The sequence below is a fragment of the Chionomys nivalis genome, unplaced genomic scaffold, assembly GCF_950005125.1.
Source record: "Chionomys nivalis unplaced genomic scaffold, mChiNiv1.1 scaffold_60, whole genome shotgun sequence".
NCBI classification, from domain to species: domain Eukaryota; kingdom Metazoa; phylum Chordata; class Mammalia; order Rodentia; family Cricetidae; genus Chionomys; species Chionomys nivalis.
This window is the reverse complement of record NW_026646891.1, coordinates 7,759-79,847: the sequence shown is the minus strand read 5'-3', so window position 1 is coordinate 79,847 and position 72,089 is coordinate 7,759.

Here is a 72,089-nt window from a genome sequence, read left to right as displayed (position 1 = left end):
TCTCGCCATATAATAATCAAAACACAAAGCATACAGAATAAAGAAAGAATACTAAGAGCAGCGAAGGAAAAAGGCCAAGTTACTTATAAAGGTAAACCTATCAGACTTACACCTGACTTCTCTATGGAAACCATGAAAGCCAGAAGGTCCTGGATAGATGTACTGCAGAAACTAAGAGACCATGGATGCAAGCCCAGACTACTATACCCAGCCAAGCTTTCGTTCACTATAAATGGAGAAAACAAAATTTTCCAGGATAAAAACAAATTTAAACAATACGTAGCCACAAATCCAGCCTTACAGAAAGTAATAGAAGGAAAATCACTAACCAAGGAGTCCAACAATGACCAAAATATCTCAGACAACTAGAGACCCTTCACCAGCGCAACACAAAGAAGGGGAACACACAAAATTTACAACTTAAAAAATGAACGGAGTTAACAACCACTGGTCATTAATATCACTTAATGTCAATGGACTCAACTCTCCTATAAAAAGGCACAGACTAAGAGATTGCATACGAAAACAGGATCCAACATTCTGCTGTTTACAAGAAACACACCTCAACCACAAAGACAGGCACCTACTCAGAGTAAAGGGTTGGGATAAGGCTTATCAAGTAAATGGACCTAAGAAACAAGCAGGGGTGGCCATACTAATTTCTAACAAAGTTGACTTCAAACTTAAATCATTCAGGAGAGATGGAGAGGGACATTTTCTACTCATAACAGGAACAATTCATCAGGATGAAGTCTCAATCCTGAATATCTATGCCCCTAATATAAAAGCACCCACGTACGTAAAAGAAACATTGTTAAAACTCAAGGCAGCCATCAAACCGCACACATTAATAGTAGGAGACTTTAATACTCCTCTCTCACCAATGGACAGGTCAAGTAGACAGAAACCTAACAGAGAAATAAGAGAATTAATGGAGGTAATGAATCAAATGGACTTAACAGACATCTATAGAATATTCCACCCAAATAGGAAAGAATATACCTTCTTCTCTGCAGCTCATGGAACCTTCTCAAAAATCGACCACATACTCGGTAACAAAGCAAACATTCACAGTTACAAAAAAATATTCATAACCACCTGTATCTTATCAGATCACCATGGATTAAAGCTAGAATTCAGCAACAATGCTACCCCCAGAAAGCCTACAAACTCATGGAAACTGAATAGTCAACTACTGAACCATACCTGGATTAAGGAAGAAATAAAGAAAGAAATTAAACTCTTCCTTGAAGACAATGAAAATAAAGAAACAACATACTCAAACCTATGGGACACTATGAAAGCAGTTCCGAGAGGAAAGTTCATAGCACTAACTGCCCACTTTAAGAAAACAGAGAAAGCACACATTGGAGACTTAACAGCCCACCTGAAAGCTCTAGAAAAAAAAGAAGCAGACTCACCTAGAAGGGGTAGAAGACTGGAAATAATCAAACTGAGGGCTGAAATCAACAAAATAGAAACACAGAAAACAATTGAAAGAATCAATGAATCAAAAAGCTGGTTCCTGGAGAAAATCAACAAGATTGATAAACCCCTATCCAAACTAATCAAACGGCAGAGAGAGAATTTGGAAATTAATAAGATCAGAAATAAAAAGGGAGACATAACCACAGACACAGAGGAAATTCAGAGACTCATTAGATCTTACTACAAAAGCCTGTATGCCACAAAACTGGAAAATGCAAAAGAAATGGACGCTTTTTTAGATAAATACCATTTACCAAAGTTAAACCAGGACCAGGTGAACAACCTAAATAGACCTGTTAGTCGTGAAGAATTAGAAGCGGTTATCAAAAACCTCCCTTCCAAAAAAAGTCCAGGACCAGATGGTTTCAATGCGGAATTCTACCAGAACTTCCAAGAAGACCTAATACCTATTCTCCTTAATGTATTTCACAATATAGAAACAGAAGAGTCATTGCCAAATTCCTTTTATGAAGCTACAGTAACTCTGATACCAAAACCACACAAAGACCCAACCAAGAAAGAGAATTACAGGCCAATCTCACTCATGAACATCGACGCAAAAATCCTCAACAAGGGGCTCCCTGCAGGGGCTCTACACCCTGCATACTGCCTCTCTCTTCTTGTCCCACCCAGCTTGCATCCAGAACCCTTCTTCCTTCCGCCCCCTTTCCTCTTTGGGCACATAACACCATCCAGCTCAGTCTGTCTGGCGCTGGGGGCAAATCCTCAGGGCAAGTAGGCAGGCGAGACTTCCTTTGGTTCACTGGCCTGCCTGCACCAAACAAGGTAAGGCCTTTGTTTACGAACTACCCAACCTGCACGGAGACCTGCTCTTGGCACCAGGAGAGCCATCAGTGGTAGAGCTAATCGGGGTACCAGGATTGCCGTCTTTGGTCACGGAGATCTGATATTGGTAACAGGAGAGACATCACTGGAGCACCAGGAGAGCTATCACTTCAGGGTGCCATCACTGGGAAAGTACATCAGTAGGCAAGGAGACCTGATCCGGTAAAAGAAGATCCATAGGGGAGCATTCAGAGAAAGAGATGGGCAGGCGCCAATGCAAGAATTCACCCAACAATCTGAAAAGCTATATGAAACCACCAGAACCCAGCGACCTCACAACAGGAGGACATGAACACCTTAATCATGAAGAAGTAGATAAAATTGACTTTATGAAAGTGATTGATGCCCTTAAACAGCATGTAAAAAATGCCCTTATAGAAATGGATGAGAAGTATAACAGAAAGTTTGAAGAATTGAGTAAATCAGTGAATGATACCCTAGGAAACCAAGGAAAAACAATCAAACAGATAATGGAAACAGTTCAAGACTTAAAAACTGAAATGGAGGCAAAGAAGAAAACACAAACAGAAGGCCAGCTGGACAGGGAAAATCTAGGTAAACGAATAGAGACTACAGAAGCAAGCATAACCAACAGAATACAAGAGATAGAAGAAAGAATCTCAGATTCTGAAGATACCATAGAGAAAATAAACACGCTGATCAAAGAAAACAGCAAGGCCAACAAATTCTCATCACAAAACATTCAGGAAATATGGGACACAATAAAAAGACCAAACCTAAGAATAATAGGAATAGAAGAAGGAGAAGAAGCGCAGCTCAACGGTCCAGAAAATATATTTAATAAAATTATAGAAGAAAACTTTCCCAACCTAAAGAAAGATATACCTATGAAGGTTCAAGAAGCATACAGAACACCGAATAGGCTGGATAAAAAAAAAACATCCTCTCGCCATATAATAATCAAAACACAAAGCATACAGAATAAAGAAAGAATACTAAGAGCAGCGAAGGAAAAAGGCCAAGTTACTTATAAAGGTAAACCTATCAGACTTACACCTGACTTCTCTATGGAAACCATGAAAGCCAGAAGGTCCTGGATAGATGTACTGCAGAAACTAAGAGACCATGGATGCAAGCCCAGACTACTATACCCAGCCAAGCTTTCGTTCACTATAAATGGAGAAAACAATATTTTCCAGGATAAAAACAAATTTAAACAATACGTAGCCACAAATCCAGCCTTACAGAAAGTAATAGAAGGAAAATCACTAATCAAGGAGTCCAACAATGACCACAGTAACTCAGACATCTAGAAACCCTTTACCAGCATATCTCAATAAAGGGAAACACACAAAATCTACTACTAAAAAAAAATGACCGGAGTTAACAGCCACTGGTCATTAATATCACTTAATGTCAATGGACTCAACTCACCTATAAAAAGGCACAGACTAAGAGATTGGATACGAAAACAGGATCCAACATTCTGCTGTTTACAAGAAACACACCTCAACCACAAAGACAGGCATCTACTCAGAGAAAAGGGCTTGGATAAGGCTTATCAAGTAAATGGACCTAGAAAACAAGCAGGTGTGGCCATACTAATTTCTAACAAACTTGACTTCAAACTTAAATCAATCAGAAGAGATGGAGAGGGACATTTTCTACTCATAACAGGAACAATTCATCAGGATGAAATCTCAATCCTGAATATCTATGCCCCTAATATAAAAGCACCCACGTACGTAAAAGAAACATTGTTAAAACTCAAGGCAGCCATCAAACCGCACACATTAATAGTAGGAGACTTTAATACTCCTCTCTCACCAATGGACAGGTCAAGTAGACAGAAACCTAACAGAGAAATAAGAGAATTAATGGAGGTAATGAATCAAATGGACTTAACAGACATCTATGGAATATTCCACCCAAATAGGAAAGAATATACCTTCTTCTCTGCAGCTCATGGAACCTTCTCAAAAATCGACCACATACTCGGTAACAAAGCAAACATTCACAGTTACAAAAAAATATTCATAACCACCTGTATCTTATCAGATCACCATGGATTAAAGCTAGAATTCAGCAACAATGCTACCCCCAGAAAGCCTACAAACTCATGGAAACTGAATAGTCAACTACTGAACCATACCTGGATTAAGGAAGAAATAAAGAAAGAAATTAAACTCTTCCTTGAAGACAATGAAAATAAAGAAACAACATACTCAAACCTATGGGACACTATGAAAGCAGTTCCGAGAGGAAAGTTCATAGCACTAACTGCCCACTTAAAGAAAACAGAGAAAGCACACATTGGAGACTTAACAGCCCACCTGAAAGCTCTAGAAAAAAAAGAAGCAGACTCACCTAGAAGGGGTAGAAGACTGGAAATAATCAAACTGAGGGCTGAAATCAACAAAATAGAGACACAGAAAACAATTGAAAGAATCAATGAATCAAAAAGCTGGTTCCTGGAGAAAATCAACAAGATTGATAAACCCCTATCCAAACTAATCAAACGGCAGAGAGAGAATTTGCAAATTAATAAGATCAGAAATGAAAAGGGAGACATAACCACAGACACAGAGGAAATTCAGAGACTCATTAGATCTTACTACAAAAGCCTGTATGCCACAAAACTGGAAAATGCAAAAGAAATGGACGCTTTTTTAGATAAATACCATTTACCAAAGTTAAACCAGGACCAGGTGAACAACCTAAATAGACCTGTTAGTCGTGAAGAATTAGAAGTGGTTATCAAAAACCTCCCTTCCAAAAAAAGTCCAGGACCAGATGGTTTCAATGCGGAATTCTACCAGAACTTCCAAGAAGACCTAATACCTATTCTCCTTAATGTATTTCACAATATAGAAACAGAAGAGTCATTGCCAAATTCCTTTTATGAAGCTACAGTAACTCTGATACCAAAACCACACAAAGACCCAACCAAGAAAGAGAATTACAGGCCAATCTCACTCATGAACATCGATGCAAAAATCCTCAACAAAATTCTGGCAAACCGAATCCAAGAACACATTAGAAAAATTATCAATTATGATCAAGTAGGCTTCATACCAGAGATGCAGGGCTGGTTTAACATACGCAAATCTATCAATGTAATCCATCATATAAATAAACTGAAAGAAAAAAAACCATATGATCGTTTCATTAGATGCTGAAAAAGCATTTGACAAAATTCAACATCCCTTTATGATAAAAGTCTTGGAGAGATTAGGGATACAAGGGTCATACCTAAATATAATTAAAGCTATATACAGCAAGCCGACAGCTAATATCAAACTAAATGGAGAGAAACTTAAAGCCATCCCACTAAAATCAGGAACACGCCAAGGCTGTCCACTCTCTCCATACCTCTTCAATATAGTTCTCGAAGTTTTAGCAATAGCAATAAGACAACATAAGGGGATAAAGGGGATTCAAATTGGAAAGGAAGAAGTTAAACTTGCATAATTTGCAGATGATATGATAGTGTACATGAGCGACCCCAAAAACTCCTCCAAAGAACTCCTACAGCTGATAAACGCCTTTAGTAACGTGGCAGGATACAAGATCAACTCCAAAAAATCAGTCGCCCTCTTATACACAAAGGATCTGGAAGCAGAGAGAGAAATAAGAGAATCATCACCTTTCACGATAGCCACAAACAGCATAAAATATCTTGGGGTAACTCTAACCAAGGAAGTGAAAGATCTATTTGACAAAAACTTTAAGGCATTGAAGAAAGAAATTGAAAAGGATACCAGAAAATGGAAGGATCTCCCTTGCTCTTGGATTGGGAGAATCAACATAGTAAAAATGGCAATTCTACCAAGGGCAATTTATAGATTCAATGCAATCCCCATTAAAATCCCATCAAAATTCTTCACAGATCTTGAAAGGACAATAATCAACTTTATATGGAGAAACAAAAAACCCAGGATAGCCAAAACAATCTTATACAATAAAGGAACTTCTGGAGGCATTACCATCCCTGACTTCAAACTCTATTACAGAGCTACAGTAATGAAAACAGCGTGGTACTGGCATAAAAACAGAGAAGTCGACCAATGGAATCGTATAGAAGACCCGGATTTTAACCCACAAACCTATGAACAACTGATTTTCGATAAAGGAGCTAAAAGTATACAATGGAAGAAAGAAAGCATCTTCAACAAATGGTGCTGGCACAATTGGATGTCAACCTGTAGAAGAATGAAAATAGACCCATATCTATCACCATGCACAAAACTCAAGTCCAAATGGATCAAAGACCTCAATATCAATCTGAACACACTGAACCTGATAGAAGAGAAAATGGGAAGTACCCTACAACATATGGGCACTGGAGATCGCTTCCTATGTATAACCCCAGCAGCACAGACATTAAGGGCAACATTGAATAAATGGGACCTCCTGAAACTGAGAAGCTTCTGTAAAGCAAAGGACACTGTCATTAAGACAAAAAGGCAGCCTACTGACTGGGAGAAGATCTTCACCAACCCCGCAACAGACAAAGGTCTGATCTCCAAAATATATAAAGAACTCAAGAAACTAGACTTTAAAAGGATAATTAACCCAATTAAAAAATGGGGCACTGAACTGAACAGAGAATTCTCAACAGAAGAAGTTAAAATGGCCAAAAGATACTTAAGGTCATGCTCAACCTCCTTAGCGATCAGAGAAATGCAAATCAAAACAACTTTGAGATATCATCTTACACCTGTCAGAATGGCTAAAATCAAAAACACCCAGGATAGCCTTTGCTGGAGAGGTTGTGGAGAAAGGGGTACCCTCATCCATTGCTGGTGGGACTGCAAACTTGTGCAACCACTTTGGAAATCAGTGTGGCGGTTTCTCAGAAAAATTGGGATCAACCTACCCCTGGACCCAGCAATACCACTCTTGGGAATATACCCAAGATTTGCCCTATCATATGACAAAAGCATTTGTCCAACTATGTTCATAGCAGCATTATTTGTAATAGCCAGAACCTGGAAGCAACCTAGATGCCCTTCAATGGAAGAATGGATGAAGAAAGTGTGGAATATATACACATTAGAGTACTACTCTGCGGTAAAAAACAATGACTTCTCGAATTTTGCATGCAAATGGATGGAAATAGAAAATACGATCCTTAGTGAGGTAACCCAGACCCAAAAAGAAGAACATGGGATGTACTCACTCATAATTGGTTTCTAGCCATGGATAGGGGCCACTGAGTCTATAATTTGTGATCCTAAAGAAGCTAAACAAGAGGGTAAACCCAAGGAAAAACATATAGATATCCTCCCAGCTATGGGAAATAGACATGACTGATGGGCAAAAAATTGGAATCTTGGGGGTGGGGTGGGATGGGGATGAGGGGTGATGGGGAGAGAAAACTGTGAAGGAGAGGATGAGGGGAACTGGGGGAATCGGGGTGATTGGGGATAAAGGAAGGTTGGATAGGGGAGCAGGGAAACTCATACCTTAGGTAAGGGAGCCACCTAAGGGGTGGCAAGAGACTTGAACTTGGAATGGCTACCAGATGCCCAGGGTAATGTCCCCAGTTAGTTCATTGTGGCACCTGAGGATAGGGAACCTGAAATGAACCTATCCTATAATCATACTGATGAATATCTTGCATATCGCCATAGAACCTTCATCTAGCGATGGATGGAGATAGAGCCAGAGACCCACACTGGAGCACCGGACTGAGCTCCCAAGGTTATAATGAGGAGCAGAAGGAGAGAGAACATGAACAAGGAAGTCAGGACCATGAGGGGTGCACCCAACCACTGAGACAGTGGGGCCGATCTATTGGGAGCTCACCAAGGTCAGCTGGACTGCTACTGAAAAAACATGGGATAAAACCGGACTCTCGGAATGTGGCGGACAATGAGAGCTGACGAGAGGCCAAGGAGAATGGCACAGGAACTTTCAACTGGCGATAGATCGAGAGAGAGACAGAGACCCAAATTGGAGCAACGGTCTGAGCTCTTAAGGTCCAAATGAGGAGCAGAAGGAGGGAGAACATGAGCAAGGAAATCAGGACCACGAGGCGTGCACCCACCCACTGTGACAGTGGAACTGATCTATTGGGAGCTCTTCAAGGCCAGCTGGACTGGGACTGAATAAGCATGGGTTGAAACTGGACTCTCTGAACATGGCGGACAATGAAGGCTGATGAGAAGCCAAGGACAATGGCACTAGGTTTCGATCCTAATACATGAACTGGCTTTGTGGGAGCTTAGCCTGTTTGGATGTTCACCTTCCTGGGCCTGGATGGAAGTGGGAGGACCTTGGCCTTCCTGTAGGGCAGGGAATTTGGACTGCTCTTCAGTATCGAGAGGGAGGGGGAATGGACTGGGGGGAGGAGAAGAGGAGTGGGGATGGGGGAGGGGAGGGGGGAGGGGGCAATGTGTGGGAGGAGGGGAGGGAAATGGGAAACAGGGAGCAGTTGGAAATTTTAATTAAAAAAGAATAAAAAAAAAAGAAAAAAAAAGAAAAAAAAATGCCATTATGAAATCTACTACTTTGTAGCTAACTTAATAATCTTGTAATGGGAAATACTTGTTCCTGTAGCCATCGTCCCACTGGAAATGGAGTCCATGGGGCAGGTGTTCTGCTATATTAGTTCAGACATCTATTACAGTACCAGGCATATGGTCATGCGTAAAGCATTTGCTGAGCCAGTTGTTGCCATGCATGCATCTAATTCCAGCATTTAGAGGACTAAGGTAGGCCCAAAGATTCTGGCTAGAGAATCACCTAATCTGAGCAAGACCTTATCTTAAATAATAATTGCCTATTTGCCAAATACATTTTGATAGCAATTATTGAGCTTTGTATATTATGTCTGTCGGTGATTGGTTTGATTTTATTATGATGCCTATAAGTTGTTGTACACGCATATAGTAGCCTCTTGATAATTGTGTTTATGTTCTATGACAACTGTTTAAAAACCATCTGACCTTTAATTATTTGAAAGCATTCATCTGTAAAATAATTTGTTAATAAATCATTTTGTGAGAGTTAATATTTGATTTTTTTCTGGTTATTTTGACTTTTCCATTTTGATATTTTATTGTTTATGCTGTAATCCCTCTTAATATCTATTTTCTAAAATTTAGAAAGGTTTTTGCTATACATACCAGGGTAACCTTGGACTTGTTATGTAGCTCAGGCTAACTTTGAACTCAAGATTCTCCTCTCAGCTTCCAGAGTGCTGGGATTACTGGCATGCACCACCATGTCTTGCTCAATTATTTTTAAAATAAATTATGTGTCTAGGTGTTTTGTAAACTTTGTACATCATGTGCACACAATGTTCAGGTAGGCCAGAAGAGGGCATCAGATCCAGGGGACTGGAGTTACTGAGGGTTGTGATTGACCAAGCAGGTGCTGGCAATGAACACAGGCCCTTTGGAAGAACAAGTGCTCTTAACTGCTGAGCTACCTCTTCAGCCTCTCGTCAATTATTATGTACATGTATATTTATGCATATAAACATCTTCACTGCATGTAAGCATGTGTGTTGTGTGCTCCTAGATGAGAAGAACTGCAGTTACAGATGGTTTGAGTTTCTGTGTGAGTGCCAGAAATTGAATTCAGGTCCTCTGCAAGAGCAAACAGTTTTCTTAATCACAGAAAAAACCCTCCAGTCCTACATACATATAGTTTTTCTTTTCTTTTATTCTTCTTTTTTTTTTTGAGTCATGAGTTTACATAGCCCAGAACAATGGATTCTCCTGCTTTCCAAATCTGGGATTATAGGTATGTCCTACTGCACAAATATTTAGATCATCAACTCTTTTGGTTTTATGGGACAGGGTTTCTTTGTGTAGGCTTGGCTGTCTTGGAGCTCACTCTGTAGCCCAGGCTGGCCTCTAACGCATAGAGCTCTTCCTGCCTCTGGCTCCTGAGTGCTGGGATTAAAGGCATGTGCTCCCACCACTACCACCACCGGGCTTCATCAACTTTTTCTTCCTTCATTTCTTTTCCTTCCTTCCTTCCTTCCTTCCTTCCTTTTTTTCTTTAAAAACTTATTTTTATTTATATGAGTACTCTACCTGCACGTCCAACTTTATGTCAGACGAGGACATGGGATCACACTATAGACAGTTGTGAGCCAGTATGTGGTTACTGGGAACTGAACTCAGCACCTCTGGAAGAGTAAGCAGTGTTCTTAGATGCTGAGCCACCTCTTCAGACCCTCATCAACATTTTCTTATAGACTGATTTTTGTTTAAATTTTTCATGACTCAAACTAACTTGCACTATTACTAAACATAGACCATTTTTCATTTTAAGATTTCCTGGCTGTTATGTATTTTAGATAGGGTCTTACTATGTGACCCTGCCTGACCTGGAACTTGCAATCCCCCCAGTGTCTGATAAGAAAGTGCTGGAATTGATGATACAAGGCACACTCCTGACCTCTCTTTTATTGAGGAAGGGAAAAGGGTCTTCCTAGTAAAAAGTAGTTGTTTTGTTTTGTTTTGTTCTTTTTGGTGGTACTGGGAATTGAGCCCAGGTCTGAAGCCACATGCTAAGAAAGTACTTTACCACAGGGCCATGTTTGTAGCCCATGTCAAATGCCATAGAAATTGTTAACGGTGAAAACAACTTTGTGTGGATTACTTGAATAGCTATTTTTGTAAAACTGTGGGTTTTACTTATACATTGCTTTTAAAAAAACAATAAAACTGGGTGCTAGTGGCTCACACCTTTAATCCCAGCAAATCCCAGCACTCCTGAGCCAGAGGCAGGCAGATGTCTGTGAGTTCAAGGCCAGCCTGGTCTACAGAGTGAGTTCCACTGACAGCCAGAGCTAGACAGAGAAACCCTGTCTCAGACAAACCAGAATTTAAACCACACTGCAAAATCACTCAAATCAGACAATTTAATACCTTATATAGATGTTGGATATTTTTCTGAATAAATACTTTATCATGGATAGGTCTTGTATCCTTTATTTTTTTAGAACTTGAAAACATACCAAGTTGCATATTAAGAAGGCAATCAAAAACATTTCCTCCTCTGTTCAAGTCTGCATTCTTTCAAGGCTATCCATCACACACACACACACACATACACACACACACACATCATAAGAACAGCATCAAACATTAGTCTTTAAGCTTTAAATAACTAAAGACAATGCATTCCTAAAAGCAGGAGAGCATACCATGAAGTTACAGCAGTTTTAGGTATAAAATATGGGGGGAATGAAATGTACTTCTGTGACAGGGATATATCTCAGTGTTTTGTTCAGCTTGTGCTCAATCCTCAGCACCACAAATAACAAACCAAATTTCCTTGTGCATGACATTATCAACACATATATTATCCTTAAAGGTGTGTTTCAGGCCCATAGATCTTCTGTACCAAGTAGTCTAAAGGCCTGTTCAATACCCTAAACACTTTCGTCTCCATTTATGCCCCTATAACTGCTCCCTTTTTTGTACTCCCTTGTTTGCCATTGTGCCTTAAGGGAAAGTTGTCACCGAGTATCAAGAGTTAATATGCATGAAGAACTTAAGAGCAGTTGACCTATATAAACACTCAATAAATATTCAGAACAACTTGTAAAGGAGAGTCTGCCATTATCTCCATTAAAAAAGTGAAAAGTTCTATTTTATATTCTATGTATATTTTGTTTGTATAGGCATAACCACACATGCACGAGAGTGCCTATGGAGGTCACAAAAGGGGCACCAGATCTCCTTGAGCTGGAGTCACAGGCGGTTGTGACCTGCCCAATGTGGGTACTGGGAACTGAATTTGGGTCCTGTGGTAGAATAGGAACGACTCTAAACCACTGAGCAATCTCCCAGTATCTCCACTCTTTTTCTTTCTTTTTTTGGAAGACAGGTTTTTCTGTGTAGCTCTGGTTGTCTTGGAATTTGTCTGTAGACCAGGCTGGCCTCAAACCCAGAGATTAGACTGCCTCTGTTTAATTAAATACGTGCTCCACCGCTCAACCTATCCCCATTCTTATACACAAGGGATTCAAAGTACAAAAAGGTGAGGTCATACCCCAGGTCATACAAATAACAGACTGTTTCCTGTCAATCTGTATCAAACTTCCACACCTCCAATCCAGACAACTGCTGATCTAGACTAGACATGTTCTCCAAGGTATGTATATCTAGGTATCACTACATCAAAACTAAGATGTTGTTTGTTCTTCTCATGCTCATCCTTTCATGCATACATTGCTACCTAGAGACTGGCTGCTAGGACAGTCTGAATGCAGCAGCAGAATAGATTCTAACTGTCTTTCATTAGTCAGATATTAAAGGGATCTGACGTTAAAAGGGGAGACCATGTTTTGCTGCCCAATGAAATTGTTTTGCATTGGAAATATTTTAACTTTATTACATTTATTATTGTGTGTGTGTGTGTGTGTGTGTGAGAGAGAGAGAGAGAGAGAGAGAGAGAGAGAGAGAGACAGAAAGAGAGCGAGCAGCTGGTGGTCAGTAGCTGCTGATGCAGCAGGTTCTCTTCTACCATGTGGGTCTGGGGATTGAAAGCAGGTGTTTGGGTTTGTTGATAAGTGCCTTTACCTGCTGAGTCATCTTGCTTACCCAGATTTTTTTTTTAAATTAAAAGCATTGTAGGTGGTGGTGGCACGCACCTTTAATCTGAGCACTTTGGAAGCAGAGAAAGGTATATCCCAAAGTTCGATGCTAACCTGGTCTACAGAGTGAATGCCAGGAAAACTAGGGCTGCATCGAGAAATCTTGTCTCCAAAACAAACCAAAACAAACAAAGAAGCAAATAAATAAATAAAACCATTTTAGTTTTGAAACCTTATAATAAGATTGTTATTTTAAATTGAGTTTATATTGACATTTTCTTAGTTTAATTGCTAATATAATTAATACTGCCAGACTTAGACAGTAAAACCAAAGCTCTCTGAAGGAATTACTAACCTTTGGAGAGTGAGCGACTCAAGTGTGGAACTAGAGAAGACCCGCTTTCACCATCTGATTCTACAGTTTCTGAGAACTAGGTACAGAACATGGCAGCATGCAGCTGAGATCCATAGTTGGAGGCACTTACGCTTGACGGGTATAAAGGTCTGGTTCGTCGAGGTCCTGAGATCTTAATTCCTGTGTGGAGAGGCAGCCAGCACCACCGGTGGAAATGGAACTGCGCTTCATGCTCAGAACCTAATTTATGATTTCAATATCAGAAAAATGTTCCAGATGCAAGTGGATCATTAAGCAATAATTGTCACTTTTATTCTGAAGTAGAAGAGTAACTAAGTTTATTCCTTTACGATAGTATTTTCCCTGTGTGCTGTATTTGTTTGTCATGTATACTTAAGTCCTCACTAAAGATAACACCTATGCAACTTCAGGTATTCAATACACTCGAGCAAGACAATGCAAAAATGAACATATATGATTCCTGCATCACACGGCAATCCATGATCGCAAAATTTCAATGTGTTATCCCGAATACATCACTGGTATCTCTTATGTCTATTTCAATGGTAACTCACAGACTGCTTGACAAGAAATCTCAGGCTCCTTAACTCTCCTCAAAATGTTTCCTTTGGCTTCAAAATCAGGATTCATTCTCTTTTCCTAATATCTACTTTTCTTGCTTTATGTTTAACCCCATAGTTTAATACCCACTATTGTCTTTCTGGTTCTAATCTCCCTTTCAGTAAAGACAAGCAATCCGTTTCATAACATAATGTAGAGGCTGCTTCCATTCTCAAAATATTTTAGTATCATAAGCATACCTATGTCAGACCCTGTCTTCGTCTCTGCAGCACTAGACGCTAGCCACTCAGCTTTTTCTGGTCCTGCCCTGGCTTCTTTCTAGGATAAGACAGAACTCACTGTTGATAAAATTATATATATATATATATATATATATATATATATATATATATATATGTAGTGAAGAGAAGTCACGCTATGCGATAAGGCTTATACAGGAGGCTTATTGGAAGATGAGAGAGAAGGGACAGAGAAGGCAGAGAGGGGAGCAGACTAGTCCCATGGGGTAAAGAGTGCGGGAGAGAGAGGGAGGTAGACACAGGAGAAGGGGGAGGTTAGGGGTAGGTCCACCTGTTACAAGGAACCATAGGAAATGTGCCCAGAAGTGGCTACAGGTGAAGTGCTCTTAGTGGCTACAGGTGAGGAGGTTTCCTGTCAGGACCCTAAGGACAGGCAGGCCAATGCAGATTCCCAAATACTAACACCAAATAATAACACCCACTTTATTGTTTGTTTGAGCTGGGGACTTTAGCACAATAGGCTGTGCACTGAGTCACATCACTCCTTGTTCGACTGCTTACATTCCACTTAGGTCTTATTCTCAAGCCTTCAGTTTCCCAGACTTTTTCTTCTTACATGGCTTTTCAGATGCTGCATTACCACAAGAACGCAGTGTTTTAACCTGTCCCTCCCAGGCAGTCCTCCCCTTCTCCCCCTCCCTGCGGAACACCTTGGTCAGCAATCAGCATCCTCTTTTCCCTCTCCAGGCGCTGCCCACACAAACTTACTGATCCCTGAACCCAGAACCTGGCAGATGCCGCCCCAGGTCTCTGATGCCACAGAGTTTCTTAGCAGGAACAGAGTTAACCCCATACCAGCAGTTACCTTTCTCTCTGGTTCTTGACCCCCAGCGCCCACTTCCAGTAAAATGCACAACTGCTTAGGAAGACACCCACCAATGCCAACCAGGAGCCATTTGGATTTTAAAGTCTCCGCCTGCGTGACGTCAGAAAGCCTCTTGCGAGTACTCTTAAGCAAGAAGGCTATGCCAGTTCCCAGACAGTGGTGGGAAGTCTTAGGGCAAAAGCTTAGATTTCTAAATCTTGCAGCTGTTGTGCCTCTGGCTAGAATTGTAGTTTTGTCCCTAGCAGCCCTTTTGAGTTTCAGTCTTTCCTAGCCATCAGTGTGTCTCCTCATCTGTATTTGAGACAATCAAGTACTTTTGCAGCAGTGCCCAGTTGTTTTCCATAGTATCTTTTATTGTTGTTTTGTTTTGTAAAATATCCCTGGGCCTGGTGAAATGGCTCCATGGGTAAGAGCACTGCCTGCTCTTCCAAAGAAATGGGTTAAATCCCCAGGACCCATAACTATAACTCTAATTTCAGGAGGTCTGATGCCCTCTTCTGGCCTTGGTGGGCACCAGACACACGTGTGGTATACAGACATACATGTAGGCAAAACACTTTATACATAAAATAAAAATAATAAAGATCTTTTTTAAAAAAATAAAGGCAAATCAAAAGTATTCTTGTACAGTTTTATCAGGACCCAAGTTCTCAAAATTCATTTCAACACTCATCTTAGTTTCAAGATGCCTTAAGAAGTACAAAATTTGCTGGTCAGTGGTGGTACATTCCTTTACTCCCAGTACTCAAGAGGCAGAGGCAGGGGGATCTCTGTGAGTTTGAGAAGAGTCTACAGAAGAAATACAAAATCACTTTAGCTAAGACATTTGAATTGGAAGTATTATCTCTGTTTGACCAAGATCTCCCATATTTTGTCATTACAAGGTCAATTAGCAAGACTATTGTAATAGCTATTGCTTATGCATTAACTACTCCTGGATTCTTTTTATAGAAGACTGAAGTGAGAAAGGATTAATGTTCTACGGGTGCTTAAATAAAGCAAGTTTTCACATACTAGTCCTTCTAAAATCATTCCTCATCAAAGAACTCATTGAAACATTTTTTTTGTACAAATTTTAAAAAGTTGAAGTCTACAGTCATCAGGCTGGTAGTCATAGACACACAAAAACCTGACAAGCTTGCTTTCTATGTCTACTTCTGAATGCCACTCAGGATCAAGTGAGATAATTGTATCAGGATTTTAGCTTAGTGATACATGGCGTTAATAAATTAAAATTCATCCTAAGGAATGTAGTGGGAAGAAATGATAATGTAATCAAGTTGAATTTAATTTGCTAGATATTTTATAATGACATTTTAAGTCATAAGCAACTGTAATATACTTTACTATTAGAAACTCTTTTAATTAATGCAGGCCACCTTATTCCCATGTGGTTATGCCGTGGCAGTATCTGTGAAAAATTCTTCAGAGCAGGTAATAGGGATATGTTACATCTCTTTTTATCTTCTTTTTTTTTCTGAGACAAGCTTGTCTATTTAACAGTCTTGGCTGTGTCCCTTTTTTACCTTTTATGTTAATTCTTTAAAAACAACTACTTCTTTATTTTATTTATTGTATTATGTGTAGTTGGAATTTTCCTTTGGGCCACCAAGAAACTCCCAAATAATTTATTATGAATGCTTCTTATTAATTATAAGTGCTTAGTCTTAGCTTAGGCTCGTCCTGCTAGCTTTTTGAACTTAATTTAACCTGTTTCTATTCATCTACATTTTTCCTTGGGGCTTTTTACCTTTCTTTTATTCTGTATGTCTTGGTTTCCTGCTTCCTCCATGTGTGTCTGATTGGCCACTGGTTTCTCCCTGGTATCTCTTTTTCTTTCTTCCTTTCTAAGCCTAAATTCCTCCTGCTACTCAGTTTCCCTGCCTGCAAGTCCTGCCTATACCTCTTTCTTGCTATTGGCCATTTAGCTTTTTGTTAGACTAATCAGGTGCCTTAGGCAGACAAGGTAAAACAGCAACACATTTTTACATATAATTCAACAAATGCAACACGTCTTTACATAGTTATACAAATATTTTGTAACAATGAAACATCATTTCTCCTTTTACTTTTTTTCTTCAAACACGCTCTTATATGCCTCCTTGTTCCCTTTCAAATTCATGGATTTTTCATTAATTTTGTTACATGCATATGTGTATGTAACCTGCCCAATCTGTATGTTACTTGTCTGTATGCTGTCAGGGTTATAATTAGGTTGAAGGGAGATAAATACACAGGGAGAAAGGAGAGCAAAATAATAGTATGGATATGTGAAAAAAATCACAAGGATTCATACTGTTAAGTACCTAAGAAACTATAACACATGCATACTTTAATTTAGTATAATGTTATTTGTATGTATGATTCAGGGCTCACCATTTGGTATTGGATAAGCATTTCGTGTACTCTTCCCACAGTAGGACTAAAACTGTTTCTCCACTCCCGGCATTTGTGAGTTCCCTATAGTTCTTTGTGTAGGGCTGGTTGGCCCCTTGTCCCTTATAGATTGCCTCTTGTCCTTATTCAGCTCATACTTAAGCAGCCATGTTAATAAGATTTTATTGGTGTAGATTCTGACATTCCTAGGAGATACAATGTCACAGCAAACTCCATGATGCTCTGGCTCTTATAATCTATGTGTCCCCTCCTTTACAATGTTTCGTGATACTTACGTGTAGTGATATTTCATTAGTATTTTAATAAAGAAAGTTTAGCTGAAGATCAGAGAGTAAGTGGTAGCACACACCTTTAATCTCAGTAGCCACACTAGTTTGCCATAGAAACCTGGCAGTGCACGCCTTTAATCCCAGTGGTGCACATCTTTAATCCCAACCTAAAGAATGGAATGCAAGACAGAAGGAGAAAGCTCTCAGACACAGTCTCATCACCCTGTTATTTGATTTCTCTGTTAGATTGCCTTCACATATGCATTTATTTCAGGAAGCATCGACTGTATCAATACCCATGCCACTGCACACAACTTCCGTGGCCTTAGTTTTAGCTGTTTCTCCCTGTATACTCTCCCTCGTCCCTCTATTTCTCTCCTTGCACCTCCCCTCACCAGCCTGTACCTTTCTATTCTGTTTCTTCTTTCCTGATGAGATGCTTCTCTCCTCCTTAGTCTGTTACTCTATGCTTAATCTCTGTGATTCTGTATATCCACATGTAAGCTAATACATGCCACATTTGGCTTTCTGTGTCTGGGTACCTCACTCAGGGTGATTTCTCCCCCTAGTTCTACCCATTTACTGTGAATTTAATTCTTTATAATGGCTGAGTAATATTCATTTGTATAAAGGTTCCAATTTTTATTATCCATTCATATTCATGTCTTGAATATGTTATCCAATCTCTGGGCATTATTAATAGAGCAGCAATGGACATGGTTGAGTAAGCGTCTCTGTGGTAGGATGAAGTTTCCTTTGGGTAAATGCCCAAGAGTGATAGAGCTGGATCACGAGGTAGATCAGTTCCCATCTCTCTAAGGTAAATCCACACTCATTTCCATAGTGACTGTATGAGTCTGCACTCCTACCAGCAGTGGATGAGTGTACCCCTTATTCTATGTCCTTGCCAGCAGGAACTGTCACTCGTATTATTGATCCTAAGGATTCTGACAGGTGTAAAATGGACTCTCAAAGCAGACTTGGTTTGCATTTCACTAATGATTGAGAATGTTGAACATTTAAGTCTTTCTCAGCCACTTAAGATTCCCTATTGAGAATTCTCTGTTTAAAAATTCCCAGTTTTAATTGAGTCATTTGTTTTCTTGATATCTAGCCTTTTGAGTTCTTTATACATTTTGTTTGAGTTTTTTTGTATAATTTTGGATATTAGCCCTCTATTGGGTGTGTAGTTGATAAAAAAATATTTTACCATTCTGTAAGCTGCCACTTTGTCTGAATGATGGGATCTTTTGTCATGCAGAAGCTTTTCAGTTTCATGAGATCCCATTTATTAATTGTTGAAATTAGTGTCTGTGTTAATAGTGTTCTGCTCAGAAAGTCTTTTCCTATGTCATTGATTTCAGGGATCTTCCCTTCTTTTTCTTCTGTTAGGTTCAAGATATCTGGTTTTAGGTTGAGGTCTGTGTGGGAATTCCTTTCCATTAAATATTTTTTGGGATGTGGGGGTGTGTCAGCAATAGGGTGGCTTCTGTGTGCTGACATGATCTCTTATAAGGGAGAGAATGGTCTCCCATGTATTTCTGGTTTCTTCATCAAAGATCAGGAGTCCGTAGGCACTTGAATTACACCTGACTTCTCAGTGGAAACCATGAAAGCCAGAATGTCTTAGATAGATGTGCTGCCAACACTAAGAGACCATGAAGGCAATCCCAGAGTACTATTCGCAGCAAAGCTTGAATTCACCATCAATGGAGAAAAAAGATATTCCAGGACAAAAACAGATTTAAATAATAGGTAGCCACAAACCCAGCCTTACAGAAACTACTAGAAGGCAAAGCACAAACCAAGGAAGCTAAGAACACCCATAATAACACAGACATCTGACAACTCTCCACCACCACAACTCAAAGAAGGGAAACACACACTCTAATAGTAGGTTTCAACACTCCTCTCTCACCAATGGACAGGCTAAACAGACAGAAACTTAATGGAGCAATAAGAGATATCACAGATGTAGTGAAACAAATGAAATTAATAGACATCTATAGAACATTCCACCCAACAGAAAAGAAAATACCTTCTTCTCAGCATCTCATGGAACCTTCTCAAAAATTGATCACATAATCAGTAACAAAGCAAACATTCACAGATACAAAAGAAAATGTAGTAACCAGCTGTGTACTATTGGATTACCATGGAATAATGCTAGAATTCAACAACAATTCTACCCCCAGAATGCCTACAAACTCATGAAAACTGAACAGTCAACTACTCTCCAGAAGATGACATCAGATACCTTAGAATTAGAGATATAAGGGATTGTGAGCTGCCATATGGGTGCTGTTAACTGAACCTTTGTCCTCTGCAAGAGCGGCAAGTGCTCTTAATCATGGATTCATCAACCCAGCCCTAGAAGGTACTTCATTTTTTCCCTTAAACCCAGATGTCATTAGGAAAGATCCTTTTACAGATGGTGCTGAGAAAACTGGGTATGTACCTGTAGAAGAATGAAATCAGGTCGAGTCTCAAAGTACATGAAACATTGAAAATAGATCACAGACTTCATGTGAAGACAGGACATGCTGAAACTGCAGGGAAGACACATCAACTATGTCCCGTGTCAACAATCATCCTATGCAGAGGTAGGAACTTCTGAATGGACTGTGACAGCAGAGAACACAACCCAAGGACTGACACATGGATTATAGCAAACTAAAAACCCGCCTAACAATGGAAGGAACCTCACAACTGAAGAGACAGCTTACAGATTTGAGAAATCATTGCCAACTCTGTATCGCATAGGGTTCTATTATGTAAAAACAGCCAAGATTAAACCAAATCCAATCCATACATGAGGTAATGAGGTGAGCAGACAGTCCTCAAAGGAAGAAATAGAAATGGCAAATAATATTTGATGATGGGTTCAACATCCTAAGCCATCAGGGAAAGGTGAAATTAAAATGATTTATACTGTCACCTTACTAGCTCAGAATGACTTTCATCAAGAAAACAGAACAACAGATGCTGGCAGGAATTTGAGGAAAGAGGAAACTTTACTCACTGCTAGTGAGCATAAATTGCAGCTACTGAGGAAATCAGTAAGTAGGTTTGTCAAAAATGAGAAAGTGGTGGGACAGATGTCTCAGGGAAAAGCACTGGCTGCTCTTACAGAGGAACTGGGTTTGGTTCCCAGCACCCACTTGGTGGCTCAGAACCATCTATAACTCCAGTTCCAGGGAATCCCTTTCTGGCCTCCACAGTCACCACGGATGTACACATATATTGCAGGAAAAATATTCACACACATAAAAATAAAAGATAAACAAATCTTTGAGGACGACAACCAAAACTATCACATGATCTGCCTATATGCCTCAGTGATAAAGAGCACTTCTTGTTCTTCCAGAGGACCAGCATTTGATTCCCAACACTCAAACCAGGCAGTTCACAACCACCTGTAACACAAGCCCCAGGAGGGTCTGACATCTCTCATCTCTGTGGTCACACACACACACACACACACACAGATTTAAAAGTAAAAAAATGACATTTGTAGGAAAATGGGTGAAATTTCAATTCAGAATGTTAGCTGAAATAAACTGCGTTCAGATAAGCACTATGTTTTCTCTCATGTGTGTAGCCTTGATTGAAGTTTCTATGTGTGAGTGGGTCGGTGTCCATGTGTGGATGACTCATGAAACTAGAGAACTGTGAGAGGGAAAAAGAGACCTGAAGGATTAGGGTACAGGAACACTGACAGAAGATAATGCAATATTGTACTGGGAGAGCAGAAATTAGGTTGTTGTGGGCAATGGAAAAACAGCAAGAATGGGACAGAAGGGAGGGCAAGGCAAAGGCCAGAGGGCAGGGTGTGGAAGAAGAAAACATGTGTAAAAATGCCATTATGAAATCTACTACTTTGTAGCTAACTTAATAATCTTGTAATGGGAAATACTTGTTCCTGTAGCCATCGTCCCACTTGAAATGGAGTCCATGGGGCAGGTGTTGTGCTATATTAGTTCAGACATCTATTACAGTACCAGGCATATGGTCATGCGTAAAGCATTTGCTGAGCCAGTTGTTGCCATGCATGCATCTAATTCCAGCATTTAGAGGACCTAGGAAGGCCCAAAGATTCTGGCTAGAGACTCACCTAATCTGAGCAAGACCTTATCTTAAATAATAATTGCCTATTTGCCAAATACATTTTGATAGCAATTACTGAGCTTTGTATATTATGTCTGTCGGTGATTGGTTTGATTTTATTATGATGCCTATAAGTTGTTGTACACGCATATAGTAGCCTCTTGATAATTGTGTTTATGTTCTATGACAACTCTCATGTTTAAAAACCATCGGACCTTTAATTATTTGAAAGCATTCATCTGTAAAATAATTTGTTAATAAATCATTTTGTGAGAGTTAATATTTGATTTTTTTCTGGTTATTTTGACTTTTCCATTTTGATATTTTATTGTTTATGCTGTAATCCCTCTTAATATCTATTTTCTAAAATTTAGAAAGGTTTTTGCTATACATACCAGGGTAACCTTGGACTTGTTATGTAGCTCAGGCTAACCTTGAACTCAAGATTCTCCTCTCAGCTTCCAGAGTGCTGGGATTACTGGCATGCACCACCATGTCTTGCTCAATTATTTTTAAAATAAATTATGTGTCTAGGTGTTTTGTAAACTTTGTACATCATGTGCACACAATGTTCAAGTAGGCCAGAAGAGGGCATCAGATCCAGGGGACTGGAGTTACTGAGGGTTGTGATTGACCAAGCAGGTGCTGGCAATGAACACAGGCCCTTTGGAAGAACAAGTGCTCTTAACTGCTGAGCTACCTCTTCAGCCTCTCGTCAATTATTATGTACATGTATATTTATGCATATAAACATCTTCACTGCATGTAAGCATGTGTGTTGTGTGCTCCTAGATGAGAAGAACTGCAGTTACAGATGGTTTGAGTTTCTGTGTGAGTGCCAGAAATTGAATTCAGGTCCTCTGCAAGAGCAAACAGTTTTCTTAATCACAGAAAAAACCCTCCAGTCCTACATACATATAGTTTTTCTTTTCTTTTATTCTTCTTTTTTTTTGAGTCATGAGTTTACATAGCCCAGAACAATGGATTCTCCTGCTTTCCAAATCTGGGATTATAGGTATGTCCTACTGCACAAATATTTAGATCATCAACTCTTTTGGTTTTATGGGACAGGGTTTCTTTGTGTAGGCTTGGCTGTCTTGGAGCTCACTCTGTAGCCCAGGCTGGCCTCTAACGCATAGAGCTCTTCCTGCCTCTGGCTCCTGAGTGCTGGGATTAAAGGCATGTGCTCCCACCACTACCACCACCGGGCTTCATCAATTTTTCTTCCTTCATTTCTTTTCCTTCCTTCCTTCCTTCCTTCCTTCCTTCCTTCCTTTTTTTCTTTAAAAACTTATTTTTATTTATATGAGTACTCTACCTGCACGTCCAACTTTATGTCAGACGAGGACATGGGATCACACTATAGACAGTTGTGAGCCAGTATGTGGTTACTGGGAACTGAACTCAGCACCTCTGGAAGAGTAAGCAGTGTTCTTAGATGCTGAGCCACCTCTTCAGACCCTCATCAACATTTTCTTATAGACTGATTTTTGTTTAAATTTTTCATGACTCAAACTAACTTGCACTATTACTAAACATAGACCATTTTTCATTTTAAGATTTCCTGGCTGTTATGTATTTTAGATAGGGTCTTACTATGTGACCCTGCCTGACCTGGAACTTGCAATCCCCCCAGGGTCTGATAAGAAAGTGCTGGAATTGATGATACAAGGCACACTCCTGACCTCTCTTTTATTGAGGAAGGGAAAAGGGTCTTCCTAGTAAAAAGTAGTTGTTTTGTTTTGTTTTGTTCTTTTTGGTGGTACTGGGAATTGAGCCCAGGTCTGAAGCCACATGCTAAGAAAGTACTTTACCACAGGGCCATGTTTGTAGCCCATGTCAAATGCCATAGAAATTGTTAACGGTGAAAACAACTTTGTGTGGATTACTTGAATAGCTATTTTTGTAAAACTGTGGGTTTTACTTATACATTGCTTTTAAAAAAAACAATAAAACTGGGTGCTAGTGGCTCACACCTTTAATCCCAGCAAATCCCAGCACTCCTGAGCCAGAGGCAGGCAGATGTCTGTGAGTTCAAGGCCAGCCTGGTCTACAGAGTGAGTTCCACTGACAGCCAGAGCTAGACAGAGAAACCCTGTCTCAGACAAACCAGAATTTAAACCACACTGCAAAATCACTCAAATCAGACAATTTAATACCTTATATAGATGTTGGATATTTTTCTGAATAAATACTTTATCATGGATAGGTCTTGTATCCTTTATTTTTTTAGAACTTGAAAACATACCAAGTTGCATATTAAGAAGGCAATCAAAAACATTTCCTCCTCTGTTCAAGTCTGCATTATTTCAAGGCTATCCATCACACACACACACACACACACACACACACACACACACACACATCGTAAGAACAACATCAAACATTAGTCTTTAAGCTTTAAATAACTAAAGACAATGCATTCCTAAAAGCAGGAGAGCATACCATGAAGTTACAGCAGTTTTAGGTATAAAATATGGGGGGAATGAAATGTACTTCTGTGACAGGGATATATCTCAGTGTTTTGTTCAGCTTGTGCTCAATCCTCAGCACCACAAATAACAAACCAAATTTCCTTGTGCATGACATTATCAACACATATATTATCCTTAAAGGTGTGTTTCAGGCCCATAGATCTTCTGTACCAAGTAGTCTAAAGGCCTGTTCAATACCCTAAACACTTTCGTCTTCATTTATGCCCCTATAACTGCTCCCTTTTTTGTACTCCCTTGTTTGCCATTGTGCCTTAAGGGAAAGTTGTCACCGAGTATCAAGAGTTAATATGCATGAAGAACTTAAGAGCAGTTGACCTATATAAACACTCAATAAATATTCAGAACAACTTGTAAAGGAGAGTCTGCCATTATCTCCATTAAAAAAGTGAAAAGTTCTATTTTATATTCTATGTATATTTTGTTTGTATAGGCATAAGCACACATGCACGAGAGTGCCTATGGAGGTCACAAAAGGGGCACCAGATCTCCTTGAGCTGGAGTCACAGGCGGTTGTGACCTGCCCAATGTGGGTACTGGGAACTGAATTTGGGTCCTGTGGTAGAATAGGAACGACTCTAAACCACTGAGCAATCTCCCAGTATCTCCACTCTTTTTCTTTCTTTTTTTGGAAGACAGGTTTTTCTGTGTAGCTCTGGTTGTCTTGGAATTTGTCTGTAGACCAGGCTGGCCTCAAACCCAGAGATTAGACTGCCTCTGTTTAATTAAATACGTGCTCCACCGCTCAACCTATCCCCATTCTTATACACAAGGGATTCAAAGTACAAAAAGGTGAGGTCATACCCCAGGTCATACAAATAACAGACTGTTTCCTGTCAATCTGTATCAAACTTCCACACCTCCAATCCAGACAACTGCTGATCTAGACTAGACATGTTCTCCAAGGTATGTATATCTAGGTATCACTACATCAAAACTAAGATGTTGTTTGTTCTTCTCATGCTCATCCTTTCATGCATACATTGCTACCTAGAGACTGGCTGCTAGGACAGTCTGAATGCAGCAGCAGAATAGATTCTAACTGTCTTTCATTAGTCAGATATTAAAGGGATCTGACGTTAAAAGGGGAGACCATGTTTTGCTGCCCAATGAAATTGTTTTGCATTGGAAATATTTTAACTTTATTACATTTATTATTGTGTGTGTGTGTGTGTGAGAGAGAGAGAGAGAGAGAGAGAGAGAGAGAGAGAGACAGAAAGCGAGCGAGCAGCTGGTGGTCAGTAGCTGCTGATGCAGCAGGTTCTCTTCTACCATGTGGGTCTGGGGATTGAAAGCAGGTGTTTGGGTTTGTTGATAAGTGCCTTTACCTGCTGAGTCATCTTGCTTACCCAGATTTTTTTTTTAAATTAAAAGCATTGTAGGTGGTGGTGGCACGCACCTTTAATCTGAGCACTTTGGAAGCAGAGAAAGGTATATCCCAAAGTTCGATGCTAACCTGGTCTACAGAGTGAATGCCAGGAAAACTAGGGCTGCATCGAGAAATCTTGTCTCCAAAACAAACCAAAACAAACAAAGAAGCAAATAAATAAATAAAACCATTTTAGTTTTGAAACCTTATAATAAGATTGTTATTTTAAATTGAGTTTATATTGACATTTTCTTAGTTTAATTGCTAATATAATTAATACTTCCAGACTTAGACAGTAAAACCAAAGCTCTCTGAAGGAATTACTAACCTTTGGAGAGTGAGCGACTCAAGTGTGGAACTAGAGAAGACCCACTTTCACCATCTGATTCTACAGTTTCTGAGAACTAGGTACAGAACATGGCAGCATGCAGCTGAGATCCATAGTTGGAGGCACTTACGCTTGACGGGTATAAAGGTCTGGTTCGTCGAGGTCCTGAGATCTTAATTCCTGTGTGGAGAGGCAGCCAGCACCACCGGTGGAAATGGAACTGCGCTTCATGCTCAGAACCTAATTCATGATTTCAATATCAGAAAAATGTTCCAGATGCAAGTGGATCATTAAGCAATAATTGTCACTTTTATTCTGAAGTAGAAGAGTAACTAAGTTTATTCCTTTACGATAGTATTTTCCCTGTGTGCTGTATTTGTTTGTCATGTATACTTAAGTCCTCACTAAAGATAACACCTATGCAACTTCAAGTATTCAATACACTCGAGCAAGACAATGCAAAAATGAACGTATATGATTCCTGCATCACACGGCAATCCATGATCGCAAAATTTCAATGTGTTATCCCGAATACATCACTGGTATCTCTTATGTCTATTTCAATGGTAACTCACAGACTGCTTGACAAGAAATCTCAGGCTCCTTAACTCTCCTCAAAATGTTTCCTTTGGCTTCAAAATCAGGATTCATTCTCTTTTCCTAATATCTACTTTTCTTGCTTTATGTTTAACCCCATAGTTTAATACCCACTATTGTCTTTCTGGTTCTAATCTCCCTTTCAGTAAAGACAAGCAATCCGTTCCATAACATAATGTAGAGGCTGCTTCCATTCTCAAAATATTTTAGTATCATAAGCATACCTATGTCAGACCCTGTCTTCGTCTCTGCAGCACTAGACGCTAGCCACTCAGCTTTTTCTGGTCCTGCCCTGGCTTCTTTCTAGGATAAGACAGAACTCACTGTTGATAAAATTATATATATATATATATAATTTTATATATATATATATATGTAGTGAAGAGAAGTCACGCTATGTGATAAGGCTTATACAGGAGGCTTATTGGAAGATGAGAGAGAAGGGACAGAGAAGGCAGAGAGGGGAGCAGACTAGTCCCATGGGGTAAAGAGTGTGGGAGAGAGAGGGAGGTAGACACAGGAGAAGGGGGAGGTTAGGGGTAGGTCCACCTGTTACAAGGAACCATAGCAAATGTGCCCAGAAGTGGCTACAGGTGAAGTGCTCTTAGTGGCTACAGGTGAGGAGGTTTCCTGTCAGGACCCTAAGGACAGGCAGGCCAATGCAGATTCCCAAATACTAACACCAAATAATAACACCCACTTTATTGTTTGTTTGAGCTGGGGACTTTAGCACAATAGGCTGTGCACTGAGTCATATCACTCCTTGTTCGACTGCTTACATTCCACTTAGGTCTTATTCTCAAGCCTTCAGTTTCCCAGACTTTTTCTTCTTACATGGCTTTTCAGATGCTGCATTACCACAAGAACGCAGTGTTTTAACCTGTCCCTCCCAGGCAGTCCTCCCCTTCTCCCCCTCCCTGCGGAACACCTTGGTCAGCAATCAGCATCCTCTTTTCCCTCTCCAGGCGCTGCCCACACAAACTTACTGATCCCTGAACCCAGAACCTGGCAGATGCCGCCCCAGGTCTCTGATGCCACAGAGTTTCTTAGCAGGAACAGAGTTAACCCCATACCAGCAGTTACCTTTCTCTCTGGTTCTTGACCCCCAGCGCCCACTTCCAGTAAAATGCACAACTGCTTAGGAAGACACCCACCAATGCCAACCAGGAGCCATTTGGATTTTAAAGTCTCCACCTGCGTGACATCAGAAAGCCTCTTGCGAGTACTCTTAAGCAAGAAGGCTATGCCAGTTCCCAGACAGTGGTGGGAAGTCCTAGGGCAAAAGCTTAGATTTCTAAATCTTGCAGCTGTTGTGCCTCTGGCTAGAATTGTAGTTTTGTCCCTAGCAGCCCTTTTGAGTTTCAGTCTTTCCTAGCCATCAGTGTGTCTCCTCATCTGTATTTGAGACAATCAAGTACTTTTGCAGCAGTGCCCAGTTGTTTTCCATAGTATCTTTTATTGTTGTTTTGTTTTGTAAAATATCCCTGGGCCTGGTGAAATGGCTCCATGGGTAAGAGCACTGCCTGCTCTTCCAAAGAAATGGGTTAAATCCCCAGGACCCATAACTATAACTCTAATTTCAGGAGGTCTGATGCCCTCTTCTGGCCTTGGTGGGCACCAGACACACGTGTGGTATACAGACATACATGTAGGCAAAACACTTTATACATAAAATAAAAATAATAAAGATCTTTTTTAAAAAAATAAAGGCAAATCAAAAGTATTCTTGTACAGTTTTATCAGGACCTAAGTTCTCAAAATTCATTTCAACACTCATCTTAGTTTCAAGATGCCTTAAGAAGTACAAAATTTGCTGGTCAGTGGTGGTACATTCCTTTACTCCCAGTACTCAAGAGGCAGAGGCAGGGGGATCTCTGTGAGTTTGAGAAGAGTCTACAGAAGAAATACAAAATCACTTTAGCTAAGACATTTGAATTGGAAGTATTATCTCTGTTTGACCAAGATCTCCCATATTTTGTCATTACAAGGTCAATTAGCAAGACTATTGTAATAGCTATTGCTTATGCATTAACTACTCCTGGATTCTTTTTATAGAAGACTGAAGTGAGAAAGGATTAATGTTCTACGGGTGCTTAAATAAAGCAAGTTTTCACATACTAGTCCTTCTAAAATCATTCCTCATCAAAGAACTCATTGAAACATTTTTTTTGTACAAATTTTAAAAAGTTGAAGTCTACAGTCATCAGGCTGGTAGTCATAGACACACAAAAACCTGACAAGCTTGCTTTCTATGTCTACTTCTGAATGCCACTCAGGATCAAGTGAGATAATTGTATCAGGATTTTAGCTTAGTGATACATGGCGTTAATAAATTATAATTCATCCTAAGGAATGTAGTGGGAAGAAATGATAATGTAATCAAGTTGAATTTAATTTGCTAGATATTTTATAATGACATTTTAAGTCATAAGCAACTGTAATATACTTTACTATTAGAAACTCTTTTAATTAATGCAGGCCACCTTATTCCCATGTGGTTATGCCGTGGCAGTATCTGTGAAAAATTCTTCAGAGCAGGTAATAGGGATATGTTACATCTCTTTTTATCTTCTTTTTTTTTTTTCTGAGACAAGCTTGTCTATTTAACAGTCTTGGCTGTGTCCCTTTTTTACCTTTTATGTTAATTCTTTAAAAACAACTACTTCTTTATTTTATTTATTGTATTATGTGTAGTTGGAATTTTCCTTTGGGCCACCAAGAAACTCCCAAATAATTTATTATGAATGCTTCTTATTAATTATAAGTGCTTAGTCTTAGCTTAGGCTCGTCCTGCTAGCTTTTTGAACTTAATTTAACCTGTTTCTATTCATCTACATTTTTCCTTGGGGCTTTTTACCTTTCTTTTATTCTGTATGTCTTGGTTTCCTGCTTCCTCCATGTGTGTCTGATTGGCCACTGGTTTCTCCCTGGTATCTCTTTTTCTTTCTTCCTTTCTAAGCCTAAATTCCTCCTGCTACTCAGTTTCCCTGCCTGCAAGTCCTGCCTATACCTCTTTCTTGCTATTGGCCATTTAGCTTTTTGTTAGACTAATCAGGTGCCTTAGGCAGACAAGGTAAAACAGCAACACATTTTTACATATAATTCAACAAATGCAACACGTCTTTACATAGTTATACAAATATTTTGTAACAATGAAACATCATTTCTCCTTTTACTTTTTTTCTTCAAACCCGCTCTTATATGCCTCCTTGTTCCCTTTCAAATTCATGGATTTTTCATTAATTTTGTTACATGCGTATGTGTATGTAACCTTCCCAATCTGTATGTTACTTGTCTGTATGCTGTCAGGGTTATAATTAGGTTGAAGGGAGATAAATACACAGGGAGAAAGGAGAGCAAAATAATAGTATGGATATGTGAAAAAAATCACAAGGGGGCGCGCAGGCAGGCCCGGGCAGCGGAGGCACCAGCACGCAGGCAAGTCCGGGCGGCAGAGGCACCGGCGTGCAGGCAGGCCCGGGTGGCGGAGGCACCGGCAGTCAGGCCCGGCAGGCAGGCCTAGGCAGCGGAAGCACCGGCGCACAGACAGGCTCGGGCGGCGGAGGCACCAGCACGCAGGCAAGTCCGGGCGGCAGAGGCACCAGCGTGCAGGCAGGCCCGGGTGGCGGAGGCACCGGCAGTCAGGCCTGGCAGGCAGGCCTAGGCGGCGGAAGCACCGGCGCGCAGGCAGGCCCAGGTGGCAGAGGCACCGACAGGCAGGCCTAGGCGGTGGAAGCACCGGCGCACAGACAGTTCCGGGCGGCGGAGGCACCGGCAGGCAGGCCCGGGCGGCGGAGGCACTGGATGCAGGATAGTGCGGGCAAGAAACAGTGAAGCCTGCACTGAGAACAGATTGCCCCGCTACAATTAAATCAAACCCAATAGATAGCATCGGTAAGAGGAGATGGGCAGACGCCAAGGCAAGAATTCACCCAACAATCTGAAAAACAACATGAAAACACCAGAACCCAATGATCTTACAACACAAGGACTTGAACACCCTATCACAGGAGAAGAGGAAAAAACTGACTTTTTGAAAGCAATAGAGTCCCTTAAACAACATGTAAAAAACGCCCTCATAGAAATGGATGAGAAGTATAACAAAAAGTTTGAAGAAATGAGTAAATACGTAAATGATACCCTGGGAAGCCAAGAAAAAACGATCAAACAGGTAATGGAAACAGTCCAAGAATTGAAAACTGAAATGGAAGCAAAGAAGAAAACACAAACTGAGGACCAGCTGGATATGGCAAATATAGGTCAACGAGCAGAGACTACAGAAACAAGCATAATCAATAGAATACAAGAGATAGAAGAAAGAATCTCAGATTCTGAAGACAACATAGAGAAAATAAACGGACTGATCAAAGAAAACACCAAAACCAACAAATTCTCATCACAAAACATTCAGGAAATATGGGACACAATAAAAAGACCAAACCTAAGAATAATAGGGATAGAAGAAGGAGAAGAGGCACAGCTCAAAGGTCCAGAAAACATTTTTAACAAAATTATGGAAGAAAACTTCCCCAACATAAAGAAAGATATTCCTTTGAATATTCAAGAAGCATACAGAACACCAAACAGACTGGATCAAAAAAAAACGTCTCCTCGCCATATAATAATCAAAACACAAAATATACAGATTAAAGAAAGAATATTAAGAGCTGCAAAGGAAAAAGGCCAAGTAACTTATAAAGGTAAACCGATCAGACTTACACCTGACTTCTCTATGGAAACCATGAAAGCCAGAAGGTCCTGGATAGAGGTACTACAGAAACTAAGAGACCATGGATGCAAACCCAAACTACTATACCCAGCCAAGCTATCGTTCACTATCAATGGAGAAAACAAGACATTCCAGGATAAGAACAAATTTAAACAATACGTTGCCACAAATCCAGCCCTACAGAAAGTAATAGAAGGAAAATCACAACCCAAGGAATCCAACATTGCCAACACTGCCTACAATAACCCAGGCATCTAGCGACCCTTCAACAGCACAACTCAAAGAAGGGAGACACACAAACTCTTCTACCAAAAGCAGTAAGAATAACCGGAGTTAACAACCACTGGTCATTAATATCACTTAATATTAATGGTCTCAATTCACCAATAAAAAGGCACAGGCTAAGAGATTGGATACGAAAACAGGATCCAACAGTCTGCTGTTTGCAAGAAACTCATCTCAACCACAAAGACAGGCATCTACTCAGAGTAAAGGGTTGGGAAAAGGTTTTTCAAGCAAATGGTCCTAAGAAAAAAGCAGGTGTGGCCATACTTATTTCTAACAAAACTGACTTCAAACTAAAATCAATCAGAAGAGATCGACAGGGTCACTTTATAATCATAACAGGAACGATTCAGCAGGATGAAGTCTCAATCCTGAATATCTATGCCCCTAATATAAAAGCACCCACTTATGTAAAAGAAATATTGCTAAAACTCAAGGCAGACATCAAATCACACACACTAGTAGTAGGAGACTTCAACACACCTCTCTCACCAATGGACAGGTCAATCAGACAGAAAACTAATAGAGAATTAAGAGAATTGTTGGAGGTAATGAATCAAATGGACTTAACAGACATCTATAGAACACTCCACCCAAATAGGAAAGAATACACCTTCTTCTCTGCAGCTCATGGAACCTTCTCGAAAATTGACCACATACTTGGAAACAAAGGAAACCTCCACAGATACAAAAAAATATCAGTGTCTACCTGTGTCTTATCAGATCACCACGGATTAAAGTTAGAAGCCACCAACAAAGCTACCCCCAGAAAGCTGACAAACTCATGGAAACTGAACAGTCAACTACTGAACCACACCTGGGTCAAGGAAGAAATTAAGAAAGAAATTAAAGTCTTCCTTGAATTTAATGAAAACAAAGAGACAACATACTCAAACCTATGGGACACGATGAAAGCAGTGCTAAGAGGAAAGTTCATAGCACTAAGTGCCCACTTAAAGAAAACGGAGAAAGCATACATTGGGGACTTAACAGCACACCTGAAAGCTCTAGAAAAAAAAGAAGCAGACGCGCCCAGGAGGAGTAGAAGACTGGAAATAATCAAACTGAGGGCAGAAATCAACAAAATAGAAACACAGAAAACAGTCCAAAGAATCAATGAAACAAAAAGTTGGTTCTTGGAGAAAATCAACAAGATTGACAAACCCCTATCCAAACTAATTAAACGACAGAGAGAGAACACGCAAATAAATAAGATCAGAAATGAAAAGGGGGACATAACCACAGACACAGAGGAAATTCAGAGAATCATTAGATCTTACTACAAAAGCCTGTATGCCACAAAACTGGAAAATGCAAAAGAAATGGACACTTTTTTAGATAAGTACCATATACCAAACCTAAACCAAGACCAGGTGAACGATCTAAATAGACCTGTTAGTCGCGAAGAATTAGAAACAGTTATCAAAAATCTCCCTTCCAAAAAAAGCCCAGGGCCAGATGGTTTCAATGCAGAATTCTACCAGAACTTCCAAGAAGAGCTAATACCTATACTTCTTAATGTATTTCACAATATAGAAACAGAAGAGTCATTGCCAAATTCCTTTTATGAAGCTACAGTTACCCTGATACCAAAACCACACAAAGACCCAACCAAGAAAGAGAATTACAGGCCTATCTCACTCATGAACATCGACGCAAAAATTCTCAATAATACTGGCAAACCGAATCCAAGAACACATTAGAAAAGTTATCCATTATGATCAAGTAGGCTTCATTCCAGAGATGCAGGGCTGGTTCAACATACGCAAATCTATCAATGTAATCAACCATATAAATAAACTGAAAGAAAAAAACCATATGATCATTTCATTAGATGCTGAAAAAGCATTCGACAAAATTCAACACTCCTTTATGATAAAGGTCTTGGAGAGATTAGGGATACAAGGGGCATACCTAAATATAATAAAAGCTATTTACAGCAAGCCGACAGCTAACATTAAATTAAATGGAGAAAAACTCAAAGCCATCCCACTAAAATCAGGAACACGACAAGGATGTCCACTCTCTCCATACCTCTTCAATATAGTGCTTGAAGTTCTAGCAATAGCAATAAGACAACATAAGGGGATCAAGGGGATCCACATTGGAAAGGAAGAAGTTAAGCTTTCATTATTTGCAGATGATATGATAGTATACATAAGCGACCCCAAAAACTCTACCAAAGAACTCCTACAGCTGATAAACACCTTTGGTAATGTGGCAGGATACAAAATCAACTCCAAAAAATCAGTTGCCTTCCTATACACTAAGGATAAGGAAGCAGAGAGGGAAATCAGAGAAGCATCACCTTTCACGATAGCCACAAATAGCATAAAATACCTTGGGGTAACTCTGACCAAGGAAGTGAAAGATCTATTTGGCAAGAACTTTAAGTCTTTGAAGAAAGAAATTGAAGAGGACACCAGAAAATGGAAGGACCTCCCTTGCTCTTGGATTGGGAGGATCAACATAGTAAAAATGGCAATTCTACCAAAAGCAATCTATAGATTCAACGCAATCCCCATCAAAATCCCATCAAAATTCTTCACAGATCTGGAGAAGACAATAATCAACTTTATATGGAAAAACAAAAAACCCAGGATAGCCAAAACAATCTTATACAATAAAGGATTGTCTGGAGGCATTACCATCCCTGACTTCAAACTCTATTACAGAGCTACAGTACTGAAAACGGCTTGGTACTGGCATAAAAACAGAGAAGTCGACCAATGGAATAGAATAGAAGACCCTGACTTTAGCCCACAAACCTATGAACACCTGATTTTCGATAAAGGAGCTAAAAGTATACAATGGAAAAAAGAGAGCATCTTCAACAAATTGTGCTGGCAAAACTGGAAGTCAATCTGTAGAAGAATGAAAATAGATACATATATATCACCATGCACAAAACTCAAGTCCAAATGGATTAAAGACCTCAATATCAGTCCAAACACACTGAACCTGATAGAAGAGAAAGTGGGAAGTACTCTACAACACATGGGCACAGGAGAACACTTCCTACGTATAACCCCAGCAGCACAAACACTAAGGACATCATTGAATAAATGGGACCTCCTGAGACTGAGAAGCTTCTATAAAGCAAAGGACACTGTCACTAAGACAAAAAGGCAACCCACTGACTGGGAGAAGATCTTCACCAACCCCGCAACTGACAAAGGTCTGATATCCAAAATATACAAAGAACTCAAGAAATTAGACCGTAAAAGGTTAATCAATCCAATTATAAAATGGGGCACTGAGCTGAACAGAGACTTTTCAACAGAAGAAGTTCAAATGGCCAAAAGACACTTAAGATCATGCTCAACTTCCTTAGCAATCAGGGAAATGCAAATCAAGACAACATTAAGATACCATCTTACACCGGTCAGAATGGCTAAAATCAAAAACACCAATGATAGCCTCTGCTGGAGAGGTTGTGGAGAAAGGGGCACTCTCATCCATTGCTGGTGGGAATGCAAACTTGTGCAACCACTTTGGAAAGCAGTGTGCCGGTTTCTCAGGAAAGTCGGGTTCAACCTACCTCTTGACCCAGCAATACCACTATTGGGAATATACCCAAGAGATGCCCAAACATACAACAAAAGTATATGCTCAACTATGTTCATAGCAGCATTGTTTGTAATAGCCAGAACCTGGAAACAACCTAGATGTCCTTCAGTGGAAGAATGGATGAAGAAAGTATGGAATATATACATATTAGAGTACTACTCAGCAGTAAAAAACAATGACTTCTTGAATTTTGCATACAAATGGACGGAAATTGAAAACACTATCCTGAGTGAGGTAAGCCAGACCCAAAAAGAGGAACATGGGATGTACTCACTCATATTTGGTTTCTAGCCATAAATAAAGGACATTGAGACTATAATTCGTGACTCTAGAGAAGCTAAATAAGAAGGTGAACCCAAAGAAAAACATATAAGCATCCCCCTGAATATTAACCTTCATCAGGCGATGAAAGAAGACAGAGACAGAGACCAACATTGGAGCACTGGACTGAAGTCTCACGATCCAAAGGAGGAGCAGAAGGAGAGTGAGCACGAGCAAGGAACTCAGGACGGCGAGGGGTGCACCCACACACTGAGGCAATGGGGATGATCTATCGGGAACTCACCAAGGCCAGCTGGCCTGGGACTGAAAAAGCATGGGACAAAACCGGTCTCGCTGAACATAATGAACAATGAGGACTACTGAGAACTGAAGAACAATGGCAATGGGTTCTTGATCCTATTGCACATAATGGCTTTGTGGGAGCCCAGGTAGTTTGGATGCTCACCTTAATAGACCTGGATGGAGGTGGGTGGTCCTTGGACCTCCCACAGGGCAGAGAAACCTGCTTGCTCTTTGGGCTGAGGAGGAAGGAAGACTTGATTGGGGGAGGGGGAGGGAATGGGAGGTGGTGGCGGGGAAGAGGCAGAAATCTTTAATAATTAAATTAATTAATTAATAAAAAAAATCAGCAAGAAAAAAAAAAAAAAGAAAAAAATCACAAGGATTCATACTGTTAAGTACCTAAAAAACTATAACACACACATACTTTAATTTAGTATAATGTTATTTGTATGTATGATTCAGGGCTCACCATTTGGTATTGGATAAGCATTTCGTGTACTCTTCCCACAGTATGACTAAAACTGTTTCTCCACTCCCAGCATTTGTGAGTTCCCTATAGTTCTTTGTGTAGGGCTGGTTGGCCCCTTGTCCCTTATAGATTGCCTCTTGTCCTTATTCAGCTCATACTTAAGCAGCCATGTTAATAAGATTTTATTGGTGTAGATTCTGACATTCCTAGGAGATACAATGTCACAGCAAACTCCATGATGCTCTGGCTCTTATAATCTATGTGTCCCCTCCTTTACAATGTTTCGTGATACTTACGTGTAGTGATATTTCATTTGTATTTTAATAAAGAAAGTTTAGCTGAAGATCAGAGAGTAAGTGGTAGCACATACCTTTAATCACAGTAGCCACACTAGTTTGCCATAGAAACCTGGCGGTGCACGCCTTTAATCCCAGTGGTGCACATCTTTAATCCCCACCTAAAGAATGGAATGCAAGACAGAAGGAGAAAGCTCTCAGACACAGTCTCATCACCCTGTTATTTGATTTCTCTGTTAGATTGCCTTCACATATGCATTTATTTCAGGAAGCATCGACTGTATCAATACCCATGCCACTGCTCACTACTTCCGTGGCCTTAGTTTTAGCTGTTTCTCCCTGTATACACTCCCTCGTCCCTCTATTTCTCTCCTTGCACCTCCCCTCACCAGCCTGTACCTTTCTATTCTATTTCTTCTTTCCTGATGAGATGCTTCTCTCCTCCTTAGTCTGTTACTCTATGCTTAATCTCTGTGATTCTGTATATCCACATGTAAGCTAATACATGCCACATTTGGCTTTCTGTGTCTGGGTACCTCACTCAGGGTGATTTCTCCCCCTAGTTCTACCCATTTACTGTGAATTTAATTCTTTTTAATGGCTGAGTAATATTCATTTGTATAAAGGTTCCAATTTTTATTATCCATTCATATTCATGTCTTGAATATGTTATCCAATTTCTGGGCATTATTAATAGAGCAGCAATGGACATGGTTGAGTAAGCGTCTCTGTGGTAGGATGAAGTTTCCTTTGGGTAAATGCCCAAGAATGATAGAGCTGGATCACAAGGTAGATCAGTTCCCATCTCTCTAAGGTAAATCCACACTCATTTCCATAGTGACTGTATGAGTCTGCACTCCTACCAGCAGTGGATGAGTGTACCCCTTATTCTATGTCCTTGCCAGCAGGAACTGTCAATCGTATTATTGATCCTAAGGATTCTGACAGGTGTAAAATGGACTCTCAAAGCAGACTTGGTTTGCATTTCACGAATGACTGAGAATGTTGAACATTTAAGTCTTTCTCAGCCACTTAAGATTCCCTATTGAGAATTCTCTGTTTAAAAATTCCCAGTTTTAATTGAGTCACTTGTTTTCTTGATATCTAGCCTTTTGAGTTCTTTATACATTTTGTTTGAGTTTTTTTGTATAATTTTGGATATTAGCCCTCTATTGGGTGTGTAGTTGATAAAAAAATATTTTACCATTCTGTAAGCTGCCACTTTGTCTGAATGATGGGATCTTTTGTCATGCAGAAGCTTTTCAGTTTCATGAGATCCCATTTATTAATTGTTGAAATTAGTGTCTGTGTTAATAGTGTTCTGCTCAGAAAGTCTTTTCCTATGTCATTGATTTCAGGGATCTTCCCTTCTTTTTCTTCTGTTAGGTTCAAGATATCTGGTTTTAGGTTGAGGTCTGTGTGGGAATTCCTTTCCATTAAATATTTTTTGGGATGTGGGGGTGTGTCAGCAATAGGGTGGCTTCTGTGTGCTGACATGATCTCTTATAAGGGAGAGAATGGTCTCCCATGTATTTCTGGTTTCTTCATCAAAGATCAGGAGTCCGTAGGCACTTGAATTACACCTGACTTCTCAGTGGAAACCATGAAAGCCAGAATGTCTTAGATAGATGTGCTGCCAACACTAAGAGACCATGAAGGCAATCCCAGAGTACTATTCACAGCAAAGCTTGCATTCACCATCAATGGAGAAAAAAGATATTCCAGGACAAAAACAGATTTAAATAATAGGTAGCCACAAACCCAGCCTTACAGAAACTACTAGAAGGCAAAGCACAAACCAAGGAAGCTAAGAACACCCATAATAACACAGACATCTGACAACTCTCCACCACCACAACTCAAAGAAGGGAAACACACACTCTAATAGTAGGTTTCAACACTCCTCTCTCACCAATGGACAGGCTAAACAGACAGAAACTTAATGGAGCAATAAGAGATATCACAGATGTAGTGAAACAAATGAAATTAATAGACATCTATAGAACATTCCACCCAACAGAAAAGAAAATACCCTCTTCTCAGCATCTCATGGAACCTTCTCAAAAATTGATCACATAATCAGTAACAAAGCAAACATTCACAGATACAAAAGAAAATGTAGTAACCAGCTGTGTACTATTGGATTACCATGGAATAATGCTAGAATTCAACAACAATTCTACCCCCAGAATGCCTACAAACTCATGAAAACTGAACAGTCAACTACTCTCCAGAAGATGACATCAGATACCTTAGAATTAGAGATATAAGGGATTGTGAGCTGCCATATGGGTGCTGTTAACTGAACCTTTGTCCTCTGCAAGAGCGGCAAGTGCTCTTAATCATGGATTCATCAACCCAGCCCTAGAAGGTACTGCATTTTTTCTCTTAAACCCAGATGTCATTAGGAAAGATCCTTTTACAGATGGTGCTGAGAAAACTGGGTATGTACCTGTAGAAGAATGAAATCAGGTCGAGTCTCAAACTACATGAAACATTGAAAATAGATCACAGACTTCACGTGAAGACAGGGCATGCTGAAACTGCAGGGAAGACACATCAACTATGTCCCGTGTCAACAATCATCCTATGCAGAGGTAGGAACTTCTGAATGGACTGTGACAGCAGAGAACACAACCCAAGGACTGACACATGGATTATAGCAAACTAAAAACCTGCCTAACAATGGAAGGAACCTCACAACTGAAGAGACAGCTTACAGATTTGAGAAATCATTGCCAACTCTGTATCGCATAGGGTTCTATTATGTAAAAACAGCCAAGATTAAACCAAATCCAATCCATACATGAGGTAATGAGGTGAGCAGACAGTCCTCAAAGGAAGAAATAGAAATGGCAAATAATATTTGATGATGGGTTCAACATCCTAAGCCATCAGGGAAAGGTGAAATTAAAATGATTTATACTGTCACCTTACTAGCTCAGAATGACTTTCATCAAGAAAACAGAACAACAGATGCTGGCAGGAATTTGAGGAAAGAGGAAACTTTACTCACTGCTAGTGAGCATAAATTGCAGCTACTGAGGAAATCAGTAAGTAGGTTTGTCAAAAATGAGAAAGTGGTGGGACAGATGTCTCAGGGAAAAGCACTGGCTGCTCTTACAGAGGAACTGGGTTTGGTTCCCAGCACCCACTTGGTGGCTCAGAACCATCTATAACTCCAGTTCCAGGGAATCCCTTTCTGGCCTCCACAGTCACCACGGATGTACACATATATTGCAGGAAAAATATTCACACACATAAAAATAAAAGATAAACAAATCTTTGAGGACGACAACCAAAACTATCACATGATCTGCCTATATGCCTCAGTGATAAAGAGCACTTCTTGTTCTTCCAGAGGACCAGCATTTGATTCCCAACACTCAAACCAGGCAGTTCACAACCACCTGTAACACAAGCCCCAGGAGGGTCTGACATCTCTCATCTCTGTGGTCACACACACACACACACACACACACACACACAGATTTAAAAGTAAAAAAAATGACATTTGTAGGAAAATGGGTGAAAATTCAATTCAGAATGTTAGCTGAAATAAACTGCGTTCAGATAAGCACTATGTTTTCTCTCATGTGTGTAGCCTTGATTGAAGTTTCTATGTGTGAGTGGGTCGGTGTCCATGTGTGGATGACTCATGAAACTAGAGAACTGTGAGAGGGAAAAAGAGACCTGAAGGATTAGGGTACAGGAACACTGACAGAAGATAATGCAATATTGTACTGGGAGAGCAGAAATTAGGTTGTTGTGGGCAATGGAAAAACAGCAAGAATGGGACAGAGGGGAGGGCAAGGCAAAGGCCAGAGGGCAGGGTGTGGAAGAAGAAAACATGTGTAAAAATGCCATTATGAGCTTGTCCCATCCAGCTTGCATCCAGAACCCTTCTTCCTTCTGTCCCCTTTCCTCTTTGGGCACATAAGGCCATCCAGCTCAGTCTGTCTGGCGCTGGGGCCAAATCCTCAGGGCAAGTAGGCAGGCGAGACCTCCTTTGTCTCACTGGCCCGCCTGCACCAACCAAGGTAGGCGCTTTGTTTACGAACTACCCAACCTGCACGGAGATCTGATCTCGGCACCAGGAGAGACAGCAGTGCGGTGAGTTTGTGACCAGCAGCGGCGGAAGCAGCCCTGGACAGGGAACTCTGAAGTTCCTCATCCCCCTCCCTATACTCCCCGGGCTCCCTGCAGGGGCTCTACCCCCCCCCACTGCCTCTCTCTTCTTGTCCCACCCAGCTTGCATCCAGAACCCTTTTTCCTTCTGTCCCCTTTCCTCTTTGGGCACATAACACCATCCAGCTCAGTCTGTCTGGCGCTGGGGCAAATCCTCAGGGCAAGTAGGCAGGCGAGACCTCCTTTGTCTCACTGGCCCACCTGGACCAACCAAGGAAGGCGCTTTGTTTACGAACTACCCAACCTGCACGGAGATCTGATCTCGGCACCAGGAGAGACAGCAGTGCGGCGAGTTTGTGACCAGCGGCGGCGGAAGCAGCCCTGGACAGGGAACTCTGAAGTTCCTCATCCCCCTCCCTATACTCCCCGGGCTCCCTGCAGGGGCTCTACCCCCACCCTACTGCCTCTCTCTTCTTGTCCCACCCAGCTTGCATCCAGAACCCTTTTTCCTTCTGTCCCCTTTCCTCTTTGGGCACATAACACCATCCAGCTCAGTCTGTCTGGCGCTGGGGCAAATCCTCAGGGCAAGTAGGCAGGCGAGACCTCCTTTGTTTCACTGGCCCGCCTGCACCAACCAAGGTAGGCGCTTTGTTTACGAACTACCCAACCTGCACGGAGATCTGATCTCTGCACCAGGAGAGACAGCAGTGCGGTGAGTTTGTGACCAGCGGCGGCGGAAGCAGCCCTGGACAGGGAAATCTGAAGTTCCTCATCCCCCTCCCTATACTCCCCGGGCTCCCTGCAGGGGCTCTACCCCCCCATACTGCCTCTCTCTTCTTGTCCCCCCCAGCTTGCATCCAGAACCCTTCTTCCTTCTGTCCCCTTTCCTCTTTGGGCACATAACACCATCCAGCTCAGTCTGTCTGGTGCTGGGGGAAAATCCTCAGGGCAAGTAGGCAGGCGAGACTTCCTTTGTTTCACTGGCCTGCCTGCAACAAGCAAGGAGAGACATCACTAGAACACCAGGAGAGCTAGTACTGCAGAGAGCCATCACTGGGAAGGTACATCAGTAGGCAAGGAGACCTGATCCAGTAAAAGAAGATCCAGAGGGGAGCATTCGGAGAAAGAGATGGGCAGGCGCCAATGCAAGAATTCACCTAACAATCTGAAAAACTATATGAAACCACCAGAACCCAGCGACATCCCAACAGGTGGACATGAACACCTTAATCATGAAGAAGTAGATAAAATTGACTTTATGAAAGTGATTGACGCCCTTAAACAACATGTAAAAAATGCCCTTATAGAAATGGATGAGAAGTATAACAGAAAGTTTGAAGAATTGAGTAAATCAGTGAATGATACCCTAGGAAACCAAGGAAAAACAATCAAACAGATAATGGAAACAGTTCAAGACTTAAAAACTGAAATGGAGGCAAAGAAGAAAACACAAACAGAAGGCCAGCTGGACAGGGAAAATCTAGGTAAACGAATAGAGACTACAGAAGCAAGCATAACCAACAGAATACAAGAGATAGAAGAAAGAATCTCAGATTCTGAAGATACCATAGAGAAAATAAACACGCTGATCAAAGAAAACAGCAAGGCCAACAAATTCTCATCACAAAACATTCAGGAAATATGGGACACAATAAAAAGACCAAACCTAAGAATAATAGGAATAGAAGAAGGAGAAGAAGCGCAGCTCAAAGGTCCAGAAAATATATTTAATAAAATTATAGAAGAAAACTTTCCCAACCTAAAGAAAGATATACCTATGAAGGTTCAAGAAGCATACAGAACACCGAATAGGCTGGATCAAAAAAAAACATCCTCTCGCCATATAATAATCAAAACACAAAGCATACAGAATAAAGAAAGAATACTAAGAGCAGCGAAGGAAAAAGGCCAAGTTACTTATAAAGGTAAACCTATCAGACTTACACCTGACTTCTCTATGGAAACCATGAAAGCCAGAAGGTCCTGGATAGATGTACTGCAGAAACTAAGAGACCATGGATGCAAGCCCAGACTACTATACCCAGCCAAGCTTTCGTTCACTATAAATGGAGAAAACAAAATTTTCCAGGATAAAAACAAATTTAAACAATACGTAGCCACAAATCCAGCCTTACAGAAAGTAATAGAAGGAAAATCACTAACCAAGGAGTCCAACAATGACCAAAATATCTCAGACAACTAGAGACCCTTCACCAGCGCAACACAAAGAAGGGGAACACACAAAATTTACAACTTAAAAAATGAACGGAGTTAACAACCACTGGTCATTAATATCACTTAATGTCAATGGACTCAACTCTCCTATAAAAAGGCACAGACTAAGAGATTGGATACGAAAACAGGATCCAACATTCTGCTGTTTACAAGAAACACACCTCAACCACAAAGACAGGCACCTACTCAGAGTAAAGGGTTGGGATAAGGCTTATCAAGTAAATGGACCTAAGAAACAAGCAGGGGTGGCCATACTAATTTCTAACAAAGTTGACTTCAAACTTAAATCATTCAGGAGAGATGGAGAGGGACATTTTCTACTCATAACAGGAACAATTCATCAGGATGAAGTCTCAATCCTGAATATCTATGCCCCTAATATAAAAGCACCCACGTACGTAAAAGAAACATTGTTAAAACTCAAGGCAGCCATCAAACCGCACACATTAATAGTAGGAGACTTTAATACTCCTCTCTCACCAATGGACAGGTCAAGTAGACAGAAACCTAACAGAGAAATAAGAGAATTAATGGAGGTAATGAATCAAATGGACTTAACAGACATCTATAGAATATTCCACCCAAATAGGAAAGAATATACCTTCTTCTCTGCAGCTCATGGAACCTTCTCAAAAATCGACCACATACTCGGTAACAAAGCAAACATCCACAGTTACAAAAAAATATTAAGAACCACCTGTATCTTATCAGATCACCATGGATTAAAGCTAGAATTCAGCAACAATGCTACCCCCAGAAAGCCTACAAACTCATGGAAACTGAATAGTCAACTACTGAACCATACCTGGATTAAGGAAGAAATAAAGAAAGAAATTAAAGTCTTCCTTGAAGACAATGAAAATAAAGAAACAACATACTCAAACCTATGGGACACTATGAAAGCAGTTCCGAGAGGAAAGTTCATAGCACTAACTGCCCACTTAAAGAAAACAGAGAAAGCACACATTGGAGACTTAACAGCCCACCTGAAAGCTCTAGAAAAAAAAAGAAGCAGACTCACCTAGAAGGGGTAGAAGACTGGAAATATTCTAACTGAGGGCTGAAATCAACAAAATAGAAACACAGAAAACAATTGAAAGAATCAATGAATCAAAAAGCTGGTTCCTGGAGAAAATCAACAAGATTGATAAACCCCTATCCAAACTAATCAAACGGCAGAGAGAGAATTTGCAAATTAATAAGATCAGAAATGAAAAGGGAGACATAACCACAGACACAGAGGAAATTCAGAGACTCATTAGATCTTACTACAAAAGCCTGTATGCCACAAAACTGGAAAATGCAAAAGAAATGGACGCTTTTTTAGATAAATACCATTTACCAAAGTTAAACCAGGACCAGGTGAACAACCTAAATAGACCTGTTAGTCGTGAAGAATTAGAAGCGGTTATCAAAAACCTCCCTTCCAAAAAAAGTCCAGGACCAGATGGTTTCAATGCGGAATTCTACCAGAACTTCCAAGAAGACCTAATACCTATTCTCCTTAATGTATTTCACAATATAGAAACAGAAGAGTCATTGCCAAATTCCTTTTATGAAGCTACAGTAACTCTGATACCAAAACCACACAAAGACCCAACCAAGAAAGAGAATTACAGGCCAATCTCACTCATGAACATCGACGCAAAAATCCTCAACAAAATTCTGGCAAACCGAATCCAAGAACACATTAGAAAAATTATCAATTATGATCAAGTAGGCTTCATACCAGAGATGCAGGGCTGGTTTAACATACGCAAATCTATCAATGTAATCCATCATATAAATAAACTGAAAGAAAAAAAACCATATGATCGTTTCATTAGATGCTGAAAAAGCATTTGACAAAATTCAACATCCCTTTATGATAAAAGTCTTGGAGAGATTAGGGATACAAGGGTCATACCTAAATATAATTAAAGCTATATACAGCAAGCCGACAGCTAATATCAAACTAAATGGAGAGAAACTTAAAGCCATCCCACTAAAATCAGGAACACGCCAAGGCTGTCCACTCTCTCCATACCTCTTCAATATAGTTCTCGAAGTTTTAGCAATAGCAATAAGACAACATAAGGGGATAAAGGGGATTCAAATTGGAAAGGAAGAAGTTAAACTTGCATTATTTGCAGATGATATGATAGTGTACATGAGCGACCCCAAAAACTCCTCCAAAGAACTCCTACAGCTGATAAACGCCTTTAGTAACGTGGCAGGATACAAGATCAACTCCAAAAAATCAGTCGCCCTCTTATACACAAAGGATCTGGAAGCAGAGAGAGAAATAAGAGAATCATCACCTTTCACGATAGCCACAAACAGCATAAAATATCTTGGGGTAACTCTAACCAAGGAAGTGAAAGATCTATTTGACAAAAACTTTAAGGCATTGAAGAAAGAAATTGAAAAGGATACCAGAAAATGGAAGGATCTCCCTTGCTCTTGGATTGGGAGAATCAACATAGTAAAAATGGCAATTCTACCAAGGGCAATTTATAGATTCAATGCAATCCCCATTAAAATCCCATCAAAATTCTTCACAGATCTTGAAAGGACAATAATCAACTTTATATGGAGAAACAAAAAACCCAGGATAGCCAAAACAATCTTATACAATAAAGGAACTTCTGGAGGCATTACCATCCCTGACTTCAAACTCTATTACAGAGCTACAGTAATGAAAACAGCGTGGTACTGGCATAAAAACAGAGAAGTCGACCAATGGAATCGTATAGAAGACCCGGATTTTAACCCACAAACCTATGAACAACTGATTTTCGATAAAGGAGCTAAAAGTATACAATGGAAGAAAGAAAGCAACTTCAACAAATGGTGCTGGCACAATTGGATGTCAACCTGTAGAAGAATGAAAATAGACCCATATCTATCACCATGCACAAAACTCAAGTCCAAATGGATCAAAGACCTCAATATCAATCTGAACACACTGAACCTGATAGAAGAGAAAATGGGAAGTACCCTACAACATATGGGCACTGGAGATCGCTTCCTGTGTATAACCCCAGCAGCACAGACATTAAGGCAACATTGAATAAATGGGACCTCCTGAAACTGAGAAGCTTCTGTAAAGCAAAGGACACTGTCATTAAGACAAAAAGGCAGCCTACTGACTGGGAGAAGATCTTCACCAACCCCGCAACAGACAAAGGTCTGATCTCCAAAATATATAAAGAACTCAAGAAACTAGACTTTAAAAGGATAATTAACCCAATTAAAAAATGGGGCACTGAACTGAACAGAGAATTCTCAACAGAAGAAGTTAAAATGGCCAAAAGATACTTAAGGTCATGCTCAACCTCCTTAGCGATCAGAGAAATGCAAATCAAAACAACTTTGAGATATCATCTTACACCTGTCAGAATGGCTAAAATCAAAAACACCCAGGATAGCCTTTGCTGGAGAGGTTGTGGAGAAAGGGGTACCCTCATCCATTGCTGGTGGGACTGCAAACTTGTGCAACCACTTTGGAAATCAGTGTGGAGGTTTCTCAGAAAAATTGGGATCAACCTACCCCTGGACCCAGCAATACCACTCTTGGGAATATACCCAAGAGATGCCCTATCATATGACAAAAGCATTTGTCCAACTATGTTCATAGCAGCATTATTTGTAATAGCCAGAACCTGGAAGCAACCTAGATGCCCTTCAATGGAAGAATGGATGAAGAAAGTGTGGAATATATACACATTAGAGTACTACTCTCCGGTAAAAATCAATGACTTCTCGAATTTTGCATGCAAATGGATGGAAATAGAAAATACGATCCTTAGTGAGGTAACCCAGACCCAAAAAGAAGAACATGGGATGTACTCACTCATAATTGGTTTCTAGCCATGGATAGGGGCCACTGAGTCTATAATTTGTGATCCTAAAGAAGCTAAACAAGAGGGTAAACCCAAGGAAAAACATATAGATATCCTCCCAGCTATGGGAAATAGACATGACTGATGGGCAAAAAATTGGAATCTTGGGGGTGGGGTGGGATGGGGATGAGGGGTGATGGGGAGAGAAAACTGTGAAGGAGAGGATGAGGGGAACTGGGGGAATCGGGGTGATTGGGGATAAAGGAAGGTTGGATAGGGGAGCAGGGAAACTCATACCTTAGGTAAGGGAGCCACCTAAGGGGTGGCAAGAGACTTGAACTTGGAATGGCTACCAGATGCCCAGGGCAATGTCCCCAGTTAGTTCATTGTGGCACCTGAGGATAGTGAACCTGAAATGAACCTATCCTATAATCATACTGATGAATATCTTGCATATCGCCATAGAACCTTCATCTAGCGATGGATGGAGATAGAGCCAGAGACCCACACTGGAGCACCGGACTGAGCTCCCAAGGTTATAATGAGGAGCAGAAGGAGAGAGAACATGAACAAGGAAGTCAGGACCATGAGGGGTGCACCCAACCACTGAGACAGTGGGGCCGATCTATTGGGAGCTCACCAAGGTCAGCTGGACTGCTACTGAAAAAACATGGGATAAAACCGGACTCTCGGAATGTGGCGGACAATGAGAGCTGACGAGAGGCCAAGGAGAATGGCACAGGAACTTTCAACTGGGGTTAGATCGAGAGAGAGACAGAGACCCAAATTGGAGCAACGGTCTGAGCTCTTAAGGTCCAAATGAGGAGCAGAAGGAGGGAGAACATGAGCAAGGAAATCAGGACCACGAGGCGTGCACCCACCCACTGTGACAGTGGAACTGATCTATTGGGAGCTCTTCAAGGCCAGCTGGACTGGGACTGAATAAGCATGGGTTGAAACTGGACTCTCTGAACATGGCGGACAATGAAGGCTGATGAGAAGCCAAGGACAATGGCACTAGGTTTCGATCCTAATACATGAACTGGCTTTGTGGGAGCTTAGCCTGTTTGGATGTTCACCTTCCTGGGCCTGGATGGAAGTGGGAGGACCTTGGCCTTCCTGTAGGGCAGGGAATTTGGACTGCTCTTCAGTATCGAGAGGGAGGGGGAATGGACTGGGGGGAGGAGAAGAGGAGTGGGGATGGGGGAGGGGGGGAGGGGGCAATGTGTGGGAGGAGGGGAGGGAAATGGGAAACAGGGAGCAGTTGGAAATTTTAATTAAAAAAGAATAAAAAAAAAAGAAAAAAAAAAGAAAAAAAATGCCATTATGAAATCTACTACTTTGTAGCTAACTTAATAATCTGGTAATGGGAAATACTTGTTCCTGTAGCCATCGTCCCACTTGAAATGGAGTCCATGGGGCAGGTGTTGTGCTATATTAGTTCAGACATCTATTACAGTACCAGGCATATGGTCATGCGTAAAGCATTTGCTGAGCCAGTTGTTGCCATGCATGCATCTAATTCCAGCATTTAGAGGACTAAGGAAGGCCCAAAGATTCTGGCTAGAGACTCACCTAATCTGAGCAAGACCTTATCTTAAATAATAATTGCCTATTTGCCAAATACATTTTGATAGCAATTACTGAGCTTTGTATATTATGTCTGTCGGTGATTGGTTTGATTTTATTATGATGCCTATAAGTTGTTGTACACGCATATAGTAGCCTCTTGATAATTGTGTTTATGTTCTATGACAACTCTCATGTTTAAAAACCATCGGACCTTTAATTATTTGAAAGCATTCATCTGTAAAATAATTTGTTAATAAATCATTTTGTGAGAGTTAATATTTGATTTTTTTCTGGTTATTTTGACTTTTCCATTTTGATATTTTATTGTTTATGCTGTAATCCCTCTTAATATCTATTTTCTAAAATTTAGAAAGGTTTTTGCTATACATACCAGGGTAACCTTGGACTTGTTATGTAGCTCAGGCTAACCTTGAACTCAAGATTCTCCTCTCAGCTTCCAGAGTGCTGGGATTACTGGCATGCACCACCATGTCTTGCTCAATTATTTTTAAAATAAATTATGTGTCTAGGTGTTTTGTAAACTTTGTACATCATGTGCACACAATGTTCAGGTAGGCCAGAAGAGGGCATCAGATCCAGGGGACTGGAGTTACTGAGGGTTGTGATTGACCAAGCAGGTGCTGGCAATGAACACAGGCCCTTTGGAAGAACAAGTGCTCTTAACTGCTGAGCTACCTCTTCAGCCTCTCGTCAATTATTATGTACATGTATATTTATGCATATAAACATCTTCACTGCATGTAAGCATGTGTGTTGTGTGCTCCTAGATGAGAAGAACTGCAGTTACAGATGGTTTGAGTTTCTGTGTGAGTGCCAGAAATTGAATTCAGGTCCTCTGCAAGAGCAAACAGTTTTCTTAATCACAGAAAAAACCCTCCAGCCCTACATACATATAGTTTTTCTTTTCTTTTATTCTTCTTTTTTTTTTTGAGTCATGAGTTTACATAGCCCAGAACAATGGATTCTCCTGCTTTCCAAATCTGGGATTATAGGTATGTCCTACTGCACAAATATTTAGATCATCAACTCTTTTGGTTTTATGGGACAGGGTTTCTTTGTGTAGGCTTGGCTGTCTTGGAGCTCACTCTGTAGCCCAGGCTGGCCTCTAACGCATAGAGCTCTTCCTGCCTCTGGCTCCTGAGTGCTGGGATTAAAGGCATGTGCTCCCACCACTACCACCACCGGGCTTCATCAACTTTTTCTTCCTTCATTTCTTTTCCTTCCTTCCTTCCTTCCTTCCTTCCTTCCTTCCTTCCTTCCTTCCTTCCTTCCTTTTTTTCTTTAAAAACTTATTTTTATTTATATGAGTACTCTACCTGCACGTCCAACTTTATGTCAGACGAGGACATGGGATCACACTATAGACAGTTGTGAGCCAGTATGTGGTTACTGGGAACTGAACTCAGCACCTCTGGAAGAGTAAGCAGTGTTCTTAGATGCTGAGCCACCTCTTCAGACCCTCATCAACATTTTCTTATAGACTGATTTTTGTTTAAATTTTTCATGACTCAAACTAACTTGCACTATTACTAAACATAGACCATTTTTCATTTTAAGATTTCCTGGCTGTTATGTATTTTAGATAGGGTCTTACTATGTGACCCTGCCTGACCTGGAACTTGCAATCCCCCCAGTGTCTGATAAGAAAGTGCTGGAATTGATGATACAAGGCACACTCCTGACCTCTCTTTTATTGAGGAAGGGAAAAGGGTCTTCCTAGTAAAAAGTAGTTGTTTTGTTTTGTTTTGTTCTTTTTGGTGGTACTGGGAATTGAGCCCAGGTCTGAAGCCACATGCTAAGAAAGTACTTTACCACAGGGCCATGTTTGTAGCCCATGTCAAATGCCATAGAAATTGTTAACGGTGAAAACAACTTTGTGTGGATTACTTGAATAGCTATTTTTGTAAAACTGTGGGTTTTACTTATACATTGCTTTTAAAAAAACAATAAAACTGGGTGCTAGTGGCTCACACCTTTAATCCCAGCAAATCCCAGCACTCCTGAGCCAGAGGCAGGCAGATGTCTGTGAGTTCAAGGCCAGCCTGGTCTACAGAGTGAGTTCCACTGACAGCCAGAGCTAGACAGAGAAACCCTGTCTCAGACAAACCAGAATTTAAACCACACTGCAAAATCACTCAAATCAGACAATTTAATACCTTATATAGATGTTGGATATTTTTCTGAATAAATACTTTATCATGGATAGGTCTTGTATCCTTTATTTTTTTAGAACTTGAAAACATACCAAGTTGCATATTAAGAAGGCAATCAAAAACATTTCCTCCTCTGTTCAAGTCTGCATTCTTTCAAGGCTATCCATCACACACACACACACACACACACACACACACACACACATCATAAGAACAGCATCAAACATTAGTCTTTAAGCTTTAAATAACTAAAGACAATGCATTCCTAAAAGCAGGAGAGCATACCATGAAGTTACAGCAGTTTTAGGTATAAAATATGGGGGGAATGAAATGTACTTCTGTGACAGGGATATATCTCAGTGTTTTGTTCAGCTTGTGCTCAATCCTCAGCACCACAAATAACAAACCAAATTTCCTTGTGCATGACATTATCAACACATATATTATCCTTAAAGGTGTGTTTCAGGCCCATAGATCTTCTGTACCAAGTAGTCTAAAGGCCTGTTCAATACCCTAAACACTTTCGTCTCCATTTATGCCCCTATAACTGCTCCCTTTTTTGTACTCCCTTGTTTGCCATTGTGCCTTAAGGGAAAGTTGTCACCGAGTATCAAGAGTTAATATGCATGAAGAACTTAAGAGCAGTTGACCTATATAAACACTCAATAAATATTCAGAACAACTTGTAAAGGAGAGTCTGCCATTATCTCCATTAAAAAAGTGAAAAGTTCTATTTTATATTCTATGTATATTTTGTTTGTATAGGCATAACCACACATGCACGAGAGTGCCTATGGAGGTCACAAAAGGGGCACCAGATCTCCTTGAGCTGGAGTCACAGGCGGTTGTGACCTGCCCAATGTGGGTACTGGGAACTGAATTTGGGTCCTGTGGTAGAATAGGAACGACTCTAAACCACTGAGCAATCTCCCAGTATCTCCACTCTTTTTCTTTCTTTTTTTGGAAGACAGGTTTTTCTGTGTAGCTCTGGTTGTCTTGGAATTTGTCTGTAGACCAGGCTGGCCTCAAACCCAGAGATTAGACTGCCTCTGTTTAATTAAATACGTGCTCCACCGCTCAACCTATCCCCATTCTTATACACAAGGGATTCAAAGAACAAAAAGGTGAGGTCATACCCCAGGTCATACAAATAACAGACTGTTTCCTGTCAATCTGTATCAAACTTCCCCACCTCCAATCCAGACAACTGCTGATCTAGACTAGACATGTTCTCCAAGGTATGTATATCTAGGTATCACTACATCAAAACTAAGATGTTGTTTGTTCTTCTCATGCTCATCCTTTCATGCATACATTGCTACCTAGAGACTGGCTGCTAGGACAGTCTGAATGCAGCAGCAGAATAGATTCTAACTGTCTTTCATTAGTCAGATATTAAAGGGATCTGACGTTAAAAGGGGAGACCATGTTTTGCTGCCCAATGAAATTGTTTTGCATTGGAAATATTTTAACTTTATTACATTTATTATTGTGTGTGTGTGTGTGTGTGTGAGAGAGAGAGAGAGAGAGAGAGAGAGAGAGAGAGAGAGAGAGAGAGACAGAAAGAGAGCGAGCAGCTGGTGGTCAGTAGCTGCTGATGCAGCAGGTTCTCTTCTACCATGTGGGTCTGGGGATTGAAAGCAGGTGTTTGGGTTTGTTGATAAGTGCCTTTACCTGCTGAGTCATCTTGCTTACCCAGATTTTTTTTTTAAATTAAAAGCATTGTAGGTGGTGGTGGCACGCACCTTTAATCTGAGCACTTTGGAAGCAGAGAAAGGTATATCCCAAAGTTCGATGCTAACCTGGTCTACAGAGTGAATGCCAGGAAAACTAGGGCTGCATCGAGAAATCTTGTCTCCAAAACAAACCAAAACAAACAAAGAAGCAAATAAATAAATAAAACCATTTTAGTTTTGAAACCTTATAATAAGATTGTTATTTTAAATTGAGTTTATATTGACATTTTCTTAGTTTAGTTGCTAATATAATTAATACTGCCAGACTTAGACAGTAAAACCAAAGCTCTCTGAAGGAATTACTAACCTTTGGAGAGTGAGCGACTCAAGTGTGGAACTAGAGAAGACCCACTTTCACCATCTGATTCTACAGTTTCTGAGAACTAGGTACAGAACATGGCAGCATGCAGCTGAGATCCATAGTTGGAGGCACTTACGCTTGACGGGTATAAAGGTCTGGTTCGTCGAGGTCCTGAGATCTTAATTCCTGTGTGGAGAGGCAGCCAGCACCACCGGTGGAAATGGAACTGCGCTTCATGCTCAGAACCTAATTCATGATTTCAATATCAGAAAAATGTTCCAGATGCAAGTGGATCATTAAGCAATAATTGTCACTTTTATTCTGAAGTAGAAGAGTAACTAAGTTTATTCCTTTACGATAGTATTTTCCCTGTGTGCTGTATTTGTTTGTCATGTATACTTAAGTCCTCACTAAAGATAACACCTATGCAACTTCAAGTATTCAATACACTCGAGCAAGACAATGCAAAAATGAACATATATGATTCCTGCATCACTCGGCAATCCATGATCGCAAAATTTCAATGTGTTATCCCGAATACATCACTGGTATCTCTTATGTCTATTTCAATGGTAACTCACAGACTGCTTGACAAGAAATCTCAGGCTCCTTAACTCTCCTCAAAATGTTTCCTTTGGCTTCAAAATCAGGATTCATTCTCTTTTCCTAATATCTACTTTTCTTGCTTTATGTTTAACCCCATAGTTTAATACCCACTATTGTCTTTCTGGTTCTAATCTCCCTTTCAGTAAAGACAAGCAATCCGTTCCATAACATAATGTAGAGGCTGCTTCCATTCTCAAAATATTTTAGTATCATAAGCATACCTATGTCAGACCCTGTCTTCGTCTCTGCAGCACTAGACGCTAGCCACTCAGCTTTTTCTGGTCCTGCCCTGGCTTCTTTCTAGGATAAGACAGAACTCACTGTTGATAAAATTATATATATATATATATAATTTTATATATATATATATATATGTATATATGTAGTGAAGAGAAGTCACGCTATGCGATAAGGCTTATACATGAGGCTTATTGGAAGATGAGAGAGAAGGGACAGAGAAGGCAGAGAGGGGAGCAGACTAGTCCCATGGGGTAAAGGGTGCATGAGAGAGAGGGAGGTAGACACAGGAGAAGGGGGAGGTTAGGGGTAGGTCCACCTGTTACAAGGAACCATAGCAAATGTGCCCAGAAGTGGCTACAGGTGAAGTGCTCTTAGTGGCTACAGGTGAGGAGGTTTCCTGTCAGGACCCTAAGGACAGGCAGGCCAATACAGATTCCCAAATACTAACACCAAATAATAACACCCACTTTATTGTTTGTTTGAGCTGGGGACTTTAGCACAATAGGCTGTGCACTGAGTCACATCACTCCTTGTTCGACTGCTTACATTCCACTTAGGTCTTATTCTCAAGCCTTCAGTTTCCCAGACTTTTCCTTCTTACATGGCTTTTCACATGCTGCATTACCACAGGAACGCAGTGTTTTAACCTGTCCCTCCCAGGCAGTCCTCCCCTTCTCCCCCTCCCTGCGGAACACCTTGGTCAGCAATCAGCATCCTCTTTTCCCTCTCCAGGCGCTGCCCACACAAACTTACTGATCCCTGAACCCAGAACCTGGCAGATGCCGCCCCAGGTCTCTGATGCCACAGAGTTTCTTAGCAGGAACAGAGTTAACCCCATACCAGCAGTTACCTTTCTCTCTGGTTCTTGACCCCCAGCGCCCACTTCCAGTAAAATGCACAACTGCTTAGGAAGACACCCACCAATGCCAACCAGGAGCCATTTGGATTTTAAAGTCTCTGCCTGCGTGACGTCAGAAAGCCTCTTGCGAGTACTCTTAAGCAAGAAGGCTATGCCAGTTCCCAGACAGTGGTGGGAAGTCCTAGGGCAAAAGCTTAGATTTCTAAATCTTGCAGCTGTTGTGCCTCTGGCTAGAATTGTAGTTTTGTCCCTAGCAGCCCTTTTGAGTTTCAGTCTTTCCTAGCCATCAGTGTGTCTCCTCATCTGTATTTGAGACAATCAAGTACTTTTGCAGCAGTGCCCAGTTGTTTTCCATAGTATCTTTTATTGTTGTTTTGTTTTGTAAAATATCCCTGGGCCTGGTGAAATGGCTCCATGGGTAAGAGCACTGCCTGCTCTTCCAAAGAAATGGGTTAAATCCCCAGGACCCATAACTATAACTCTAATTTCAGGAGGTCTGATGCCCTCTTCTGGCCTTGGTGGGCACCAGACACACGTGTGGTATACAGACATACATGTAGGCAAAACACTTTATACATAAAATAAAAATAATAAAGATCTTTTTTAAAAAAATAAAGGCAAATCAAAAGTATTCTTGTACAGTTTTATCAGGACCCAAGTTCTCAAAATTCATTTCAACACTCATCTTAGTTTCAAGATGCCTTAAGAAGTACAAAATTTGCTGGTCAGTGGTGGTACATTCCTTTACTCCCAGTACTCAAGAGGCAGAGGCAGGGGGATCTCTGTGAGTTTGAGAAGAGTCTACAGAAGAAATACAAAATCACTTTAGCTAAGACATTTGAATTGGAAGTATTATCTCTGTTTGACCAAGATCTCCCATATTTTGTCATTACAAGGTCAATTAGCAAGACTATTGTAATAGCTATTGCTTATGCATTAACTACTCCTGGATTCTTTTTATAGAAGACTGAAGTGAGAAAGGATTAATGTTCTACGGGTGCTTAAATAAAGCAAGTTTTCACATACTAGTCCTTCTAAAATCATTCCTCATCAAAGAACTCATTGAAACATTTTTTTTGTACAAATTTTAAAAAGTTGAAGTCTACAGTCATCAGGCTGGTAGTCATAGACACACAAAAACCTGACAAGCTTGCTTTCTATGTCTACTTCTGAATGCCACTCAGGATCAAGTGAGATAATTGTATCAGGATTTTAGCTTAGTGATACATGGCGTTAATAAATTATAATTCATCCTAAGGAATGTAGTGGGAAGAAATGATAATGTAATCAAGTTGAATTTAATTTGCTAGATATTTTATAATGACATTTTAAGTCATAAGAAACTGTAATATACTTTACTATTAGAAACTCTTTTAATTAATGCAGGCCACCTTATTCCCATGTGGTTATGCCGTGGCAGTATCTGTGAAAAATTCTTCAGAGCAGGTAATAGGGATATGTTACATCTCTTTTTATCTTCTTTTTTTTTCTGAGACAAGCTTGTCTATTTAACAGTCTTGGCTGTGTCCCTTTTTTACCTTTTATGTTAATTCTTTAAAAACAACTACTTCTTTATTTTATTTATTGTATTATGTGTAGTTGGAATTTTCCTTTGGGCCACCAAGAAACTCCCAAATAATTTATTATGAATGCTTCTTATTAATTATAAGTGCTTAGTCTTAGCTTAGGCTCGTCCTGCTAGCTTTTTGAACTTAATTTAACCTGTTTCTATTCATCTACATTTTTCCTTGGGGCTTTTTACCTTTCTTTTATTCTGTATGTCTTGGTTTCCTGCTTCCTCCTTGTGTGTCTGATTGGCCACTGGTTTCTCCCTGGTATCTCTTTTTCTTTCTTCCTTTCTAAGCCTAAATTCCTCCTGCTACTCAGTTTCCCTGCCTGCAAGTCCTGCCTATACCTCTTTCTTGCTATTGGCCATTTAGCTTTTTGTTAGACTAATCAGGTGCCTTAGGCAGACAAGGTAAAACAGCAACACATTTTTACATATAATTCAACAAATGCAACACGTCTTTACATAGTTATACAAATATTTTGTAACAATGAAACATCATTTCTCCTTTTACTTTTTTCTTCAAACCCGCTCTTATATGCCTCCTTGTTCCCTTTCAAATTCATGGATTTTTCATTAATTTTGTTACATGCGTATGTGTACGTAATCTGCCCAATCTGTATGTTACTTGTCTGTAAGCTGTCAGGGTTATAATTAGGTTGAAGGGAGATAAATACACAGGGAGAAAGGAGAGCAAAATAATAGTATGGATATGTGAAAAAAATCACAAGGATTCATACTGTTAAGTACCTAAGAAACTATAACACACACATACTTTAATTTAGTATAATGTTATTTGTATGTATGATTCAGGGCTCACCATTTGGTATTGGATAAGCATTTCGTGTACTCTTCCCACAGTAGGACTAAAACTGTTTCTCCACTCCCAGCATTTGTGAGTTCCCTATAGTTCTTTGTGTAGGGCTGGTTGGCCCCTTGTCCCTTATAGATTGCCTCTTGTCCTTATTCAGCTCATACTTAAGCAGCCATGTTAATAAGATTTTATTGGTGTAGATTCTGACATTCCTAGGAGATACAATGTCACAGCAAACTCCATGATGCTCTGGCTCTTATAATCTATGTGTCCCCTCCTTTACAATGTTTCGTGATACTTACGTGTAGTGATATTTCATTAGTATTTTAATAAAGAAAGTTTAGCTGAAGATCAGAGAGTAAGTGGTAGCACATACCTTTAATCACAGTAGCCACACTAGTTTGCCATAGAAACCTGGCGGTGCACGCCTTTAATCCCAGTGGTGCACATCTTTAATCCCCACCTAAAGAATGGAATGCAAGACAGAAGGAGAAAGCTCTCAGACACAGTCTCATCACCCTGTTATTTGATTTCTCTGTTAGATTGCCTTCACATATGCATTTATTTCAGGAAGCATCGACTGTATCAATACCCATGCCACTGCTCACTACTTCCGTGGCCTTAGTTTTAGCTGTTTCTCCCTGTATACACTCCCTCGTCCCTCTATTTCTCTCCTTGCACCTCCCCTCACCAGCCTGTACCTTTCTATTCTATTTCTTCTTTCCTGATGAGATGCTTCTCTCCTCCTTAGTCTGTTACTCTATGCTTAATCTCTGTGATTCTGTATATCCACATGTAAGCTAATACATGCCACATTTGGCTTTCTGTGTCTGGGTACCTCACTCAGGGTGATTTCTCCCCCTAGTTCTACCCATTTACTGTGAATTTAATTCTTTATAATGGCTGAGTAATATTCATTTGTATAAAGGTTCCAATTTTTATTATCCATTCATATTCATGTCTTGAATATGTTATCCAATTTCTGGGCATTATTAATAGAGCAGCAATGGACATGGGTGAGTAAGCGTCTCTGTGGTAGGATGAAGTTTCCTTTGGGTAAATGCCCAAGAGTGATAGAGCTGGATCACGAGGTAGATCAGTTCCCATCTCTCTAAGGTAAATCCACACTCATTTCCATAGTGACTGTATGAGTCTGCACTGCTACCAGCAGTGGATGAGTGTACCCCTTATTCTATGTCCTTGCCAGCAGGAACTGTCACTCGTATTATTGATCCTAAGGATTCTGACAGGTGTAAAATGGACTCTCAAAGCAGACTTGGTTTGCATTTCACTAATGACTGAGAATGTTGAACATTTAAGTCTTTCTCAGCCACTTAAGATTCCCTATTGAGAATTCTCTGTTTAAAAATTCCCAGTTTTAATTGAGTCACTTGTTTTCTTGATATCTAGCCTTTTGAGTTCTTTATACATTTTGTTTGAGTTTTTTTGTATAATTTTGGATATTAGCCCTCTATTGGGTGTTTAGTTGATAAAAAAATATTTTACCATTCTGTAAGCTGCCACTTTGTCTGAATGATGGGATCTTTTGTCATGCAGAAGCTTTTCAGTTTCATGAGATCCCATTTATTAATTGTTGAAATTAGTGTCTGTGTTAATAGTGTTCTGCTCAGAAAGTCTTTTCCTATGTCATTGATTTCAGGGATCTTCCCTTCTTTTTCTTCTGTTAGGTTCAAGATATCTGGTTTTAGGTTGAGGTCTGTGTGGGAATTCCTTTCCATTAAATATTTTTTGGGATGTGGGGGTGTGTCAGCAATAGGGTGGCTTCTGTGTGCTGACATGATCTCTTATAAGGGAGAGAATGGTCTCCCATGTATTTCTGGTTTCTTCATCAAAGATCAGGAGTCCGTAGGCACTTGAATTACACCTGACTTCTCAGTGGAAACCATGAAAGCCAGAATGTCTTAGATAGATGTGCTGCCAACACTAAGAGACCATGAAGGCAATCCCAGAGTACTATTCACAGCAAAGCTTGCATTCACCATCAATGGAGAAAAAAGATATTCCAGGACAAAAACAGATTTAAATAATAGGTAGCCACAAACCCAGCCTTACAGAAACTACTAGAAGGCAAAGCACAAACCAAGGAAGCTAAGAACACCCATAATAACACAGACATCTGACAACTCTCCACCACCACAACTCAAAGAAGGGAAACACACACTCTAATAGTAGGTTTCAACACTCCTCTCTCACCAATGGACAGGCTAAACAGACAGAAACTTAATGGAGCAATAAGAGATATCACAGATGTAGTGAAACAAATGAAATTAATAGACATCTATAGAACATTCCACCCAACAGAAAAGAAAATACCCTCTTCTCAGCATCTCATGGAACCTTCTCAAAAATTGATCACATAATCAGTAACAAAGCAAACATTCACAGATACAAAAGAAAATGTAGTAACCAGCTGTGTACTATTGGATTACCATGGAATAATGCTAGAATTCAACAACAATTCTACCCCCAGAATGCCTACAAACTCATGAAAACTGAACAGTCAACTACTCTCCAGAAGATGACATCAGATACCTTAGAATTAGAGATATAAGGGATTGTGAGCTGCCATATGGGTGCTGTTAACTGAACCTTTGTCCTCTGCAAGAGCGGCAAGTGCTCTTAATCATGGATTCATCAACCCAGCCCTAGAAGGTACTGCATTTTTTCTCTTAAACCCAGATGTCATTAGGAAAGATCCTTTTACAGATGGTGCTGAGAAAACTGGGTATGTACCTGTAGAAGAATGAAATCAGGTCGAGTCTCAAACTACATGAAACATTGAAAATAGATCACAGACTTCACGTGAAGACAGGGCATGCTGAAACTGCAGGGAAGACACATCAACTATGTCCCGTGTCAACAATCATCCTATGCAGAGGTAGGAACTTCTGAATGGACTGTGACAGCAGAGAACACAACCCAAGGACTGACACATGGATTATAGCAAACTAAAAACCTGCCTAACAATGGAAGGAACCTCACAACTGAAGAGACAGCTTACAGATTTGAGAAATCATTGCCAACTCTGTATCGCATAGGGTTCTATTATGTAAAAACAGCCAAGATTAAACCAAATCCAATCCATACATGAGGTAATGAGGTGAGCAGACAGTCCTCAAAGGAAGAAATAGAAATGGCAAATAATATTTGATGATGGGTTCAACATCCTAAGCCATCAGGGAAAGGTGAAATTAAAATGATTTATACTGTCACCTTAGTAGCTCAGAATGACTTTCATCAAGAAAACAGAACAACAGATGCTGGCAGGAATTTGAGGAAAGAGGAAACTTTACTCACTGCTAGTGAGCATAAATTGCAGCTACTGAGGAAATCAGTAAGTAGGTTTGTCAAAAATGAGAAAGTGGTGGGACAGATGTCTCAGGGAAAAGCACTGGCTGCTCTTACAGAGGAACTGGGTTTGGTTCCCAGCACCCACTTGGTGGCTCAGAACCATCTATAACTCCAGTTCCAGGGAATCCCTTTCTGGCCTCCACAGTCACCACGGATGTACACATATATTGCAGGAAAAATATTCACACACATAAAAATAAAAGATAAACAAATCTTTGAGGACGACAACCAAAACTATCACATGATCTGCCTATATGCCTCAGTGATAAAGAGCACTTCTTGTTCTTCCAGAGGACCAGCATTTGATTCCCAACACTCAAACCAGGCAGTTCACAACCACCTGTAACACAAGCCCCAGGAGGGTCTGACATCTCTCATCTCTGTGGTCACACACACACACACACACAGATTTAAAAGTAAAAAAAATGACATTTGTAGGAAAATGGGTGAAATTTCAATTCAGAATGTTAGCTGAAATAAACTGCGTTCAGATAAGCACTATGTTTTCTCTCATGTGTGTAGCCTTGATTGAAGTTTCTATGTGTGAGTGGGTCGGTGTCCATGTGTGGATGACTCATGAAACTAGAGAACTGTGAGAGGGAAAAAGAGACCTGAAGGATTAGGGTACAGGAACACTGACAGAAGATAATGCAATATTGTACTGGGAGAGCAGAAATTAGGTTGTTGTGGGCAATGGAAAAACAGCAAGAATGGGACAGAGGGGAGGGCAAGGCAAAGGCCAGAGGGCAGGGTGTGGAAGAAGAAAACATGTGTAAAAATGCCATTATGAGCTTGTCCCATCCAGCTTGCATCCAGAACCCTTCTTCCTTCTGTCCCCTTTCCTCTTTGGGCACATAAGGCCATCCAGCTCAGTCTGTCTGGCGCTGGGGCCAAATCCTCAGGGCAAGTAGGCAGGCGAGACCTCCTTTGTCTCACTGGCCCGCCTGCACCAACCAAGGTAGGCGCTTTGTTTACGAACTACCCAACCTGCACGGAGATCTGATCTCGGCACCAGGAGAGACAGCAGTGCGGTGAGTTTGTGACCAGCAGCGGCGGAAGCAGCCCTGGACAGGGAACTCTGAAGTTCCTCATCCCCCTCCCTATACTCCCCGGGCTCCCTGCAGGGGCTCTACCCCCCCCCACTGCCTCTCTCTTCTTGTCCCACCCAGCTTGCATCCAGAACCCTTTTTCCTTCTGTCCCCTTTCCTCTTTGGGCACATAACACCATCCAGCTCAGTCTGTCTGGCGCTGGGGCAAATCCTCAGGGCAAGTAGGCAGGCGAGACCTCCTTTGTCTCACTGGCCCACCTGGACCAACCAAGGAAGGCGCTTTGTTTACGAACTACCCAACCTGCACGGAGATCTGATTTCGGCACCAGGAGAGACAGCAGTGCGGCGAGTTTGTGACCAGCGGCGGCGGAAGCAGCCCTGGACAGGGAACTCTGAAGTTCCTCATCCCCCTCCCTATACTCCCCGGGCTCCCTGCAGGGGCTCTACCCCCACCCTACTGCCTCTCTCTTCTTGTCCCACCCAGCTTGCATCCAGAACCCTTTTTCCTTCTGTCCCCTTTCCTCTTTGGGCACATAACACCATCCAGCTCAGTCTGTCTGGCGCTGGGGCAAATCCTCAGGGCAAGTAGGCAGGCGAGACCTCCTTTGTTTCACTGGCCCGCCTGCACCAACCAAGGTAGGCGCTTTGTTTACGAACTACCCAACCTGCACGGAGATCTGATCTCTGCACCAGGAGAGACAGCAGTGCGGTGAGTTTGTGACCAGCGGCGGCGGAAGCAGCCCTGGACAGGGAAATCTGAAGTTCCTCATCCCCCTCCCTATACTCCCCGGGCTCCCTGCAGGGGCTCTACCCCCCCATACTGCCTCTCTCTTCTTGTCCCCCCCAGCTTGCATCCAGAACCCTTCTTCCTTCTGTCCCCTTTCCTCTTTGGGCACATAACACCATCCAGCTCAGTCTGTCTGGTGCTGGGGGAAAATCCTCAGGGCAAGTAGGCAGGCGAGACTTCCTTTGTTTCACTGGCCTGCCTGCAACAAGCAAGGAGAGACATCACTAGAACACCAGGAGAGCTAGTACTGCAGAGAGCCATCACTGGGAAGGTACATCAGTAGGCAAGGAGACCTGATCCGGTAAAAGAAGATCCAGAGGGGAGCATTCGGAGAAAGAGATGGGCAGGCGCCAATGCAAGAATTCACCTAACAATCTGAAAAACTATATGAAACCACCAGAACCCAGCGACATCCCAACAGGTGGACATGAACACCTTAATCATGAAGAAGTAGATAAAATTGACTTTATGAAAGTGATTGACGCCCTTAAACAACATGTAAAAAATGCCCTTATAGAAATGGATGAGAAGTATAACAGAAAGTTTGAAGAATTGAGTAAATCAGTGAATGATACCCTAGGAAACCAAGGAAAAACAATCAAACAGATAATGGAAACAGTTCAAGACTTAAAAACTGAAATGGAGGCAAAGAAGAAAACACAAACAGAAGGCCAGCTGGACAGGGAAAATCTAGGTAAACGAATAGAGACTACAGAAGCAAGCATAACCAACAGAATACAAGAGATAGAAGAAAGAATCTCAGATTCTGAAGATTCCATAGAGAAAATAAACACGCTGATCAAAGAAAACAGCAAGGCCAACAAATTCTCATCACAAAACATTCAGGAAATATGGGACACAATAAAAAGACCAAACCTAAGAATAATAGGAATAGAAGAAGGAGAAGAAGCGCAGCTCAAAGGTCCAGAAAATATATTTAATAAAATTATAGAAGAAAACTTTCCCAACCTAAAGAAAGATATACCTATGAAGGTTCAAGAAGCATACAGAACACCGAATAGGCTGGATCAAAAAAAAACATCCTCTCGCCATATAATAATCAAAACACAAAGCATACAGAATAAAGAAAGAATACTAAGAGCAGCGAAGGAAAAAGGCCAAGTTACTTATAAAGGTAAACCTATCAGACTTACACCTGACTTCTCTATGGAAACCATGAAAGCCAGAAGGTCCTGGATAGATGTACTGCAGAAACTAAGAGACCATGGATGCAAGCCCAGACTACTATACCCAGCCAAGCTTTCGTTCACTATAAATGGAGAAAACAAAATTTTCCAGGATAAAAACAAATTTAAACAATACGTAGCCACAAATCCAGCCTTACAGAAAGTAATAGAAGGAAAATCACTAACCAAGGAGTCCAACAATGACCAAAATATCTCAGACAACTAGAGACCCTTCACCAGCGCAACACAAAGAAGGGGAACACACAAAATTTACAACTTAAAAAATGAACGGAGTTAACAACCACTGGTCATTAATATCACTTAATGTCAATGGACTCAACTCTCCTATAAAAAGGCACAGACTAAGAGATTGCATACGAAAACAGGATCCAACATTCTGCTGTTTACAAGAAACACACCTCAACCACAAAGACAGGCACCTACTCAGAGTAAAGGGTTGGGATAAGGCTTATCAAGTAAATGGACCTAAGAAACAAGCAGGGGTGGCCATACTAATTTCTAACAAAGTTGACTTCAAACTTAAATCATTCAGGAGAGATGGAGAGGGACATTTTCTACTCATAACAGGAACAATTCATCAGGATGAAGTCTCAATCCTGAATATCTATGCCCCTAATATAAAAGCACCCACGTACGTAAAAGAAACATTGTTAAAACTCAAGGCAGCCATCAAACCGCACACATTAATAGTAGGAGACTTTAATACTCCTCTCTCACCAATGGACAGGTCAAGTAGACAGAAACCTAACAGAGAAATAAGAGAATTAATGGAGGTAATGAATCAAATGGACTTAACAGACATCTATAGAATATTCCACCCAAATAGGAAAGAATATACCTTCTTCTCTGCAGCTCATGGAACCTTCTCAAAAATCGACCACATACTCGGTAACAAAGCAAACATCCACAGTTACAAAAAAAATATTAAGAACCACCTGTATCTTATCAGATCACCATGGATTAAAGCTAGAATTCAGCAACAATGCTACCCCCAGAAAGCCTACAAACTCATGGAAACTGAATAGTCAACTACTGAACCATACCTGGATTAAGGAAGAAATAAAGAAAGAAATTAAAGTCTTCCTTGAAGACAATGAAAATAAAGAAACAACATACTCAAACCTATGGGACACTATGAAAGCAGTTCCGAGAGGAAAGTTCATAGCACTAACTGCCCACTTAAAGAAAACAGAGAAAGCACACATTGGAGACTTAACAGCCCACCTGAAAGCTCTAGAAAAAAAAAGAAGCAGACTCACCTAGAAGGGGTAGAAGACTGGAAATATTCAAACTGAGGGCTGAAATCAACAAAATAGAAACACAGAAAACAACTGAAAGAATCAATGAATCAAAAAGCTGGTTCCTGGAGAAAATCAACAAGATTGATAAACCCCTATCCAAACTAATCAAACGGCAGAGAGAGAATTTGCAAATTAATAAGATCAGAAATGAAAAGGGAGACATAACCACAGACACAGAGGAAATTCAGAGACTCATTAGATCTTACTACAAAAGCCTGTATGCCACAAAACTGGAAAATGCAAAAGAAATGGACGCTTTTTTAGATAAATACCATTTACCAAAGTTAAACCAGGACCAGGTGAACAACCTAAATAGACCTGTTAGTCGTGAAGAATTAGAAGCGGTTATCAAAAACCTCCCTTCCAAAAAAAGTCCAGGACCAGATGGTTTCAATGCGGAATTCTACCAGAACTTCCAAGAAGACCTAATACCTATTCTCCTTAATGTATTTCACAATATAGAAACAGAAGAGTCATTGCCAAATTCCTTTTATGAAGCTACAGTAACTCTGATACCAAAACCACACAAAGACCCAACCAAGAAAGAGAATTACAGGCCAATCTCACTCATGAACATCGACGCAAAAATCCTCAACAAAATTCTGGCAAACCGAATCCAAGAACACATTAGAAAAATTATCAATTATGATCAAGTAGGCTTCATACCAGAGATGCAGGGCTGGTTTAACATACGCAAATCTATCAATGTAATCCATCATATAAATAAACTGAAAGAAAAAAAACCATATGATCGTTTCATTAGATGCTGAAAAAGCATTTGACAAAATTCAACATCCCTTTATGATAAAAGTCTTGGAGAGATTAGGGATACAAGGGTCATACCTAAATATAATTAAAGCTATATACAGCAAGCCGACAGCTAATATCAAACTAAATGGAGAGAAACTTAAAGCCATCCCACTAAAATCAGGAACACGCCAAGGCTCTCCACTCTCTCCATACCTCTTCAATATAGTTCTCGAAGTTTTAGCAATAGCAATAAGACAACATAAGGGGATAAAGGGGATTCAAATTGGAAAGGAAGAAGTTAAACTTGCATTATTTGCAGATGATATGATAGTGTACATGAGCGACCCCAAAAACTCCTCCAAAGAACTCCTACAGCTGATAAACGCCTTTAGTAACGTGGCAGGATACAAGATCAACTCCAAAAAATCAGTCGCCCTCTTATACACAAAGGATCTGGAAGCAGAGAGAGAAATAAGAGAATCATCACCTTTCACGATAGCCACAAACAGCATAAAATATCGTGGGGTAACTCTAACCAAGGAAGTGAAAGATCTATTTGACAAAAACTTTAAGGCATTGAAGAAAGAAATTGAAAAGGATACCAGAAAATGGAAGGATCTCCCTTGCTCTTGGATTGGGAGAATCAACATAGTAAAAATGGCAATTCTACCAAGGGCAATTTATAGATTCAATGCAATCCCCATTAAAATCCCATCAAAATTCTTCACAGATCTTGAAAGGACAATAATCAACTTTATATGGAGAAACAAAAAAACCAGGATAGCCAAAACAATCTTATACAATAAAGGAACTTCTGGAGGCATTACCATCCCTGACTTCAAACTCTATTACAGAGCTACAGTAATGAAAACAGCGTGGTACTGGCATAAAAACAGAGAAGTCGACCAATGGAATCGTATAGAAGACCCGGATTTTAACCCACAAACCTATGAACAACTGATTTTCGATAAAGGAGCTAAAAGTATACAATGGAAGAAAGAAAGCATCTTCAACAAATGGTGCTGGCACAATTGGATGTCAACCTGTAGAAGAATGAAAATAGACCCATATCTATCACCATGCACAAAACTCAAGTCCAAATGGATCAAAGACCTCAATATCAATCTGAACACACTGAACCTGATAGAAGAGAAAATGGGAAGTACCCTACAACATGTGGGCACTGGAGATCGCTTCCTATGTATAACCCCAGCAGCACAGACATTAAGGGCAACATTGAATAAATGGGACCTCCTGAAACTGAGAAGCTTCTGTAAAGCAAAGGACACTGTCATTAAGACAAAAAGGCAGCCTACTGACTGGGAGAAGATCTTCACCAACCCCGCAACAGACAAAGGTCTGATCTCCAAAATATATAAAGAACTCAAGAAACTAGACTTTAAAAGGATAATTAACCCAATTAAAAAATGGGGCACTGAACTGAACAGAGAATTCTCAACAGAAGAAGTTAAAATGGCCAAAAGATACTTAAGGTCATGCTCAACCTCCTTAGCGATCAGAGAAATGCAAATCAAAACAACTTTGAGATATCATCTTACACCTGTCAGAATGGCTAAAATCAAAAACACCCAGGATAGCCTTTGCTGGAGAGGTTGTGGAGAAGGGGTACCCTCATCCATTGCTGGTGGGACTGCAAACTTGTGCAACCACTTTGGAAATCAGTGTGGCGGTTTCTCAGAAAAATTGGGATCAACCTACCCCTGGACCCAGCAATACCACTCTTGGGAATATACCCAAGAGATGCCCTATCATATGACAAAAGCATTTGTCCAACTATGTTCATAGCAGCATTATTTGTAATAGCCAGAACCTGGAAGCAACCTAGATGCCCTTCAATGGAAGAATGGATGAAGAAAGTGTGGAATATATACACATTAGAGTACTACTCTGCGGTAAAAAACAATGACTTCTCGAATTTTGCATGCAAATGGATGGAAATAGAAAATACGATCCTTAGTGAGGTAACCCAGACCCAAAAAGAAGAACATGGGATGTACTCACTCATAATTGGTTTCTAGCCATGGATAGGGGCCACTGAGTCTATAATTTGTGATCCTAAAGAAGCTAAACAAGAGGGTAAACCCAAGGAAATACATATAGATATCCTCCCAGCTATGGGAAATAGACATGACTGATGGGCAAAAAATTGGAATCTTGGGGGTGGGGTGGGATGGGGATGAGGGGTGATGGGGAGAGAAAACTGTGAAGGAGAGGATGAGGGGAACTGGGGGAATCGGGGTGATTGGGGATAAAGGAAGGTTGGATAGGGGAGCAGGGAAACTCATACCTTAGGTAAGGGAGCCACCTAAGGGGTGGCAAGAGACTTGAACTTGGAATGGCTACCAGATGCCCAGGGCAATGTCCCCAGTTAGTTCATTGGGGCACCTGAGGATAGGGAACCTGAAATGAACCTATCCTATAATCATACTGATGAATATCTTGCATATCGCCATAGAACCTTCATCTAGCGATGGATGGAGATAGAGCCAGAGACCCACACTGGAGCACCGGACTGAGCTCCCAAGGTTATAATGAGGAGCAGAAGGAGAGAGAACATGAACAAGGAAGTCAGGACCATGAGGGGTGCACCCAACCACTGAGACAGTGGGGCCGATCTATTGGGAGCTCACCAAGGTCAGCTGGACTGCTACTGAAAAAACATGGGATAAAACCGGACTCTCGGAATGTGGCGGACAATGAGAGCTGACGAGAGGCCAAGGAGAATGGCACAGGAACTTTCAACTGGCGATAGATCGAGAGAGAGACAGAGACCCAAATTGGAGCAACGGTCTGAGCTCTTAAGGTCCAAATGAGGAGCAGAAGGAGGGAGAACATGAGCAAGGAAATCAGGACCACGAGGCGTGCACCCACCCACTGTGACAGTGGAACTGATCTATTGGGAGCTCTTCAAGGCCAGCTGGACTGGGACTGAATAAGCATGGGTTGAAACTGGACTCTCTGAACATGGCGGACAATGAAGGCTGATGAGAAGCCAAGGACAATGGCACTAGGTTTCGATCCTAATACATGAACTGGCTTTGTGGGAGCTTAGCCTGTTTGGATGCTCACCTTCCTGGGCCTGGATGGAAGTGGGAGGACCTTGGTCTTCCTGTAGGGCAGGGAATTTGGACTGCTCTTCAGTATCGAGAGGGAGGGGGAATGGACTGGGGGGAGGAGAAGAGGAGTGGGGATGGAGGAGGGGAGTGGGGGGAGGGGGCAATGTGTGGGATGAGAGGGAGGGAAATGGGAAACGGGAAGCAGTTGGAAATTTTAATTAAAAAAGAATAAAAAAAAAAGAAAAAAAAGAAAAAAAATGCCATTATGAAATCTACTACTTTGTAGCTAACTTAATAATCTTGTAATGGGAAATACTTGTTCCTGTAGCCATCGTCCCACTTGAAATGGAGTCCATGGGGCAGGTGTTGTGCTATATTAGTTCAGACATCTATTACAGTACCAGGCATATGGTCATGCGTAAAGCATTTGCTGAGCCAGTTGTTGCCATGCATGCATCTAATTCCAGCATTTAGAGGACTAAGGAAGGCCCAAAGATTCTGGCTAGAGACTCACCTAATCTGAGCAAGACCTTATCTTAAATAATAATTGCCTATTTGCCAAATACATTTTGATAGCAATTATTGAGCTTTGTATATTATGTCTGTCGGTGATTGGTTTGATTTTATTATGATGCCTATAAGTTGTTGTACACGCATATAGTAGCCTCTTGATAATTGTGTTTATGTTCTATGACAACTGTTTAAAAACCATCTGACCTTTAATTATTTGAAAGCATTCATCTGTAAAATAATTTGTTAATAAATCATTTTGTGAGAGTTAATATTTGATTTTTTTCTGGTTATTTTGACTTTTCCATTTTGATATTTTATTGTTTATGCTGTAATCCCTCTTAATATCTATTTTCTAAAATTTAGAAAGGTTTTTGCTATACATACCAGGGTAACCTTGGACTTGTTATGTAGCTCAGGCTAACCTTGAACTCAAGATTCTCCTCTCAGCTTCCAGAGTGCTGGGATTACTGGCATGCACCACCATGTCTTGCTCAATTATTTTTAAAATAAATTATGTGTCTAGGTGTTTTGTAAACTTTGTACATCATGTGCACACAATGTTCAGGTAGGCCAGAAGAGGGCATCAGATCCAGGGGACTGGAGTTACTGAGGGTTGTGATTGACCAAGCAGGTGCTGGCAATGAACACAGGCCCTTTGGAAGAACAAGTGCTCTTAACTGCTGAGCTACCTCTTCAGCCTCTCGTCAATTATTATGTACATGTATATTTATGCATATAAACATCTTCACTGCATGTAAGCATGTGTGTTGTGTGCTCCTAGATGAGAAGAACTGCAGTTACAGATGGTTTGAGTTTCTGTGTGAGTGCCAGAAATTGAATTCAGGTCCTCTGCAAGAGCAAACAGTTTTCTTAATCACAGAAAAAACCCTCCAGTCCTACATACATATAGTTTTTCTTTTCTTTTATTCTTCTTTTTTTTTTTTGAGTCATGAGTTTACATAGCCCAGAACAATGGATTCTCCTGCTTTCCAAATCTGGGATTATAGGTATGTCCTACTGCACAAATATTTAGATCATCAACTCTTTTGGTTTTATGGGACAGGGTTTCTTTGTGTAGGCTTGGCTGTCTTGGAGCTCACTCTGTAGCCCAGGCTGGCCTCTAACGCATAGAGCTCTTCCTGCCTCTGGCTCCTGAGTGCTGGGATTAAAGGCATGTGCTCCCACCACTACCACCACCGGGCTTCATCAACTTTTTCTTCCTTCATTTCTTTTCCTTCCTTCCTTCCTTCCTTCCTTCCTTCCTTCCTTCCTTCCTTCCTTTTTTTCTTTAAAAACTTATTTTTATTTATATGAGTACTCTACCTGCACGTCCAACTTTATGTCAGACGAGGACATGGGATCACACTATAGACAGTTGTGAGCCAGTATGTGGTTACTGGGAACTGAACTCAGCACCTCTGGAAGAGTAAGCAGTGTTCTTAGATGCTGAGCCACCTCTTCAGACCCTCATCAACATTTTCTTATAGACTGATTTTTGTTTAAATTTTTCATGACTCAAACTAACTTGCACTATTACTAAACATAGACCATTTTTCATTTTAAGATTTCCTGGCTGTTATGTATTTTAGATAGGGTCTTACTATGTGACCCTGCCTGACCTGGAACTTGCAATCCCCCCAGTGTCTGATAAGAAAGTGCTGGAATTGATGATACAAGGCACACTCCTGACCTCTCTTTTATTGAGGAAGGGAAAAGGGTCTTCCTAGTAAAAAGTAGTTGTTTTGTTTTGTTTTGTTCTTTTTGGTGGTACTGGGAATTGAGCCCAGGTCTGAAGCCACATGCTAAGAAAGTACTTTACCACAGGGCCATGTTTGTAGCCCATGTCAAATGCCATAGAAATTGTTAACGGTGAAAACAACTTTGTGTGGATTACTTGAATAGCTATTTTTGTAAAACTGTGGGTTTTACTTATACATTGCTTTTAAAAAAACAATAAAACTGGGTGCTAGTGGCTCACACCTTTAATCCCAGCAAATCCCAGCACTCCTGAGCCAGAGGCAGGCAGATGTCTGTGAGTTCAAGGCCAGCCTGGTCTACAGAGTGAGTTCCACTGACAGCCAGAGCTAGAAAGAGAAACCCTGTCTCAGACAAACCAGAATTTAAACCACACTGCAAAATCACTCAAATAAGACAATTTAATACCTTATATAGATGTTGGATATTTTTCTGAATAAATACTTTATCATGGATAGGTCTTGTATCCTTTATTTTTTTAGAACTTGAAAACATACCAAGTTGCATATTAAGAAGGCAATCAAAAACATTTCCTCCTCTGTTCAAGTCTGCATTCTTTCAAGGCTATCCATCACACACACACACACACACACACACACACACACATCATAAGAACAGCATCAAACATTAGTCTTTAAGCTTTAAATAACTAAAGACAATGCATTCCTAAAAGCAGGAGAGCATACCATGAAGTTACAGCAGTTTTAGGTATAAAATATGGGGGGAATGAAATGTACTTCTGTGACAGGGATATATCTCAGTGTTTTGTTCAGCTTGTGCTCAATCCTCAGCACCACAAATAACAAACCAAATTTCCTTGTGCATGACATTATCAACACATATATTATCCTTAAAGGTGTGTTTCAGGCCCATAGATCTTCTGTACCAAGTAGTCTAAAGGCCTGTTCAATAACCTAAACACTTTCGTCTCTATTTATGCCCCTATAACTGCTCCCTTTTTTGTACTCCCTTGTTTGCCATTGTGCCTTAAGGGAAAGTTGTCACCGAGTATCAAGAGTTAATATGCATGAAGAACTTAAGAGCAGTTGACCTATATAAAAACTCAATAAATATTCAGAACAACTTGTAAAGGAGAGTCTGCCATTATCTCCATTAAAAAAGTGAAAAGTTCTATTTTATATTCTATGTATATTTTGTTTGTATAGGCATAACCACACATGCACGAGAGTGCCTATGGAGGTCACAAAAGGGGCACCAGATCTCCTTGAGCTGGAGTCACAGGCGGTTGTGACCTGCCCAATGTGGGTACTGGGAACTGAATTTGGGTCCTGTGGTAGAATAGGAACGACTCTAAACCACTGAGCAATCTCCCAGTATCTCCACTCTTTTTCTTTCTTTTTTTGGAAGACAGGTTTTTCTGTGTAGCTCTGGTTGTCTTGGAATTTGTCTGTAGACCAGGCTGGCCTCAAACCCAGAGATTAGACTGCCTCTGTTTAATTAAATACGTGCACCACCGCTCAACCTATCCCCATTCTTATACACAAGGGATTCAAAGTACAAAAAGGTGAGGTCATACCCCAGGTCATACAAATAACAGACTGTTTCCTGTCAATCTGTATCAAACTTCCACACCTCCAATCCAGACAACTGCTGATCTAGACTAGACATGTTCTCCAAGGTATGTATATCTAGGTATCACTACATCAAAACTAAGATGTTGTTTGTTCTTCTCATGCTCATCCTTTCATGCATACATTGCTACCTAGAGACTGGCTGCTAGGACAGTCTGAATGCAGCAGCAGAATAGATTCTAACTGTCTTTCATTAGTCAGATATTAAAGGGATCTGACGTTAAAAGGGGAGACCA